The sequence below is a fragment of the Trichoderma citrinoviride genome, assembly GCF_003025115.1.
Source record: "Trichoderma citrinoviride strain TUCIM 6016 unplaced genomic scaffold BBK36scaffold_2, whole genome shotgun sequence".
In the NCBI taxonomy this organism is placed as follows: domain Eukaryota; kingdom Fungi; phylum Ascomycota; class Sordariomycetes; order Hypocreales; family Hypocreaceae; genus Trichoderma; species Trichoderma citrinoviride.
The window spans coordinates 360,088-425,638 of record NW_020194710.1 but is presented as its reverse complement, the minus strand read 5'-3'; the positions used below and the strand labels follow the sequence as shown (position 1 = coordinate 425,638).

General features: G+C 55.1%; 20 protein-coding genes across 20 annotated transcripts; 7 read left to right on the top strand and 13 right to left on the bottom strand.

The window, feature by feature from the left end:
- Window positions 1-156: 156 nt before the first annotated feature.
- BBK36DRAFT_1110914 (NAD(P)-binding protein) lies at window positions 157-1,271 on the bottom strand (the record flags this gene model as incomplete). The annotated part of the gene is made up of 4 exons (XM_024889644.1): window positions 157-493; window positions 568-933; window positions 999-1,118; window positions 1,207-1,271. 4 exons carry the CDS (start codon window positions 1,269-1,271, stop codon window positions 157-159), a joined length of 888 nt encoding a protein of 295 aa, XP_024752695.1.
- Window positions 1,272-2,255: 984 nt separating this feature from the next.
- BBK36DRAFT_1111053 (NAD(P)-binding protein) lies at window positions 2,256-3,199 on the bottom strand (the record flags this gene model as incomplete). The annotated part of the gene is made up of 2 exons (XM_024889657.1): window positions 2,256-3,067; window positions 3,130-3,199. 2 exons carry the CDS (start codon window positions 3,197-3,199, stop codon window positions 2,256-2,258), a joined length of 882 nt encoding a protein of 293 aa, XP_024752694.1.
- An 861-nt stretch (window positions 3,200-4,060) lies between these two features.
- Window positions 4,061-7,015, bottom strand: BBK36DRAFT_1111133 (glycoside hydrolase family 81 protein; the record flags this gene model as incomplete). Its single annotated transcript, XM_024889674.1, has 6 exons — window positions 4,061-4,548; window positions 4,614-4,693; window positions 4,755-5,555; window positions 5,625-6,237; window positions 6,342-6,744; window positions 6,809-7,015. The coding sequence occupies 6 exons, from the start codon at window positions 7,013-7,015 to the stop codon at window positions 4,061-4,063; spliced, it is 2,592 nt and encodes an 863-aa protein (XP_024752693.1).
- A 6,332-nt stretch (window positions 7,016-13,347) lies between these two features.
- Window positions 13,348-15,975, top strand: BBK36DRAFT_1134192 (hypothetical protein). Its single transcript, XM_024892223.1, has 3 exons — window positions 13,348-13,952; window positions 13,990-15,740; window positions 15,834-15,975. Exons 1-2 carry the CDS (start codon window positions 13,357-13,359, stop codon window positions 15,737-15,739), a joined length of 2,346 nt encoding a protein of 781 aa, XP_024752692.1. The 5' UTR covers window positions 13,348-13,356; the 3' UTR covers window position 15,740; window positions 15,834-15,975.
- An 872-nt stretch (window positions 15,976-16,847) lies between these two features.
- On the top strand, window positions 16,848-17,840 carry BBK36DRAFT_1104673 (HET-domain-containing protein; the record flags this gene model as incomplete). The annotated part of the gene is made up of 1 exon (XM_024889190.1): window positions 16,848-17,840. A coding segment is annotated over one exon (993 nt), but the record flags the coding sequence as incomplete, so codon positions are not given.
- A 9-nt stretch (window positions 17,841-17,849) lies between these two features.
- Window positions 17,850-19,958, top strand: BBK36DRAFT_1085919 (ankyrin; the record flags this gene model as incomplete). Its single annotated transcript, XM_024888962.1, has 1 exon — window positions 17,850-19,958. A coding segment is annotated over one exon (2,109 nt), but the record flags the coding sequence as incomplete, so codon positions are not given.
- Window positions 19,959-22,721: 2,763 nt separating this feature from the next.
- Window positions 22,722-23,636, bottom strand: BBK36DRAFT_1165644 (hypothetical protein; the record flags this gene model as incomplete). Its single annotated transcript, XM_024894804.1, has 2 exons — window positions 22,722-23,441; window positions 23,622-23,636. 2 exons carry the CDS (start codon window positions 23,634-23,636, stop codon window positions 22,722-22,724), a joined length of 735 nt encoding a protein of 244 aa, XP_024752689.1.
- Window positions 23,637-24,518: 882 nt separating this feature from the next.
- Window positions 24,519-25,510, bottom strand: BBK36DRAFT_1110351 (TAFII28-domain-containing protein; the record flags this gene model as incomplete). The annotated part of the gene is made up of 2 exons (XM_024889575.1): window positions 24,519-24,884; window positions 24,950-25,510. 2 exons carry the CDS (start codon window positions 25,508-25,510, stop codon window positions 24,519-24,521), a joined length of 927 nt encoding a protein of 308 aa, XP_024752688.1.
- Window positions 25,511-26,387: 877 nt separating this feature from the next.
- BBK36DRAFT_1186904 (PLU-1-domain-containing protein) lies at window positions 26,388-31,886 on the bottom strand (the record flags this gene model as incomplete). Its single annotated transcript, XM_024896513.1, has 4 exons — window positions 26,388-27,576; window positions 27,654-31,003; window positions 31,091-31,120; window positions 31,464-31,886. 4 exons carry the CDS (start codon window positions 31,884-31,886, stop codon window positions 26,415-26,417), a joined length of 4,965 nt encoding a protein of 1,654 aa, XP_024752687.1. The 3' UTR covers window positions 26,388-26,414.
- Window positions 31,887-35,515: 3,629 nt separating this feature from the next.
- On the bottom strand, window positions 35,516-36,523 carry BBK36DRAFT_1109503 (hypothetical protein; the record flags this gene model as incomplete). Its single annotated transcript, XM_024889487.1, has 2 exons — window positions 35,516-36,197; window positions 36,288-36,523. 2 exons carry the CDS (start codon window positions 36,521-36,523, stop codon window positions 35,516-35,518), a joined length of 918 nt encoding a protein of 305 aa, XP_024752686.1.
- Window positions 36,524-36,880: 357 nt separating this feature from the next.
- BBK36DRAFT_1134191 (hypothetical protein) lies at window positions 36,881-38,293 on the bottom strand (the record flags this gene model as incomplete). The annotated part of the gene is made up of 1 exon (XM_024892222.1): window positions 36,881-38,293. A coding segment is annotated over one exon (1,413 nt), but the record flags the coding sequence as incomplete, so codon positions are not given.
- Window positions 38,294-38,791: 498 nt separating this feature from the next.
- On the top strand, window positions 38,792-40,294 carry BBK36DRAFT_1134190 (DEAD-domain-containing protein). The gene is made up of 4 exons (XM_024892221.1): window positions 38,792-38,914; window positions 38,982-40,022; window positions 40,082-40,206; window positions 40,239-40,294. The coding sequence occupies exons 1-3, from the start codon at window positions 38,806-38,808 to the stop codon at window positions 40,138-40,140; spliced, it is 1,209 nt and encodes a 402-aa protein (XP_024752684.1). The 5' UTR covers window positions 38,792-38,805; the 3' UTR covers window positions 40,141-40,206; window positions 40,239-40,294.
- Window positions 40,295-49,040: 8,746 nt separating this feature from the next.
- On the top strand, window positions 49,041-50,909 carry BBK36DRAFT_1110271 (DUF1688-domain-containing protein; the record flags this gene model as incomplete). The annotated part of the gene is made up of 5 exons (XM_024889564.1): window positions 49,041-49,277; window positions 49,566-49,841; window positions 49,900-50,116; window positions 50,175-50,764; window positions 50,826-50,909. The coding sequence occupies 5 exons, from the start codon at window positions 49,041-49,043 to the stop codon at window positions 50,907-50,909; spliced, it is 1,404 nt and encodes a 467-aa protein (XP_024752683.1).
- An 871-nt stretch (window positions 50,910-51,780) lies between these two features.
- Window positions 51,781-53,453, bottom strand: BBK36DRAFT_1186882 (hypothetical protein; the record flags this gene model as incomplete). Its single annotated transcript, XM_024896512.1, has 3 exons — window positions 51,781-52,278; window positions 52,343-53,296; window positions 53,370-53,453. 3 exons carry the CDS (start codon window positions 53,451-53,453, stop codon window positions 51,781-51,783), a joined length of 1,536 nt encoding a protein of 511 aa, XP_024752682.1.
- Window positions 53,454-54,005: 552 nt separating this feature from the next.
- Window positions 54,006-54,523, bottom strand: BBK36DRAFT_1155939 (TOM13-domain-containing protein; the record flags this gene model as incomplete). The annotated part of the gene is made up of 2 exons (XM_024893880.1): window positions 54,006-54,116; window positions 54,257-54,523. The coding sequence occupies 2 exons, from the start codon at window positions 54,521-54,523 to the stop codon at window positions 54,006-54,008; spliced, it is 378 nt and encodes a 125-aa protein (XP_024752681.1).
- Window positions 54,524-54,767: 244 nt separating this feature from the next.
- Window positions 54,768-56,385, top strand: BBK36DRAFT_1134187 (SEP-domain-containing protein; the record flags this gene model as incomplete). Its single annotated transcript, XM_024892220.1, has 4 exons — window positions 54,768-54,820; window positions 54,927-55,093; window positions 55,165-55,595; window positions 55,658-56,385. The coding sequence occupies exons 2-4, from the start codon at window positions 55,013-55,015 to the stop codon at window positions 56,382-56,384; spliced, it is 1,239 nt and encodes a 412-aa protein (XP_024752680.1). The 5' UTR covers window positions 54,768-54,820; window positions 54,927-55,012.
- Window positions 56,386-56,880: 495 nt separating this feature from the next.
- Window positions 56,881-58,038, bottom strand: BBK36DRAFT_1134186 (hypothetical protein; the record flags this gene model as incomplete). The annotated part of the gene is made up of 2 exons (XM_024892219.1): window positions 57,866-58,038; window positions 56,881-57,794 (listed from the first exon to the last, which is right to left on the bottom strand). The coding sequence occupies exons 1-2, from the start codon at window positions 58,030-58,032 to the stop codon at window positions 56,882-56,884; spliced, it is 1,080 nt and encodes a 359-aa protein (XP_024752679.1). The 5' UTR covers window positions 58,033-58,038.
- Window positions 58,039-58,666: 628 nt separating this feature from the next.
- On the top strand, window positions 58,667-59,530 carry BBK36DRAFT_1186872 (Yip1-domain-containing protein; the record flags this gene model as incomplete). The annotated part of the gene is made up of 2 exons (XM_024896511.1): window positions 58,667-59,345; window positions 59,421-59,530. Exons 1-2 carry the CDS (start codon window positions 58,676-58,678, stop codon window positions 59,528-59,530), a joined length of 780 nt encoding a protein of 259 aa, XP_024752678.1. The 5' UTR covers window positions 58,667-58,675.
- Window positions 59,531-60,377: 847 nt separating this feature from the next.
- Window positions 60,378-61,124, bottom strand: BBK36DRAFT_1137795 (hypothetical protein; the record flags this gene model as incomplete). Its single annotated transcript, XM_024893198.1, has 1 exon — window positions 60,378-61,124. One exon carries the CDS (start codon window positions 61,122-61,124, stop codon window positions 60,378-60,380), a length of 747 nt encoding a protein of 248 aa, XP_024752677.1.
- A 949-nt stretch (window positions 61,125-62,073) lies between these two features.
- Window positions 62,074-63,930, bottom strand: BBK36DRAFT_1134185 (lactate/pyruvate transporter; the record flags this gene model as incomplete). The annotated part of the gene is made up of 3 exons (XM_024892218.1): window positions 62,074-63,027; window positions 63,094-63,224; window positions 63,359-63,930. The coding sequence occupies 3 exons, from the start codon at window positions 63,928-63,930 to the stop codon at window positions 62,195-62,197; spliced, it is 1,536 nt and encodes a 511-aa protein (XP_024752676.1). The 3' UTR covers window positions 62,074-62,194.
- Between the last annotated feature and the right edge of the window lie 1,621 nt (window positions 63,931-65,551).

Here is a 65,551-nt window from a genome sequence, read left to right as displayed (position 1 = left end):
CGGCCTCTTGTGTACAATACTGGTTTTGCTAATGTGTCCATATTACCTTTAATGACGAGATGAATAAACCTATATTACACTTTGCTTTTCCCGTACTACTCATACACACATACACACATGCCCATCACATCATGATGATACATTCCAGCTCCAAACTTAGTCACCGAGAGGATACGCGTGCAAGACCTGTCCGTAATACAGCTCCGCGTCCTTGGACGCCAAAAAGATGAAGCTGGGCGCAATCTCGCTCGGCTGGCCCGGCCGGCCGATGCCCGACTTCTTGCCAAACCCTTCCATCTGCTCCGCGGGGCGCGAGGCCGGCTGGAGGGGCGTGTGGACGGGGCCCGGGGCGACGGCGTTGACGCGGATGCCCTTTGGCATGAGCTGCTTGGCGAGGGACGTGGTGAAGGAGGTGATGGCGCCCTTTGTGGAGGCGTAGTCGACCATGGCGGCTGTGCCGCGGAAGGCGACGGTGGAGGTTGTGTTGATGATGCTATTCATAGAGGTTTAGTTACCCAGTGTCGTTTGATTGTGAAGAGAGATTGTGAGAAGGGGGGATTAACTCACGAGGCACCCTTCTCCATATGCGGCACCGCATACTTTGTCATGGCAAACATCTGCAGGATGTTGCTCCTAAAGGTGCTCTCCACGACGTCCAGGTCAATCTTTGCAATGTCGTCGCACATGACCTGTTTCGAGGCGTTGTTGACGAGCACGTGCAGCGCGCCAAAGGTCTGCATGTGCTGCTCGACGGCCTTGCGGCACGTCTCGTTGTCCATGAGGTTGCCCGGGACGAGGAGGCACTTGCGGCCCTCCTGCTCGACGAGCTTCTTTGTCTCTTCGGCGTCGGGCTGCTCTTCGGGGAGGTAGACTATGGTGACGTCGGAGCCTTCGCGGGCGAAGAGGACGGCGACGGAGCGGCCTATGCCGGAGCTGCAATTTGCACGTCAGTGGGCGTGTTTGAAAGTTTCATGTCTTTGTAGCTGGGGCTGGCGTACTCTCCGCCTGTGATGAGGGCCTTGTTGCCCTTGAGCTTGCCGGCGGCAATGTATTCCTGGTGGCCGTGCTTGCCCTCGAGAGCGGTTGCTTCACTGGTGGGCTTCATGTTCTTCTCCAAGCTGTGTCGCAAGGAAGGATATATATATGTCAGTCAAACTGACTTCTTCGTAGGTAAAGAGCTGTGCACCCAAAAGTGAGTTTACTTACCCAGGAAGATCCTGTGCCTGAGGCTCCTCGACGGGCTTGAAGCTCCCAGACTCGCTGCGCGACATTGCGAAGGATCTGGCGGTACTTCTCGTAGCTCGGGTGTAGTCGAATCTTGGTGCAGGGGAAGAATTGTGTGATGCAAGACGGATGCTGGTGCACTGCAGTTGGCGGGTGGAAATGGGAACGAGACGTCGGAGAGAATAAGCACGAGCACCGATCATGATTTTTATTTATTTCATCTACGTTAATCGATAACAAAGGCAACAAGTGAAAAAAAAGCAGGTTGCACGTGTCGAGAGAAAACTGGAAAGCTGTATTAAATTGCCTTCTCTTCTATGTATCAATGGTGGTGAATCTTCTTCGCTGACGGGGGTTTGCGTTTTGGTGATGTCACTGCGAGCCTTTGTGGTTGATGGAGCATGACATCAATCTTGGCGAACGGGCGGACGTCGATGATGCTTCAACTGCTTCGAGGTCCCACTGTGTAAGACTGAGGAAGCAGGATCCTTTTCATTGCCAAGATTGTCTCGCAGTCAAGACGTCAGCCTTGTTTCATGAGACGAGGAGCGGGTAAACCTCATGGCAAGCTCCGATGATTGACGACGCTAAGATGAGTTTAATCGCGATGATCCTGAATCATTCTTGGAACGATTGAGAGCAACTACCTATACTCGAGCTATTGCTTCCATGCACCTCTTCAATTGATGGCTGATTGTTTGATTATAGGTATCTTCATAGCTGAATAACAGTTATTTAAAAAGTTTGATTGTGATTGCTTCACCAGAATTGGGTCAATAGTCGTACAGCAGACAAGAATGAAATGATTACATGTCATTCGCACCTCAGCTGCATTCCAGTCATGTTGCGAGCGATTGGAGGTGCATGATAGCTACAGGATCCTGCAATCTGAAGCTGATCAACACATAGTATCACTCAGTAGAATCATGATAATTATCATCATCTTCTGTTATCAACGGATATAATGTACAGGATATGAAAGGTACGTTCGATCTGTTTCATTCATTCATTCATTATTACAAGGCACTAATTTATAGTCCCGCCGCAAGCGTGTGTCCGCCATCCACAACCACCCTCTGCCCATTCACAAACTGGTTGCCCGCCAAAAACAGCACCGCCTGCGCCATGTCCTCGTCCTTGCCCGGCCGGTTCGCCGGGATCTTGCCCTCGTACTGGCTCTTGTCAATCTTGCTCTTCTGGCCCTGGTCGCTGCCCTCCGTCGTCATCTCGCTGGGGAAGACGCCCGGGGCGATGCTGTTGACGCGGATCTTGAGGCCCGCCGCGGAGAAGTCGGCCGCCATCATGCGCGTGAGGTGCTCCGTCGCGCCCTTGGACGCGTTGTAGCTGAAGTGGTGCTGGCTGGTCTTGACGAGGCCCGAGATGGAGCTGATGTTGATGACCGTGGCCGACCAGCCGGGGTGCGTCTCGGTCGACTTCTGCAGCAGCGGCAACAGAGCGGCCGTGGTAAAGTACACGGCCGCAACGTTTGTCCGGTACACGTTCAGCCAGTCGTCAAACGTCGCCTTTTCGTTGTCAAACAGCTCCTTCTTGAGCTCCTCGGCCGAGTTGGCCTCGGCAACGCTAAACGTCTCGCCGCTGATGCCAGCGTTGTTGACGAGGATGCAAAGGCACTTTTCGCGCTTCTGAAGCTCGTCGACAAGCGACTTGATGCCCTCCTTGGAGTTGATGTCCGCCTGGATGGGGATGATTTCGCCGGGCGCGTTGGAGCCGTGCGTCGAGGCGGCGGTGTCGAGCTTCTCCTTGGTGCGGCCGCAGATGTAGACTTTGGCGCCGTTGGCGGCGAGGGCTTGGGCGGCCATCAGACCAATTCCAGAGCCTCCTCCTGCAAATGTGTTAAGACATGCTTCTTTCATTGGGGAGAGAATATGGGCAGAGGCGACGAACCTGTGACGAGGGCGACCTTGCCGGAGAGGTCGAAGAGAGCCTGTCCCTTGAGAGCTGTGGTGCTGGCCATGGTGACGATTGAGTTGTGTGAGATTCGTGTGAAAATGAGTTGATTTGTTGCAAACAAATTCGTGTATGATGTGTTGATGTTCAATTGTTTACTGTGGAAGAATTCATGAGTTGTCGAGGTGCCGCCGTCTTATATAAGTTTCCTCAGAGCTTTGATGCGAGCAAGACGTCATACACCCCGACTTTCACGGGGCATGGATTGACGGGCGGCCAAGAGCCACCCGGGTGGCAACTTGCAATTCCCAGCAGACAACTGCCAAAGATATCATCATACAGCCTGCCTCATTACGTTGTGGTGGTGCAATCGCCCCGGTGAGCATCGGGGAGGCTGCGGGCGCTAGTCCAGCCGGTGAGGGCATAGCAAGGTCACTATCGCGGTTAACTATCAAGGTACTATATTCATGTTCACAACAGTGGCAACGAGAGTATTGCTTCGTATTACAATAAAGCCGGCTGTGCGACTGTATTGTATAATATGACGAATCTTCTTCTTTCTAGATGCTTCCTCTGAATATCAGGAAATGTCATTCAACTGATCGAGGTGCTTCCAGGATGATGGCTTTGATATATGCATCCAGCCTCGGTGCATCTTCACGATGTATAGCCATATATTAACAAAACTGCGTGGGTAATTAATCTGTCAAAAATTTTGAAAAGAAAAGAGGCTGAAATTTGAGCAAAGCAGAAAAGCTACATTTCCTCAACGAAAGCAAGAAAAATGGACCAACACAGGCATTGAATATGTTTCTTTCTTTGCTATCCAATATTCACATGTAAATCTGTGACATATATACACATATATACACCATCTCCCTCTCCCTCCTATACATACACGACCCCTTTTCCCCCTATTTGGTTCTCCTTACGACTGGACAAACTTGAACCCAGCAGCCGAAGCCTCAGTGGCCCCGTTGTTGATCAGCGATCCGTCCGACGCAAGCGTCACCCACTTGCCGTTGCTCCCAGCCTTGATGGTGTACACGCCCGCCGCGGCGCCGACCTTTTGGCGGATGGTAAACACCTCCCAGGAAGAGGCCGTGGCGCGGGCCGCCTGCAGCGCAAAGTTGCCCGACTGGTCGGCCGTGACGAACTGGTTGTTGCTCGTCAGCTTGAGGTTGCCCGCGTTGGGCGTGTACGAGCTGACGAAGACGCTGGCGTTGGCCTGCGAGCCCGAGGCCACGAGGTTGGACGAGGCCGACGACGCCACCACCCACTGGCCCGTCGTGGCCGACTGGATCTTGAAGTTGCCGTACGGGTTCTGCGGGAAGTTGGAGCCGCAGATGGGCTGGCCGCTGGGGTTGGGGCGGGTGCCGATGAAGAAGAGCTCGTTGGAGAAGGTGTTGCCGGAGCCTGTTGGATGATTAGCATCGAAAAATGTCTTCATAACAACCTTGCTTGGTAGATGATGGGCTTACCCCAGGTGGTCAGGTTGGCGCTCCAGGCGGCGGCAGTCTGCGGGTTGGCGTTGGAGTAGGCGGCAATCATGACGGAGCGCCTAGGTCGAGAGAGGGTCAGTATCAAGAGGCGATGAGCTACATCGGAGACGAAAAACATACCAGTCATCAGCAATGGACGGGTCGACAATCTCGTTCTGGGCATACGACCAGACATTGTTGACCCACTGGGCATCGTACAGGACCTCGTTGATGGGCGTGACGGGCAGCATCTGGATGGCCGCAATCTCGCTCTTCTGGTTGCCCCAGAACAGCCAGGCGCCCGACTGCCAGTCCTCGACGTTGCCCATGGTGACGAGGGCGCGCACCGCCGGCTCCGGGTACGGGTTGTTGGGGTCCGTCTGGCTCTGCTGCGGGTACAGGTGCCAGTAGACCTGGGCGCCCTGCTGCTCGGTGGCGACCAGCAGCTTGGCGTAGTTGACGTAGTCCTGCGACAGCGCGACCGTGGCCCAGAGCAGCGCGCCGTAGTAGCCGTTGACGGCCTCGCCCGTCGACTCCTGGTCCCGGCTGCCGGCGCCGTTGGCAATGCCCGAGGCCCACGAGTGGCCGGCGAACCAGTCGCGGCAGCGCGTGACGGGGAAGTAGGGGTCGTTGGGCGACGGGTTGATGATGTCTCGGGCGAACCAGTTGATAAAGTCCTTGTGCTGCGCCAGCCAGTTGGCGTCGTACTTGGCAATGACGGCCGCGACATACAGGAAGTAGCCGTAGTGGAAGTGGTGGTCGTTGTAGTAGCCGTTGCCAAAGTCGATGCCCGAGTTGGTCGCGCCGGCCTTGTCGATGACGCCGCCCCACGACGTCTCGTACGCGGGCGAGGCTCCCGTGCTGGGGGTGAACCAGTTCTGGAAGCTGGTCTTGAGGTAGTTTGTCACCGTGGGGATGAGGTCGGTACGGCCAACAGCCTCGCTGTGAGTGAGCATAGTTAGTTGATGAGAACGCAGAGAGAACGGGGGGGTTGACAAAAGAGTTTCTTACGCAATGAGGGCAAGACGGGCCTGAGCGGCAAGGCTGCCTCCCCAGTAGTAGAACTCGTTGGGGACGGGAGGGGTGGAGTTTGCGAGCAGGCCAATCTCATACTGCAGCCCCTGGATGACGGCCGAGCTGCAGGAAGAGTCGAGCGCGCGGGGAGGGTTCCAGGTGATGCTGCTCAGGTTGTACAGGAGCTTCCACTGGTTGCCGATGATGGGGTACATGTATCCCTTGGTGGTGAGGTAGCTCAGAGACGAAGTGGCAGGCTGGTTGGCGCCCTGCAGAGACAGACGGTGGTGCGGCCAGGTCAGCATCAGCAGCTGGCTGCCATCGCCAACGGTGTTGTAGTTGAAGATGAGCGTGCCGGTGGTGTCGGTGAAGCTGTAGTCGAGGCCGACGCCGGTGGGATAGACGCTGTAGTGCTGGTCGAGCAGGGCCTTGTGGCCGGCCTGGGTGAGCCTGACGAGACGGAGCACGCCGTTGTAGGTGCCGGTGGCCTTGATGGTGCCCGTGGCGCTGTTGGTGGCGGTGGCAGTCAGGGAGATGGACGAGAGGGCGTAGATCACGTAGGTGGTGCCGGTGGTGTCGACGACGGTGAAGGAGGTGCCAGTAGCAGTGACTAGGGGGGGAAGGGGGTGCGTGTTAGTCGTCGATACCGAGTCTGTAGTGGCTGAACACGACAAAGTCCTATATCAGCATCGGCAATATGCAGTCCCAACTCACCACTCTGTCCACTGGAGAGGTTCTGTCCGTTAAACGACGCAATGCCCCCGTTCCTCGACGTCAGCAGCGGCGTGGCGGCCTGGTACTGCAGCGTGATGTACGGCGACCCGGGCACCAGCGGCGAGGTCATGCTGGCGCCGCCCTGGAAGTACTGCACCGTCACCGAGTGCGTGTCGAACGCCGTCGCCTTGTGGTTGGCGAAGGCGCCCTGGTGCTCGGCGAAGCCCGCGCGCCAGTCGTTCTGCGTCGGCTGCTTGATGGACGTGCCGTCGAACTGGCGGCTGTTGCTGACGCCAAAGTTGATGCCCAGGCCGTCGAGCTGGGACTCGTACGGGAACGGGCCCGAGGCGGTGCCGTTGCCGGGGGTGGCGGCGTACGAGGCCCACCAGGAGTTGGTCGGGAACTGTGTATAATTCAATTGATGAGTATTTCTCTGCCATGGAGAATCGTGCAAGTCAGGTTCGTACCGGAGGCTTCAGGCCTGCAAAAAAGGAGCTCAGGGGCGCTCCGTCGGCGCCGGTGGCCGTGGTGCCGCCAGAGATGCCGGCCGGGTTGCTCGTCGCGATGGGCGCAAACAGGCCGCGTCCGGCAATGTTGCTGAGCTTGGCGCCATTGGGCAGAGCCGCAACGCCAACCGCCGAGGCGATGACGAGGTTCACAAGAGAGGCCAGCATCCTTTTTGAAGCTCGAGTTACTAGAACAAGGGGCTGTGTTTGGCCACGCCTGGGGGAAAGAAGATCGCCAAGGGGGAAGAGGGCGAGGCACAGGCCTCTCTTATATCTTCCGTCCTCGTCTCTGTCTCGACTCTCGAAGAAGAAGAGACTCTGGAGCAAGGAATCATTGCGTCACTCGACCACAATGCTGGGTGTCTTGCAACATCCGCTCTCCCCCCTTGCTTGCAAATATCGTATGTCGGACCCCCCCTCCCCAGCGGAATCTCGCTCCGATCTAGGTCCAACCCCGGCGGTAATTGGGGCCTGCAGCTGCTGCACCTCTTCTCGGCGGTATTAGGGGCATCGTGAGAAGAATTGCGGCCGAGAGGTTGCCTTGTCGTTCGGCACTCATGCTCCCGGGATGCCTGGGATTGACCACGCAAATATGCTCATGGAAACAAGGCACGGAGAGCTGTTGCGAAGCGCGTCCCATGGCAGGGAAGAGTTAGCCAAGCATGTCATGTAGATAGGTGGTAGTCTGCCTCTTGGGCATGGCTATCCACTTCGCCGATAGTTCCGATCAATCTCGTGGGTTTTACCCCCTTTGTCTAGACCAGGGGTGGCTCCCAAGGCCTTTCCAGCATCGGACCGAACAAGAAAGACGTCAAAGCCGTCGAAGAAGTCGCAAGTGTCTGCGCAACGAGTTGCCGTCGAGGCACGTCCATCAATGAGGACAGCTGAAAGCTCGCGTCAGATAGGTTGGACCTGCGAACCCCGTCTGTCTTGTATTGTTCTGTTTTTGTTCAGTTGGATCTGATCCTTTGACAAGACTATCCTTTCTCTCAACTCGTGTCAACTAATCCTTCGTGAAGCTAACGGCACGGGGGGTTCCTTATCCCGGTCAAGCTCATCCAAGTCCCGAGATCACGAGTCACGCAGGCAAGAGAGACGTGGGGTTTAGCTCTCACATATCGCTGCCCCTTGAACATTTCCCCAGTGGAGATCACAGAGGCCCATAAGTTTCCCAGTATCTCTCCTCCTGAAATATACAAAGGAAAAGCTCAGATAGGTGGAATCTAGAAAACATCCGCCGGGTAAAACGTCCAAGGGGCGTGGCGTACGACTCCATAACAATTACTACCCGTACTAGCACGGCAACGCGGAGTGCATGCAGTTGTCTGTCTCTCTCTGTTTGTTTCCTCCTCCCCCCCTGTAAACCTTGGTTAGTGTCGTTGTCTGGGACTCTGCGCGAAGTTATCGAATTGCCTATTTAGGAAACCCCCCTGGCTTAGGCATTTCTGCAGTGACAGGGAGGGCGGCTCGATCCTTTATGCCTAGGGCTCACAATGTGCTGTAACCGTATGACGGTTTAAATTGCTTGGGGCCGTTTCAGCTTCATGGTGAGACGGCGGAAATCATGCTGTGCAATGCAAAGGTTCAGCGTGGTATATGCCGTCCAACACGTATATAGAAGCCTCTTTCTCCTTACCACCTAGTACTAGCAGTTTACTCGACTTTTCGCTCCCAGGAACAAAACAAAACCAATGTGATCAAGAGAATGCCACTTGCTGCTCGGCCTTGATGGTCAAACAAGGAATAAGCTACTGTGATTAGGTGCAAAACGGTCTCGGCTCTTTTTGCCCTTCTTCCCCACAATCGGCCGCAGGCCTTGTCAACCTTGTCAGTGCGGAGAGGACGGGCAGTTTGCTGTTTTTTCGCGCGCGTCTTCGGCTCCGCATCTCCCCGCATTCAAAAGTCCTACTACCGAGAAGTCGGGACTTGTAGTGGGATGAGAAGTTGAGGTAGAGTTCTTACTTGTGATGTGCAGGCTGTCTTGTGCCCACCAGTAATGATGTACTATCTTTATATGGGTGAACACTGGTAAACGGTCTCTTGACAACTCCTCTCTTACACGAGTACTAGTATTCTCAGAACCCGTTCACTTGTAGTATAGCCAAGAGCTCATGGCTCACTGTAACTTACACCTGAAGTCGTCCCCCTGCACGACAGCCCTAATGACCGGGGAGTCGCGGCATTTACCCGCCATCAACCATGGTTCCCCAGCAAGACAAAGAGTCAAAATTGACAGTGTCCTCGGCGGCCTGAGGAATAATGCCGCGACGCTAACAATTTCTGCATCAACTCGCCTTTGCCAGGGTTTGTGTGTGCGTGTGTGTCGTGTCCGGATACCCATCGGCAATACGTACGTAGGTCGAGCACCATACAAAACTTCACTCTTTTCTTTTCCTTTCTCTCCCCCACAAACAGGGGTGGTAAAAAGGCAAAAGCTGCCGTCGAGAGTGGGTATCCATGGCCACGGCTTGAAATGCTCATTTTACGTGACGGACCGGACTAGAATCCGTTTGTTGCTGAAGGCGGTTCCTTGGCTGGGCGGGCAGGGGGGCCGATCCGGAGAGCGGAAAGACGGCAGCCATCGCATCACCCACACTGCCAAGCGCGAATGCTACACAACATGAGCAATTTTGGTGCTGGCTCTGTGGCAGCTGGACCAGTCAGGTTGTTGTAAGTTGAGAGGAAAAATCTCGGTCATAAGAAGCAAAAACGTGTCAAGGATGCGGATCTACTGCTAGTAGTAGTGGGAATTGGAGAAAGACTGAGGGACGGAGCTGGACGGCGCGGGGGAGAGAGGCCAGGCCCCCGGCTTGGGATAATTTTGAAAGGGCCGAATTGGTATGGGGATGGACTGCCTCGCATACGGGCCTACTTGGGCGAAAATGGTGATGATGGGCAGAGGCTTGATAGGAGAGAGATTGATTGGCTGGGTGTTGTTCTGTTTTGTTGAGCACGTGAGAAAAGGGGGTACAATTGTTTGTCTTTGACCATCTTGGCTGTGTATGCATCTCTCGTCCTTGGGGTGTCCTTTGGCCGTGTATTAGGTAGTATGCGCTGCATCACTTGCCCTATCTTGCGGTTGATGGTATGGTGTTTCTGGGCGGAATTCAAATGACTCGAGGAAACGGATCGGCACGAATCATGGAGAAAGATGTGCCGCCAATCGTTGATCAGACGCAGAGCAGCCGCACTGCCGACAATAGCAGCAGGCCGGGGAGCATCACCGACTATCCCCGAGTTGCTGTCACTGCTGGAGCCATGATGAGGATAATAGGCGTGAGAACAGGATTTGTACACACATCCATGTGGCATTTGCGACATCTGCGTGCGATGGTGCCATGTGAAGGCTGTGTCGCGAGAGTTGGGTTGACTTTCGGAATATGAGAGAGTGTATGTCGGTGGTGTGGTCGATGGTACGGACTTGCTGCATCATTGTCGTTCTCGAATGCTCTCTCGATTGGATCATTAGCCCCATGAGATGGCGAGATGAACACCGACCTTTGTCGCTGATATGCTGCTGGTCTCCTAGAGTACCCTATAAACGCTTGTCGATAACTCATTGTGAAAAGATAAGCTTCAGGTGCTATTTCTTGATGGTATTGATGTGCTCTCCTGTCTGGAAAAAGGGCAATATTCCAAGGTGCTGTGTGCTATCTGAATGTTGCATATACTCAGCTGGTTGTTAAGACGCAGATGGGTTAGACCAAGAAAGCAAAACAACAACGGGGAATTCAGTAGGATCATCTGTCAGGCGTGGATGAGAGCACGAGTAACTCGGGGTATCACAAAGATAGAATCAGAAAAACTATAGGGGGGAAAGGAGGAGGACCTTGTGTTGGTCATATATCTCTGTAAGCTAATCAGGGTAAGGTAGCCACAAAGATTATGCCAGCAACTCTACGGGAAACACTAGCCACAAAGGCCGCCAGGTGATCTGTGGTCCAGACAGTCACTCTGTCTGCAGGAACAAGAAGCTCTTCGTGGCGTTTGCTAAGCAGTGGTGCAAGTTGACAAGTAGCGGAACGGAGCGGAATTTGCGGATACGCTATCCGCCCAGTCAAACTCCAAGCATAAGCGCGATCCCGTCACAAAGCTGGTTCCGTGATGGCTTCGAATTTTGGCTGTGGCTGTGAGTTCGGAGCACACAACTGCTGTCCGAATTGCGCCACTCTGGCACAACGAATGAAGGGAAGAACAAAATTCCAAAGAAGCAACAAGGCCTGTGACGCCATATTCAAGGCCCAAGTAGCAAGGCGGATCTGCGCTTGCATGAGTCGCGGTGATCTGATCTAACGGTCGAGCTGCCGAGATCCTTCAGATGGGAATGATAAGCCGGCAACAAAACGCACTGCCCTATGGCGTCTCTTCATGTTATTTCTCGTCACTAAACGCAGCCGGTGTGAGAATTGGGGCTTAGATCAAGGCTGAGTGCCTACAATGCCACAGGTCCAATCACTCTTACCATACACAAAACGGGCATCGTCGAGTGAAGACGTTGACGGACCTACTGCCGAATTCCCGGACCAGAAGACGGAGTACACGTTTAGGGCTACCGGACTTGACTCGGGGAGCTGGAGTTGGAAGTTGCTGCTTTGCTGGATTTATTCTAGCGACGTCTCGGGGTCGAGGCGAAGAGGCTCCGGAGATGCCGGAGATGCCGGGGCGGCACGGGCACGCTTGGTGGTGATGAGTGACATGTGAATTGGGTGAAGGACGGTATCTCTTGATGACATTGAGTTCATCTACCTGCTCGTCAAACAGTTTCAAGTTGATACTCTTGGTTGTTGTCTGCCTTCTGACACCTAACCTACAATGTACCTTGTCAACCTACATCACAGCCTTGGATCACTACGTTAGCCACGAACATGCACCTTGTTAAGTGCCATAGAAAGTGACGTCGCGCGGTATACATATCTTGGAAGTTCTTCCCGCAAGCTGCCGGTAATCCCGCGCATAACGGCACACGGACTTTTCACAGCGGGGATTTCAAGCACGAAGCAAAGTTGTCTGATTGATGGAAAAGTCAACGAGCTCAAAAACGGACCGCCACCTGTGGCGCCCTTGCAGCCAGGCTAGGCGCAACAAGAACAGCAGACGCAAAAAAAGAAGGAAAAAAGAAGAGCGAATGGAACGACGAGTGGGAACAACGAGTGGTCTACCTCGGCACATGTAAGGCTGGCTCCAGTGAGGCTGCTAAGCTGCTTGCTGCTTGGACGTGTCACGGCCGAGTGTCTTACAAGTGGTCCCCCGGGTCTCGGATGGCAGCGCCCGTTTTGCGGCTTACGAGGTATTCCCTGATTTATTCGCATTCGTGTGGAGTCCTTTCTCTTTTCTGTTCATTTACTTCGTATTTACTTGTTTCTCTATTGGACTCCAGGTTTTACGGTGCCCTATTGACTGACCCCAGACCCTCTCCTCGCCTCGCGCGGATTGCGCGAGATCGCGAGATCCATAGGAGCCAACGTCTTCAATGCCATCTATCCTATCATAAACACTAGGGATTCCGAATGCCGGGAAAGGCTGAGCCCAAGCCTCCTTGGAATCGTCACTTTCTCGAGATGCGGATTCTACTTTTTGCATCCTGGAATCAAAAACTGACGATGGCTTGGTAGAGAATGGTCGTGCCGTGCAGTTCCAGATGCAGCATGAAATGTCGTCTGCAATGCGGTGCGTGTACCTTCTCTACCTAGTAATTGTAGCCTGTGATGGCGCCCGACATACCGCAGCGTAGCTTCTTGTTAAAAAGGTCTCGAATTCCCCTGCATCTGAGATTTTTCTGCCATCCACAAAACAGATCTGATTCTCTTGTCTTGGATTTATCAGACTCAACAGACAGAAACGCAAGAGATACACACAGACATCTTCCAGCTCGACTTACACAACCAGCACGAAAAAACATCGGGCCATCGGCATCACGCCCAGCTCGGGCCGTCGGCAAAAGCTGCAAAAGCGTGCCTCTTGTTGCTCCTTGTGCCTGCCAGGTACCGCTGCTGTCGCATGCGCCCCCAATTGCAGTGCAGTGCCGCCAAAATGGACGGCACAGACCACACAGACCATGACGAGGGTACCTGGATGTACCCGCCAGTGACCGCCACGCCAAAGGTTCCTCAGCCGGTGCAGGTGCGTCGAAGCTTCCTTCCATCCAGCAACAGCACGACTCCAAGCCTCCGTTTTCCACCGCTTGAGTCCTGCATCTCTTCAGCTTCATCCGCTTCCATATCGTGCCATGTAATATCCCATCTAACCAATGTTACTCACTCGTCCAGATCTACCCCCTGAACCTCTATCCTTCGCCGCTTCCGTCTCTAGACTTGCGCCTCTCACCGAGTCAACCCCAGTTTTTCCGCTCGCAGCTTGAAGCCTCCACCTCAACCTCGAGCCTCTTTACTCCTCCTTACTTGTTCGCCACGCATTGCGACAGCTCCGAGACTCAATCGCCTCCCGCGCTCTCCTTTTCACCGTCGACTGCGAGCTCGATCGCGACGCCCCAGCCCGGGTCAGTCGCAGCAATGGATCTCGACCCGCCCCCCGACGCCGACATGCCGTCATTCGACCTCTCCGGATCGTCGCTCCCGGAAGCGCAGCCGAGCATCGCAAATCCCGTCGAAGGCTCCGGCCTGTCGCTCGACCGCCGGCCCAAGAAGTCGTCCACCACCTGCGCTGTCTGCCGCTTTCGAAAGGTGCGCTGCAACGGCCAGCGCCCGTCCTGCGGCAATTGCCAGCGCCTCGGCTTCCCCTGTTCCTACGACGATGCCGACGTCGACACATGGTCCCTGTCCCTGCCGCGCCGCCGTGTCAAGCAGGCCTGCTTGAGCTGCCACAGCCGCAAGGCGCGATGCTCCGGTCATCTCCCCGCATGCGAACGATGTCGCGCCCAGGGCATCGAGTGCGTCTACCGGCCCAACAAGCGAGTCAAGCCGTCGTCAACGGGAGCCGGCATCGGGGGCTCAAAGAGCCCCAACAGCCCGGATCAAGAGTCGGATCGGGATGGCGGCAGGGAGACCCGGGGCCATGGAGAGAGCCGAGACCATGATGAAGGGCGCAACGATAGCCCGGCATTGACCGACCGGGTCAGCTCTGCGAGTCCAGGAGTAGACAACCAAGGGTAAGTGGCTCGGACAAAACACTATCGTCATGGTTAGACTGACGGGCCTTGGAACTTGCAGTCCGCAAATTGATGAAAGCTTCAGCTCCATCGTCAGCCGCGCATTCGACCTCTTCTTCCGCCACGTCCACCATATGCCCATGTTCACCTTCCTGCACCGCGCTTCTCTAATGGAGCAGTACCACGCCGGCAAAGTCGACAGGGCGCTTCTCCTGGCACTGGTTGGCATCACGTCATGCTTGACCAATATGGGCCCTGGCATGCGCGAGTACGGAAACCGCTGCATCAACGATGCCGAGGCCCTCCTTCTTGCCGACTACAGCCGGCCCTCAATTGTCAAGATCCAGGCGCTCATCTTCATCATCAAGCACCGTATCCTCTGCAACAAGTTCTCCAGCGCCTTTGTCCTGCACAGCTTTGCCTCTCGGTACGCCTCTGCTTTGCGCCTCAACTACGAGGCGCCGCATCTCCGCTTTCTGGCCCAGGAGTCTCGTCGGCGCCTCATGTGGTCCTTGTACTGCATCGATACGAGTATCTGTGGCGGGTATCCGGACTTTGTCCTCTGGAGGGCCGACCAGATCCACGTCTATTTGCCATGCAACGAGCGCAACTTCGAATTCGACCTGCCGCAGCAGACGGAGAAGCTCGTGCCAGACTCGCATCAGCCCCGGCCGCCGCTCGCCGAGGACATCGGGACTCTGGCTCTTCATGCGCGCATCCTGCACATCCGCCAGAAGATTATCGAATTCACAAAGGTGGCTCAGTATGACCGCGGCATGGAAGCCGCTGAGCTACAAGGTCGCATATTCGCGCTCGACAAAGAGCTCAACGACTTTGCCACCAACCTCCCGACCTCGTTCCAGTTCTCGGAAAACTCGCTCCGCCTCCGCGCCTATTCGCCGCGGTTATGCATCTTCGTCATGATCCACGTATGGTGGCGCCAGTGCTACTGCGACCTCTACCGCCTCGCCTTGGTGAACATCAGTGGAGGGCTGCCACAGTCCATGCTCGACATGTTCGACCAGAGCTTCCTCGAGCACTGTCAGAGGCAGTGTGTCGACCACTCTCTAGCACTGACTCTCATCTTTTCGCTCATCCAAAAGCTGGGTGCCAAGCCGGTGGCGGACATTGACCTTGCCATGTGCGCGTATCAGTGCGCGCGAATGCTCGTGTACCTCTTCCAGTTCGGCATCTTCGACCGGTTCGGCGTCACGGCAGAGACGGTCATGGAGCAGGCTCAGCTATGTCTTCAGACCATCAAGGACTGCTGCGTGGGACCCGCAGTGGACTGTATCGTGGCCGACTTGGAGAGGCTTATCAACCAGGACCCTAAAGCCGCAACAAGAGAAGGAATCGTGTCCGGTGACTTGTCGCAACCAGCGGGACCGCCAAACCTCCAGATCACAGACGGGTCAGATGTTCTCAGCGCTCCTGCCGCGACCGGCCTGCAGCCGTTCAGCTCATCGTCGGGCGCCAACAACACCGTCTCGCCCTTTACTCATCCCGTCATGACTGCTCCTTGGATGTCGGAAGCGGGCTTTGCATCAGGCCTGGACCAGCAAAGTCTTCCACCGGAGGTTCCTGCCAACCCTAGCAAGGGCGCAACTCCCAGTCTGTCTGCACCGCGGTCAGAGTATGGGCAATCGGATCTGAATGCGTATGACGGCACCTTTGCAGGGCTGGGGCTGGACGATGGATTCGACTATGCCATGGGGCTGGACATGAACATGTGGGCGACGAACGGGGGCAGCTGGACTGCGCCTGGTTATGGCAATGCCTGGATGTAAGAGAGAAGACTGAACAAAGAGGAAGGCAGAAGATATTGGAAACCCTCAAGATTATGTCTATAACACATGCATATATGATAGACGGGGGATCCTTGAGGACGAAGAGCGCATGTCTATTTCATGGGTTGAATGTAATACTTGTAAGGGAAAAAAGCAAGGCGAATGGAGCGGGCGGGATGGCGCAATCACAGGGACTGGACGAATAGGATTTGATCACGATAGAACCAACGATACCAAATGCAGCATTGGAACCTGTAGGAAGAATATCACTTTTATATAATCATGACACTGCCATCTCTCTACTTGGCCTTCTCAGGTGATATTCTAAGCGCATACACCGTTTGACTACCTGTTTAATGGAAGAAAGCACCGAGAAGCCAGTTTTCTATAAGGTACTATCCCAGGTACTCCGTAAGGTACAGCAAGCCTTCTCATCTCAAGGTTGAGCCCACCGCGAGATCCGTTATCGATACCTCGCTAGCCAGGGTCAAGCTCTAGCGCTTCAGCAGGGCAATAGCGCCCCCGGATAGCGCCCACCCCCACTGAAGCTAGCGAGCCTAGGCCCGGCTCTATGCGAGGCCATGGCCCAGCTAGGCTTAGCCCCTTGGCCCTCCTCCGCCTTACCTCAATCTCTGAGAGCAACTCAATCTGCCTCGTTTGTGCGCTTCCTCTGCATCCACTCACAACGAAGCTCCAGCAGCCAAGGCTCCAACAAGCCTCAAATTCTCTTATCGTGATGCCTCATTGGCCGCCGTCTTGTTCTGGTGGCCTTCAGCAGCGCTGGATACTACTAATAGTCCCTGAGTTTCCACTTCCGTGCATGGAGGGGGCACATGTCAAACCCAAATGGCTTCCACTCATTTGCAGGCAGTGGCCGCATCGCCACGCGCCTCAGCTGCACAGCCGCAACTGTGACGCTCGCTTGGGCTGTTTCTGTTCTCTGGAATCACACCGGAATCACACCGGATTTGTCGTCGAGCCATATGGCACAGCGCTGACAACATGAGGCTGAAAGAGCCGTGAAGGAAGTGTTAAGATTGACTGAGGGGCCGCCTGCTGGTTCTATACTCCCCATTCTACACACACTTTCAGGTAGGCAGGCGCAAACATGCGTCTCCTAGACGCCAGAACGCTGGAGCTCGTTGATATAAACGACAACAACGTCCCTCGCTATGCCATCTTGTCGCATACATGGGGCGATGAAGAAGTCACGATCCAGCAGCTGCGGCGCCTCGGCGGCTGCTCGCAGCTCTCGCTGGCGTCGCCCCAGACTCTCCCTAAGAAGAAGCGGGCCACCGTCTTGAAGAAGGGCTACATCAAAATCTCCGGAGCTGCCCGGCTGGCCGTGAGCCGGGGCCTCGACTATCTGTGGGTGGACACTTGCTGCATCGACAAGACCAGCAGCGCCGAGCTGTCCGAGGCCATCAACTCCATGTACCTCTGGTACGAGCAGTCGGCCGAGTGCTACGCTTTCCTCGCCGACGTCGAGCCGCCTGACGATGCACATCCCGATGGGTTCCACGAGAATCTCCGCCGGAGCCGCTGGTTTACACGAGGATGGACACTTCAGGAGCTCATTGCCCCAAAGCTCGTCCTCTTTTACGCCAAGGACTGGAGCTTGCTCGGCCAGAAAGATGCCCCGGCTGACTTTACCAAGATCATCAGCGAAACCACGAATATTGACGAAGAAGTCTTGAATGGCAGGATAGACCCTCTCCAGCTGAGTGTGTCTGCTCGCATGGCCTGGGCATCTCGCAGGAACACGACGAGGCTCGAGGATACCGCATATTGCTTGATGGGGTTGTTCCAGGTCAACATGCCGCTGTTATATGGCGAGGGCCGGCGTGCATTCACACGCCTGCAGGAGGAAATCATCCAACGCACCGATGACCAGTCGATATTTGCCTGGAACTCTTTCGACGACGAAGACGAAGACCCAGATGCCCTTTTCGGACTGCTCGCACAATCTCCTGCCCAGTTCAAGCATGCGGGCTTATTGCAGGTTCTACCGCCGTTACCCGTGTATGCCAGCGCGCCATCCGCGATGACGAACCAAGGCCTGCGCGTGCAGCTGTATCTGGAGCCGCGTGCTTACAATGACGAAGGTGCAATGGAGGAGGACTATTTTGCCATCCTAGACTGCGTTCAGCGGGATCGAGACGTCTACCAGTGTCCAGCTCTGCTCCTGCGGCGGCTTTCGGAAGACCAGTATGGAAGGCTGAGGCCCAAGTCGCAGCACTTCATGCCTCCACCATCCTCTACATATTGGCCAAACGAGGGATACCGGTCGATATACATCAGACAGCAACCGGTCTATTACCACCTCCCGCAGTTTAGGCTTTCGCCTTTGAATATGGAGTCCGGCCTCGGTTCCTCGGATGGTGTTCAGTACCGGCTGCTCGACAAGTATCCCGCCCACAACTGGAACTCGGCCACCATGACCCTCAAGGTGCAGTATTCCCGCAAACTGCAGGCCATGGGTATCTTTAGATTCCAAAGCATTCATAAAACGCACGAGAAGGTGGATGTCGTCGTCGGCTTGCGTCGTCGTCTGAACACGATGGAATGGGAGGGATGGTGTTTCCAACTGTCATATCGCGACATATCCCTCGAGCACGCTTTCCACGAGGTCAACAAGCGGATAGAAAGCGAAATTGCCAAATCAAGCAGCGATGAGATCACGCCGCAAAAGCTCCGTGATTTACTCGGTGAAGACTCTTCACTGACGAGCAGCGCGACAGTGGAGGGAATCCAGCTTCAAGGACGCCTCTACAGTTCCATCCTCGTAACGTCGACGGCCGAGATCCAAACTTACAAGGAGCTGATGGAAAGTCCCAATCAGATCATGGTGCTGTCCAAACCCAGCAACGATTCCACCTCTACCGACTCGAACTTGAAAGCTTTGACAGAGCTCTACTGTGTCACTACAAGCTCGCCTTTTGCAATAGAAGACTACGGCACCAATACTTGGGCGGTTCCGCCTGTCCGATCAAGGTATCCTGAAGACGGAACAGGAACAGTTCGGGGCGAATTTATGAAGCCCATCTACGACTTTTTGGCTTTTTTGAAGCAGAAATCTTCTGCACGAGAGTCAAGAAGGCAATTGAGCGCCACAGAGCAGCTGGCTGAGGCGTTGTTCGCCGGTGACGCACCTCAGGTCGAGTCTATCCTGGCCTATCAAACGCCAGATATCGAGGCACGAACGACTGATCAGCACGGATTCGCGCCACTTCATTGGGCAGTTGCTGGTGGCTCTCACGACTGCATCATGTTGCTCCTTAGAAACGGAGCCAATCCCGAGGCGCTGACAAAGGGAGGACTGTTGGCGATTCACGTAGCAATTGTCTGCAACAACAAAGTCTGGACTACTTTGGACAAGTTCCGTGTCCAGCCAGAGCTCGGTCATCTGGCCAACGCAAGGACGGAACACTTTCTTGAAACGCCCTTGCACTTGGCCGCAGCCTCGAGCCCTGACATCGAGTACGGCATCTCGTTCTTCCAAGAGCTGCTAGACTGGAGCTCGGAGCATACCGGGCTCACCCCTCGCAACAAATTTGACGAGACGCCGCTCCATCGTGCCGCCGCTGGGAATTGCATAGGTGCCATTCGAGCTCTCCACCTCCACGGCTGCTACCTGGATACTGGAGATCAGTACGGCCGGACTCCCGTTTGGCACGCGGCCGCTGCAGGCGCTCGTGATGCCGTCGCCTACCTTGTTCATCTGGGTGCATCTGTCAATTTGACGGACGACTTGGGGAGGAGTCCACTGCATGCGGCCTGTAGGGGAGGTCACCGTGAAGTCGTCGCCCTGCTTCTTCGGCATGGAGCAAGGACAAACACGGAGACCAACCTCCTCAGCCTGTTGCCAATGGATCTCGCCGCCATGTTTGGGTTCGTCGAGTGCCTAGAAGAGCTTCTTCAGCCTGAGTGGCGGATGATTACTCAGAGACAATTGGACAGGACACTTCAAACAGCGGCCTCGGTCGGGCGGTACGACTGCGTCGAGCTGCTCTGCCGCCAGGGTGCCAATCCAATTGCCACCTCTGAGTACTATCTGCGGCTTGAAGATGGTCGCGCAATTGTCGTTGAGGCAAAGATGGATGCTTATACCATCGCTTTTGCCCAGGACCAGCCTCACATTGTCAGCTTCTTTGACATATTTGAACTATACATATGTCTTCAAGAGAGCAAGTATGCCCTTACGGACAACGACAGCGACAACAGCAACAACAACGAATCGGGCAAGGCCAAGCACTTTCTGACCATGCTGATCTTCTACCAGACGCGGCACCTGGTCTACCTGGAGCAGCACTCCTTGCCCCTGAAGCAGCATCGGCGCCGGCTTTCACTCATATTGTTCCTTTATAATATCAGCCGACATATATCAATAAGCCTTCATATAGGCGCCCAGCGAATAAGAATCATTGCAATGCACTTGCAGCATAGTATAAATATGGCAATCATGGCAACGTTCCTCAGCGCAGCACGGCATATGGCAACGCCCCCCACAGCAGTCTGGCTTACGGAAAAGCTTCGCGAAGTGGCCATTCTTATAGCAGAAGCCTTCTTGCTGCACGTAAGGGGTGAATCCGTACGAGCCCTCTAAGCCCCAAGGTCCGGGCAAGATACTGCCATACGCCCAATCCTCCGCCCCGGCAGGGCATACTTCCAAGCCGGAGTCAAGCAGTTCCGGCGCAAACGCTTCGTGGCCCCCGTACGTGGAAGCGCTACCACAGGCTTCGGGAGTCGCTGTGCGGCCTGTCCCTCCCCGTTTTCCGCCGCCTGTCGTTCCTATTTATCCACAGTCTGTAAGCTCCCCGATTGAGGACCCCTTTGCTCGGCCTAAACGACCTCCGTCGTCCTCGCAGGATTTAAGCCAGCTCGTACCGAGCCCGCAGAGCCCGCCCACTCTACCATCTCGCGCCCCATCAAAGCTTGTCGGCTCTCTTTAAGCCATCGTACACCTTTGGTCTTATGCGGTGAATGAATCAGTTTGCTTCGCTTATTCAAATCGCCGGTTGTCTCCGCAGCAGCGTCCCAAGGTCTTCTGCTCTCTAGTGTCTAGCAGCCGAGCGAGATCGCTGACGTGCTCTAAAGGGGAAGAGAGGAGGCGATGTTCTTTCCAAAGGTTCGACTTTATGAACTTCTGGGGTCTTGATTTTGATGTTGTGAGCATATATGCTAAGGGCGCTTCTCCTTTTCATGTACTTATATATGTCTCTCTTGCTTGATATACCTATGTTGTTGTCATAAGATGATGTTTTTCATGTAAGCTTGGTAGATCCTTGCCTTGGCATAGTGAGCTATGAAGGAGCTCTATGCGAGGTCTTGTCGGTCTATGTTTGATCTGGAAATAGACATTATCGACACTTGCGATTGTTTGGTTAGCTCTGGTTTTTTTTTTTTTTTTTTTTTTTTTGAGATGAACTCTTCTGAGATCTCATAATAGTTGTAGTATTGTAATAAGCCAGCAATCTCCAATGAGAAATCCCTTAGCGTTTTATTTAAAAAAAAAAAAAAAAAAAGAAAAAAAAGAAAGAAAGAAAGAAAGAAAGAAAGAAAGAAAGAAAGAAAGAAAGAAAGAAAGAAAAGAAGAGAAGAGAAGAGAAAAGAAAGAAAGAAGAGAAGAGAAGAGAAAAGAAGAAACTCGATTGCTACATGGTCAGAACTCTCTAGCTTTTTCGTGGTAAAAAAAAAACCCTCAAACTGCTAGATGGGCAAGAATTCTCCATCTTTTTGATGGATTGGATGAAGGTTATCATAGTAAATAGTATAGCAGTCTCGCGATATTCGACTCATGAGTTGTACATTTATATAAATCAGCTGTAACTTTTTGTTATTCAACTCTTACAAAGCTGTGTCATGCTTGCTCTTCTCTAAACCATGAACTTTAATCTTTGCGCTCAAGAGGGAAACAATGTGCAACCATCAGCACTATACTAATACACGGGCGTCCAAACAGAATGCCTCAGCCATGGATCCGGGACAATAAAGTGAATGATGCCCTCAGATTTCCATGGGAACGCTTTTCGTCCAGCCTTTTCTCTCTCGTCCAGATGAGTTACAAGAACAGGCGTGCCCACGGGAAATCTTGATAATTTCTCCACCAGATATGTGCATCAAATCGCATCGCTTTTTTTTTCTGTATTCCCCTAGACACAGATTGTCTCCTCTCTGTATGTATATACCAACTCAGGCATCAAAGGCCCAAGTCTGTAATCTCTAACTGCGTAAAATTCAATGCTGAACTTTTGTTTGATTAAGAATGACGCCATGTTGCAAAATAGATCCCATTGCAAAAACAGAAAACTTTTGTCAAAGTATGTCGCATGAAATCAAGGCTGCTGTACTGTCGATGCCGCGGTAATATTATGGCTGGCGATTTGGAGCGGAGAACCTCTCAAAGACGCCGCCGTAGACGTTCTGACAACATAAATCGGTAATGGCTGGTAAATCAGAGACGGTCTTCTTCCTCAGAAAACCGTTGGCGAGTCAAATAATTTGTCGCGAATGGCCAGAAGCCGCAATACTTTAGAGGTTCCAACTCCGAATCCACGACTGCTCTATGATCGTGAGACAGATCCAGATAAGAAGATTGTCTTGCGCTCTGTGCATTCATATCGTCGTAACCCACTGACAGAACCCTCATGTCTGGTGACAGTTCTTCAAAAGTCGCATCCGGCATGAAGCTGTTGCCGTGATGGATCCAGCATGGGAAAGCGGCGACAAACGCAATGCGTAAAGCGGCCTGACGCCTTGACGAAGGCAAATCCAATATGCAAATAGATGGCATCAATCATGAAGTCGCCAATTGTTTCCAGAGCATAAGCCGGCAAACCAAGGTCGGTGCTCCAAAGTGCCACCTTCAGGAGCATCGACTTGCCTTGCTCTGAAATCGGCGTGAGTCGTCTTGTACACGATGGTGGCTTTTTGCTTTTTCTGGTTTTTCTTCTTTTCAGCTTTTTTCTTGTGGGGCCCAAGGCTAATTGAAGATGGACGCCGCCTCAAGAATTTTCAAGAAGGCAGAGTTCTGAATGAGGTAGTCGCCCTGGTTGCTGGCTTCCAGACTCCCCTTGGACGGCTCCCGAAGGCCACAGCCCTGCATCTGGGCAATGATGTGAGCGGCAGCGTCACAGGACATGGTCTGGGGCGCCTCGAAGCCGCCGTCACTGGGCGAGGGAGCGTTGAGACTGCTCGAGCTGGGAGTGACGGGCCCCGTGCTGGGCCCCGTTGTCGAGTCGTCCGAGGTGATTGTGCCGTCTGAGTCGTGGCCGCTGGCGCTCTGCTGCATGCTGGCGCTGGCCAGGACGGCCAGCTTGTCGATGTGTGCGTGCTCGGGGAAGAGCGTGGCGACGGTGGACGGGCGTCCCAGGGCGGCAATAGACTCGGCGGTGGCGATGCGGGCGGCGTAGTGCTCGGCCTCGCTGGCGTCCTGGCCCTTGAAGGACTGCAAGAAGCCCTCGACGGCATCGGCGGTGACGCCGCTGTGGGCGAGCAGCAGCCGCAGCCGGGCGTTCTCAATGGCCACGTCCCGTGCAGCCTGCTGCATCTCCAGCGTGGCAGCGACGCCTTTGGTCTCGTAGTCCTGCAGCTTCCTCTGCATGCCCTCGACGTATTCTTTCCGGCGGGCCCGCGAGCGGCGCTGGTTTTCTCTGATGCGGATGGCTGCAGCACTGGACTTGGCTGAGCTGTCGGTTTCCTGCTGCATGACGGGCATGTTAGAAATCAGGATAGATCATGTGAATTGTGTGAGTGAGGAATTGGTTGACCAGACAGAAGAGGCAGATTGTGGGAGACGGCAATTGGTGTGAAAATTTGCTGGTGACATGCTGCCAAAAGCAGAGGCGTGGGGGCTCAGCTGCAGAGAGAATCAGAGACGTACCTTGGCTCTAGGCATGTTGGAAAGGGTCAATTCGTCAAAAGAATAACAGTGAGAAGAAATGAACAGAAATAAGAAAAAGACAAAAGATGGAAGACGAAGATTCAGGAATCAATTGGAGTGCAACAGATGTGCAACTTGCTTTGTGTAGGCCAAGCCAGTCAAGTAGAAGAGAGAGTGGGAGAGGAAGAATCGGTTGAGTAATAAGAGAGAGTTTTGTCAGCAGTCGCGTGCGCGCTGCTTCTTTTTTTTTTATTTTTTTTTTTTTTTTTTTTTTTTTTTTTCCCTTTCTTTTTTTTCTCTCTTAGTTTTCCCTCTACTATTCCGTTCCTATTACTGTACACGCTCAACTCGCTCTGGCATCGTCTGCAGCAGCAACAGCAACGGCACGCAAAAGAGAGAAACAGGAAAAATCTGTCACTCACTAGGTGGCAGCTCCACCATCGACGCCCCAGTCTCGGAGCCACACTTGCGACCAAACGGGCAATAAAATCGGCAGACTAGCTGTGCGTCACTGCGAACCCTTGGCAGCCCGTCCTGTCTTGCATTCTGGCCTCTGTGATTCGTCAAGGTCGTCTTCAACAGACGGTACTTGGAGTGGTAGTAATAGTATGTATCGGATGCCTGGTGCCTGATGCCTGAAAAGGCTGAGAGAAACTCGGGAGTATGAGATGCTGCTCAAAGAGGGCATCTGTCTTGTAAACGGACGAATCCTCTTCGTCCTGGACCTCGGCCATGGTCTGCCTCCCCCGGTGCCCACGGCAAACGAGGGGAAAAAAGGACCCTGAAAAAACGAAGAAAAAGCATCCATAATCGCCTCGCTCTCCAACTCCACCGCGCCAAGTCGTGAAAAATGCAGAAAATAACAAAAAAGAAAAGAGGGAAAAATCCCTAGCTCCATCACCGAAACAGCCTGTTCCCCGTCCTCGTCGAAAATCTCTCCACCCCGGTCCCCTGCTGCGCGTGCCACAGTTGCTGCACTCCAACTCCTCGGCTCTCGTGGCTCAGCTTGTACCGCCGCCACGCCTCTCTCAGGTGGTCTGGCCGCAGCGGGCCCCTGCGGAGGTCAGGCTCTTCGTCGTTTTCGGCTTCGTCTGTCAACGGCGGCGGCGTCGCGACCTCGCTCTGCTTCTCTCCCGCGAGGATCCATTCGGCTTGCACGCTTCGTGCTCCCTCGATGATCTCTCCGGCAAAGAGCTTGGCGACTGCCTTGACTGCCGTTGCCACCATCTGGGGCACCGACTGCGAGACGGTAGCATTGACGACCTGGGCCGCCGTCTTGTCAGTAACTGCATCCAAACGGAGAATAGGCTGCAATGCGCAATGCTCACCCTCTTGACAACCGCCTCCGACAACTTGGCCGCCCTCCAAAACTCGTACCGATCATACTGCACCGGGTCAAACGCCTCCACGAGCATAGCCCTCAATCTTATTTCTTCCTGCTTCTGCTCCTGCGTCCGCGCGACCGCATCCTCCAGCGCCATCTCCTCCTTGTCATCCTCTTCATCCTCCTCAGCATCCTTATCGCCCGCTCCCCCTCCCTGCCCGCTCGCCGTCGTCATTGCCTTGCCCCCCACCAGGCTCGGCGTCTTGTCTCCCCCGTCCTCGCCGCCTTTTGCGCCCTTGGCTTTCCTACCGCGCTTGCGCTTCGACACGGCGCTCGTCGTCGCGCTCACCACGCTGCCGCTGACGTGCGACGCGGCGTCCACCGACGGCGACCGGGGATACGGCGAGCCTGCTTCTGGCGGGAACGATGTCTGGCGCAGGGGATGTGTGGGTGGCTGTGAGATGACGGAGCTCTTCCTGCGCTTGCCGGGCGGCATGTTCATGTCCATTGTCGATGCCCGCTTCTTGCTGGGGACCTGGGCTGGTGATGAATACGGAGGCGACATGGCCGATGGAGACGTGGCGTAGGGGGGAGACGCCATGGTTGCCCGTGTGTGAGAGCCTCGGGGCAGATAGGGCAAGTGAGGGCGGAAGTGAGTTGATGCAAGAAGCAGAGATGCAGCTGGTGAGGCCGATGTGAGGAAAGCCCGGCTTGACCTTGCCAATGACGAGGCACGCGTTTCGCCATGTACTGTCTCCGAGCATGGGCCGTCAAGCGGGATATCACGTGACCTGAAAGCCGCTTCATGACTAATTACCGCTAGGTTGTATCAGGCTAGGCATTCTTCTTTCTATGTACTACTAGGTACTTGGTTGGCTCAATGCATAAACTTGAAGACGACTTCTTCAAAATATCCCTTACAACTTGTCCTTTCTCTGCAAGATATCATTATAAAGACAAAACATCCAATTGAATTAGTTCAATCGTCTAAAATTAACACTAATTTCTCTGGCTTTTCTTCATGTATCAAGGGATACCTTAGATACCCGGCTTCCCTCTTCCACCCCCCAAAGGCCGCAATGAAAACCGGCAATAGTAAATCGAAGAACAAAACAGTCGAAATAAACTATTTGCAAAAAGAAAGCAGAAGCGGTGCACATATCTCTTCCCTCAAAAGCATTAGCGTCATCCGCCCAAAGTGCAAGGCCCTTCCAACCAACCAGGCACTCCCCATGCGCCTCATGTCGTCGATGGACAAAGGAGAAGAAGCCATGCCGCATCCAGGTATTACAAGCATACGAAAAGTCCGTTCCGGTTGGTATCGATGACCAAAAAAAACTCCCAGATCCTCCCAAGAAACAAAACAATGAACCGAATAAAAGACGAGGGAGGCAAAGACAACACCCAAGCCGCGCTGCGACCGCCCTCTTTCTTCGCCTCTCCCGTTGCCCAAGAACAAACAAATCAACCTACTCCCCATCCAACATTGCGTCCAGCCCGTTCCGCTCGCTTTCTAATAAGTCTGCTGTGACGTTTCCATTCGCCATCGTGGTATCTTTCTTCTTTTGATCTTCATCTTCGTCGGAGTGGATCATTTCTTTGAACATCTTCAGGTGAGCCTTGTTGGCGTCCTGCTGCTTCATGGTCTCGTCCAGATCAGCGGGGGTCATGGACCGTCGCTGATCACTCATGGATCTCTGTCTATTGTTCCAGACATCTGTTCCCCAAATTCTTTCCGCCGGATCTTTGCCGAGCTCGGTGTGTTTGAATATCCCGGTGGCCTTGTTCTTGTCTGCATCTGTATGCAGATTCATGCCCATGGTCGAGTCACCGGCGGCCAGGTGAGGGCCACCAGCTTCCAAGAAACTGGGGTGCAAGTTGCTCTCTGCCTCTGCGGACCCCAGCTTCAGACCACCTCTCTCCGAAGCCGACTCAGACTTCTCATCGCCATGTCCGTGCGAAGGGGCCGAGACGCTTGGGGTCGTCGAATGAGACGCGCGAGAAAAGTAAGTCTGCGGTCCGTACGCCGAGTTGTGAGGGTTCGGTACGCTAGGCATAGCCGTCGGCGCTTGAGCCGCAGCTGCAGCCGCCTCCGCATTTGCAGCTTTCCGCCGCAAGCTGTTCGCTTTGCCCTTTGCGTGCTCCGGAAGGTCGTCCGGGTTGTCGACCCCGTACTCAACCAGCATTTTCTGGAGCTTAGTAGGGCGAGGCTTGCGCGTGCTCAGCGAGACTTGCAGGATTGGCGGCGGTTCTGGCGCGACCGGACACCACTTGTGAAGCTCCTGGCGGAAGAAGTTGGTCTCGTACGAGAGCAGGATCTCGGCGCCCTCAAGCTTTCGGAGGAAAAATCGCTGCGTTTCAGCCTCGGCTTCGGTCGAAAGAAGTGGATTGCAGTATTGAGCAATCTTATCTCTAAAGTTCTGCGCGTTATCTATAATCTGCCGAAGGACTTCTTCCTCTTCCGGCTGGAAGGGTAGGCCCGGTATCTCGTCGGCAAGGGCAATGAGGTCCTCCAGCTTCGGTCGGGAAGCATCGCGAGGGATCTTCATTCTCCAGTCACATATCGGGCAAGTGTATTTGTCGTCCTCTTTCACTTTGCCCCGGGCAATCTTGAGGCATTTGTAGTGATACCTAGTGGAGGATATGTGAGCGTTCAAGCGCCTCTCGCTATACGGCTTAGGGGGGCGTGCATTCCAGCAAAGACTTACCATTCGTGGCAGAGCTCGCACTCAATCATCATACCAGCTTCAATCTTCCGGCATATGCAAAACACCTGCCTTGATCGCGGATCCTCCCAACGATTGCCCCCGGCCTCCGGACTGGCTTCTCTTGAAACAGGCTCTCCCGGAAGACGAGGCGTATCGTGGTCCGTGTCGAAGCAGTCGGTATTCCGCTCGAGTACATGCTCCAGATGGCTTTTGAGAATATGCAAAGGCGCATTCGACTTGCCGAATAGCTTCTTTCCCCTCCGCATCCAATCTTCATGCCGTTTCCTCTCGTTCTCCAAGTCGACGGTACCGGCGGGCTTAGAATTGAGATCATCCAGCTTTCTAGTGATCTCGACGACTTCGGAGTATTTAGGTCGCTTTCTATAATCAGTCTCGCGACACCGCTCGATGAGATCAATGATTTGCCGGTGCGCCTCGCGCTGCTTGTGAAGTATCTGGTCGACGGCGGCAAGGGTCTCGCGGGAAACGGGAAGAGCATTGGCCTGTACCTGAGCCGTGAGTGCCTCCAGCTGAGGATAGTGGACAAACTCGGCATGAGTGAGCTCCCTGGCCTTTGCCTCCCAGGCTTGGCCAGCCTGCAGCTTGTCGCGGTAGTACTTTAAGTGATCGTTGTAGTTGGGGATCTCGAGCCGCTCGCCCTCCTGGATGATTTCCTGCACTTCCGCCAACAGCAGAAATGCGCCGCGGCTTGCCCTAGCTTTTTCGTTCCAGCGCAGCTCTTCCAATCTCCGAGACAAGGCATCCAGCTCGGGAGTGTCAATGTTGAAACTGCGACCCTCTTCAATCAACTCCTCAATCACCCCGATAGGAGAGGCGATGTTTTGTTTTAGAACCGTGGCGGCATTTTCTTGGAATTGCTTGACGGCGGCTGCTCGTTCCTGAAGCTGTGCAATCTCGGGACAGTCGAAGCCGATATGCTCTGCCTCCGCAAGCAGACGATGAATGTTGCTGACGTGGCGCGACTCTTTTTCTTTGTCTTTCTGGTCGTTATTGGCGCTTCCACGACGCCCGTTGCTCTGCCAGACCTTCTCGTTCTTGCGGCGATTCTGCTGCTTCCTGACAATGTAATTGGTGGCTTCCTCGACCCAATCGTTACACTTGTCAACAAATTCTTTCAGAATGGGTAGCGAAGCGAGCTCATAGGGGATCTTCTCGCCCTCGTGTAGAAGCGTCCGGAGAGACTTGAGAGAGGGTGTAGCTTCCTCTTCTAGGAGCTTCTCGTACTTTTCTTCCCAGGCTTCAGGAGTGCGTGCTTTTTCCGAGACCTTTTGGAATATCGACGTCATATCCTGTTCAGTCTTGCGATAGATGAGCGTGTGCTCCTCGCCCCTGAGGCGCTTTTCTTCCGACAAGTCGCAGCATGGATGGCTCCCTGCATGGAGAATGCACAAGATTTTTCCGGTGCGGTGACACTTGAAGCGAGATAAAAAGGCAAAAGCCTTGCAGTAGCTGCAGCACTGCTCCTCTTCGTCGTGGACATCGCTATCGTCGATCCTGAACGTAAGCGGGCAGGAGTCCTCGCTTCCGCCGGTGATGTGACAGTTGTGAGGGAAATCTCTGGTATGCCTTGCGAGGAACTCCTCTCTCTGTGCTCGTTCTCGTTGACTGATGCGATCGAGAGCCGGCGCAAGCCATTTGGCTGTCTGGATGGTAAGACCCGAAGTCACGCTCCCTTCGGCGGCTGTCCACAAAAGCTCATCGTGGGAAAAGCACGGCTGCCGGCGGAATAGCTGCAATCTCTCGACTCCCGCCTGGCCGAATTTCTCCCAATCGCAGGGAGCAAAGTTGACAGCCTCGTTGAAGTTGAAGCCATGATTGAACCCGGCGTGATAGGCTTGCGGGAATGTGATGACGAACTGGCCAGCCCTCTGGTCCAATGCGTAGACGCGCACGCCTGCTTTCTTCAACTGCTCTGGTGTGAGGAGCGTCACCAACTGGAAGAGCAAATCCGGCTGGGTCTCGAACAGCTCCGGCACAGCCTCCTTCATTGCCTGTTCAAACTTTTCGGCGTCTTCTCCAGGTATGCCGTACCACGTCTTGGTCGCACCCAGATGCTGGTAGTTAGCCGAATAGGCATAATGATCCTCGTTGTGCCAGCAAAACGTGGAGAAGATCATGCCCACATAGACCCAAGGCACGGTCATGCCCGAGATGTCGGTTTTGATATGCCTGAAGAGACTGTCTTGGTGGAATGGGAGAACGTTGAGGTTCCAGGGATCGGTGGCATACGGGTTGTTCGGGTGCTTCTCGACGGTAGGGAAGCCCGAGCCGTGGGTGGTGCAATGGATATCGGCGCCGTACTCAACCTCGACAGTCTCTTCCAAGTCAGCCACCAGGCGCCAGAACTCTCGCTCGACGTCTTCTTCGGTGACAGGTCTGTGGCACTGGAGAGTCTCGTCAAACGGCATCTTCTGCTCAAAGTAGCCCTGCTTGAAATCGTTTGCCTTTTGTTGAAACTGCTTCAGCGAGTATAGGCCTCCTTCCTCGAAGCCAAAATGACCGTCTCCCACCAAGCAGCGCGGGCAGTTCCACTCTGCCTCGGGCTTTCGCTTGAGCGGCGGATCCAGGCAAGGGCCGTGGTATGCATGGTCGCAAGACTCGCAAACCAGCAGAGCTCCACTGTCCTCGCCCCGTCCACAGTTTTCGCACTTGCCTCCGGCAGCGGCGCCCTCTTCCCGAGGAATTCTAGGGACAGAGGGCCGGAAGACAGTCATGTGCGAACCAGCTACGGTGGGCACATTGTCCTTCTTGAGGCGCTTGCTGCGCCGGCTGGCCATGTCGGCGTCGTCCTTGTCGGCATCACCTTCCTTCTTAATAGGGTCTGCCGGACTGCCGACGCTCAACTGCCGTTTCAGGGCAGCAGCGGAGCCGAGGCCCGATGGTCGCGCTTCGGGGGTATTTCTCGCGGACGTGGCGGGGCTGTCATATCGCTTGGAATCCGGTGTGAAACTTTTACTCTCGCCGTTGGCGGCACGGTTGACGCTGGTAAAGCCTGAATTGACCGCGGTGAAGCCGCCGTTGGTGTTTATGGCTGTAAAGCCAGAGGTGGGCTTTGCCGCCGTGGGAGCTGGCAGCGCATCGGTCATGGGTGTGTCTCGGTCCACCTCTCTTTTTCCAGCGACGCTGCTCTGGAGGGCATCCGAGGCCTGTCGGGCGGGCGATGCCCCTCGAATGCTGCTCGGTGTGTTGACGGCAGACGGCTTTACCGGCGTATGTGCGGGGCTCGGGGTCAGAGGACCACCATACTCCTGCTCAAGCTGCTGATGTACTCCTGGTTTCGCAAGACGCAGATAGTCTTCATAAGGGCAGAGCCACCGTTGGAAGGAGTTCTTGAGCGACGTGGACAAGGATGACATGATCTTGCCGCTGTAGCCGAGATCTCTGCCGATTTCAGCCCATTTCTTGAGCTTGCACACCTTGTCGAATCCGCCTCTGGATTCGACAGCCTTTTTCAGGCGAAACAGATCGAGGGGTTTCTTGTCCACATATGGCAGACGATGTAGGTTGTTTCCCTGCTGTTTGTGAAACTTGGAGAGACCATCGAGATAGGTAAGATTGGCCCTCGTGCCTGGGAGAAAAGATTAATAAGCAAAAGGGACTCTTCGAGGGGTTCGTCTTCCTGCTTCAAGGGGACAAGCAGGATTCTGCTGTAAAAGATGGAGACTTACTGCCTTCGACGGAGTTCAATTCTTGCTTTCGAGTTCGGAAGTGAAACTTCTAGTCAACTTGTCAGCGAACTGTACCGCTAGGCACGTCACCCGACCCAGGTCGGCGCAAAAGTATGCATACCTCAGTATCAATCGCGAAATCAGGGTTCCATGAATCTGGCGGAATAATCTTGCAAATGCCGTACTGAGATGCCTCGGGAGCAATTTTCTGGATGTATTGCAGGGGGTCGCGCCACTCGGTTTCTGACGGACAGTAGGTCGGGGCTTCTGATATGCCGTGCGGCCGTGTTTTCTTCTTGAGCGGCTCCCGCACAGCCGTGGGCTGGCCGCGTCTCTCGACTGAGGTGAGGTCCAATGGCGCGCTGACCATGGAGCTCAGCGGCACCGGTGGATTTGTAGGATGATAGCCGTTGGAGTTGACCTTGTGCTTCGGCTTCGACGACGAGGAGGCCGCGGATGCCCCAATCGCAGGCGAGCTGCGCGAACTGGCATTGGTACTGCTGGCAGCGGCGGCGGCCGCGCTGAGGGAGGCAGTCGGTGCCATGGCGCAAACGGGTTCCAGACCCTAGAATTTCGGAGCGGCACAGGCGTGGATTGGGAGCAGGCGCAGGCGATTTCTTGGTAGGATGCGAAGAGGGGCGAGGCAGCCGAGAAAGCTCATATGACGAGACACCTATCGTGAAGGCTCAATCCATATGGCATCATGTATGCGAGGGAGGATGCGTCTCGAGCCGGGGCAAGTCGAGACGTGATGGCCGCGGCTCTCTGTCCCGAGCCCGGCACGGCGAAAAGAGGCGATGGCGACGAGATGCGGCGGATCGCGGGCTCGACTAGCGAGGTATCTTGTGAGCGTAAGCGGGTGAACTCGAGGGCTCGAATCGGTGCTGCAGAAGAATCAAGATGCAAAACAGAGACGGAGCCCAGCACGGGCACGTGGAACATGGAAGAGCGGCGCAACTAACACGAAGGGCAGGGCAGGGCAGCGGGAGAGAGACCAGAGACATACATACAGATACAGGGCCGGGGCGTGCTGTCTTATTAGAGTCGGGCTGTTGGTGGGAGATGAAGGAAAGAGTGAAAACGAGGGCAGAGGGTCAAGGGAGCCGCAGAGGCACAAGGCTGAGAGAGTCTGCGAGTCTGTTGGCCCTTTTTTGGTGGTGCAGATGCCGGAGCGAGATTGGATATGAGAGAGAGAGAGAGTAGAGAGTGGGCGGAGTGCAAGTGCAAGTAAGTGCCAGTGCAAGTGGAAATCAAATGGGTCGAGGCTTCCGGCGTGAAGGTGCAGCGCAGCGCAGCGCAGGACGTTCCTGGCAGAACCACTGCAGTCAACTGCACTTGCGCTGAAGAGGGACCGGGCGGTACCTGTACGAGTACATTTAAATGCCAGTGCTGGGGCGTGCAAGTACAGAGTACCGGGTACGGCGCGCACAGAGCGACCGACAGGGACGAGGCCGTGGACGTCCACGCCGCTGACCGGCTCGTCGACACGCCGTAGCAGGTACTTTTCCCGTCTGCTGGATGCCTTCCAGGGCAGTTGTCTGCTTGCAGCGCCTTGCCGGCCAAACGGTACGCGCACGGCGGCCAGCAGGCGACCCACGGCAGGTATCCTGTACTTGGCCTCCCAGCTGGGCTGCGCTTGCCCTGCCAGGAGCTGTGCGCTGCAGCCAGCCAGGTGGTCCGTGTGGGTGGATCCAGGCCGTCTACAAGCCAATAGGCGGCCGCTGTCTCTGTGGACCCCGGGCGCTTTTCACTGGGCAAGTACCGCCGCTACGCCGTATGCAGCCTATCGCTGCTGCCGTTCGACTGCGCGCGTGGCTTCCGGAGTACATTGGAGGGACTACGGCCTGTCTTGCCCGGTGCTGCGAAGGGCAGCTGGGTCGCAGGCAGCTGGAGGTACCCGCCATGTGCCTCAGCCCGGAGAACGACAGGCGACGTTCCTCGTACCCTGCGGCGCGCATGATCGCGTACTCGGTACCTCGGCCGGACCGCTCTGGAGTCGTCGATTGATACGGCGTCTGCCGTGATGCGGTGCTGTGAGAGGCTCTGAGGTTCTGCTAGACTTTATTGGTGCAAGTAGGCGGTACTTGCGACGTCTTGAAGATCCAACCGAGCACATGCCCCGTTGGGCTTTTCTTGCTGCGGGCGATCCGGTCCAGGTCTTTTTGCTCGGATCCGCTGCAGTGCTGCCACCGCACCGATTCCGACGAGCGACGCAAGAAACCAAACACTTTGAAGTCGAGACCATAAGGTACGAATCGCACAGGGGATTTCATTCAGTATATTGTTTATACCATTTTGCCGAGACATGCAGATGGCTGGCGAAGTGCTGATGTTGAACGTCTGATGCGATGCACGTCAGTCCTGCTTCAGCCTGCATTGCGCCGCAACTTCTGATAGACGTCATCCAGACTTTCCGCTGCCGTTTTGACTTCCATTGGTGTCGCATCTGGCTTCTTCTTCTTCTTCTTCTTCTTCTTCTTCTTCCTCCCTCTCTTTTCCATTCTACAACGTTTCAATAGCGGCCGCCGTTGGGACACGACACGGCACGGCACGATAGATGCGCCAGTCATCGATCATGCAAGATACCTTACTGTGCATGTACAGACCAGCCCCACTAGAGACGACGTCCGCTCTTTGTCGCACTAGTAGTACCAGCAAAAGAGCCTGTTCGTCGTCTGCCAGGTACGCTTATTATGCTGTCCGGACTGCATGAAAATCATTTGCTTTCTCATCAAAGCGCCAGGTGAGGTATATTCTCGAATCAGATCTGCTTTATACCTGAAGTGTCTACCGTCATATTGTCCATCAGCCCTCCCACGAACCTTGCAAGGCACAGTTCTCAATGTGCGGTATCGCTTCATACGACAATGACACCAGGCGCCTCTCTCCTTCACCAACCGCAAGCACAGCGTGAGAGAAGATGGGACAAATCTACCCTACTCGCGCCGAGTCAGTTCCAAAACGCAAGCATGAAAATCATCCGCCACCCCGTATTTCCACATATTGACCTCATCCAAGCCAGACAACCACTTCTCTCGCCTCAACACCAAACCCAAGACTCAATCTCAACCCTAAGGAAAACCCCGACCGAGCCCCAAACCCCATTTCCTCCTCCTCGTGCGCCCTCCAGCCAAAAAGACCCAAATCTGATATGCGTCGTCGCACAGACAAGGATCAGGCCCGCGGCCACGAGCTACCGAACCAATCACACACCACTGAAGTCGGAAACAGGCCCAGGGGCCCCCCGTGTCCACAATTTGCCAGAGCAAGACCCGGCTGAAGCAGCCTCATGCGGTAAGCCAGAAAAGAGCGAAAAGTACTAGGATTCGCTTCAGTCCTCGATTCGCGAATTGTTCGTCCCCCCTCGTAAGCCTCATCAAAAGTCAAGAGTCAACGTCGCCTTGTTGGTCCCTTGTTCGACCCAAATCCGAGTGCTACCGCATCTTACCTGAGATTATAGTCGTATGCGGCTCTACCCTCACAAGACACGAGACACGAGACACAGAGAACATGCTTACTCACAAGGCAGATACAAAGTCCCATGCACTAAATTCCCAGGAGATCCGGCTTGTGTTTTGTCTTTGTCCACCGGCGAAGTTCTTTGGCTTCTTCTTCCTTCCAGATCTTCCATGTCCGCGCCTTGCCCTTTTCTGCAATCACCAGTTCCGAAGAAAAGCCCAGGTAACCACGGGGAAAAATAGAAATCCCCCACGCCGCGTTGTGCCGTCATCACCCCACCATCGTCAGATCCGCCCCGAGAGCATTGAGTCTAGAAGTTCGCATGTGCCTCGGGTAAAGCAAAGTACTTTTGCGCCCCTGGACGCTGCTGAACTTGCACCACAACGGCTGGAGTAATGCCAGGGACTAATCAGTCGCTGATTTATTGGCCGTCTTTGATCAATTGCAGTGAGTACATGTGATATTTCGTAGGCTGTAGGTTAAGCCCAGACGAGATCTGGAATCACATCCAGCCAAGCATAGCATCTCTGTTTGCACCATCGGCTGCATCCCGCCACTATAACAAATCTGAATCGCATCGCAAACCAAAACCCGAAACAGCCATCCAGGAGAAATTAGCATCCGCCCAAGCTTTCCCTATAATCATTATACTACCCCCCCTTAAACGCCATATGCCCATACCGTATCCAGATAACCTCGGGAGAACCGTCCCCATCACGAATCCTTCTTCGCCCGCTTCTTCTTCCTCAGCAGCTTCTCCACCTCGCCAGCCCCCCTCGTCCGCAAGCTCAGCTCCTTCATCATGTCCCCCCAACGTATCTCGCCGCCGCACGACGGGCATCTGCAGCCGTTGGGTATAACGACCCCTGGATCGTCGCCCGCCAGGGCATGCCTGCTCCAGCAGTCGACGTGTCCCATGGCCTCGCAGCCGTCGTTGGGGCACATTGCGTACAGGCCTTTACTGGGCTGCATCTCCGCCCTGCAATGAACGCATCGCCCTTCCCTCTCAAAAGAGACCGCGTCGTGCGCCTTCTCGATGTATTCGTGCATCGGAGAGTAGTCCAGCGGCAAGGCGTGAATCCCCCATGGGGTCGTCGACGAGCTGCTCGCAGATGGCCCAAAGTCGGTCAATATCTTCAAGCCCGGAGCAACGGGGATCTCGCTCGCCCGTGTCCAGCGCTCCCATGCGCTGTGAGCGTCCTGACTGAAGAAATGCAGGTTGAGCGGCCACCGTGAAAAGCTCGGCACCCTCGTAAGGAGGTGCAGATTCGACACGATGGACTTGAGGCTATGCGGCGCCTTCCTGGGCATGCCACTCTTTTTCCGCGACGTAGCCACCGTGATTCGCTCCTCTTTTGGTATATGAGTAGTAAGATGCGGGTTGTTCAGAGCCCATCTTGTTAAAGGGCGTGAAAGTCAGCACATTGAACGCAAAACTCAACCCCCCCCCCCTCCTTCGCGCTACCCCATTTGGCATCGAACCTACTCAAACTTCAGAGCTGCGATGGAGCTCGGGAATCCAGAGACCAAGACGGCCATCTCCCACGGCCTGAGGCTGTCGCGTGACGTGCGTGCGGCGCCGCCTTTGGCCTCGCCGTTGTGCTGCCTGAGCCGCCGGGGCGGGTTTGGCGTGGATCCGACGTATATCGATGCATGCCTCACGGTAGAGCGCAGAACATAGACCACATACAGCGCCGGGATGGGCTTGGCGAGGCCTGACATGCCTACATGTGTTCTTGATCACCACATGGAGTGATTGAGGGCCTATTTTTCTCAATAACAGTGTTGATATTGTTGATATCGGGTAGCTTGTGTAACTGGTATGTAGAAGTCATGAAAAAGCGTCTGTAGAACGCAGGTTAACTGTTATATCAAATTTGATGACTAAGCAATACACAACATGGATACGCCGCCCTTGATGCAGGACGTGATACCCAGGGACACGGCAGCCATATGAGCTGATGATTCCAGATATGGTATTTGATCCCTTCATTATACTCTAATCGCCGATAATACCGAGCAAGTTGTTCCCTAAATGACATATCCACAAACTCCCAACTATGACACATGAAGAACCATTCAAAGCAGACCCTGCTTCTGTAGATCGTAGTAGACCTTCTCCGGCATGACGTTTCCTTCGCCATCCTCCATCTGGATGACGCTGCCGTCGTCAATCTTGCCCCTCTTCCTCTCCTTCTGAATCTTTTCCCAGAGCCTCAGGGCCTCGTCAATCCCCGTAATGTCCCTGAACAGACTGGTGTTGGTGATGCCCAGGCATTTCAGGCCATACACGTGGCGGGCCTCGTTGAAGTGCTTGTCAAAGGCGCGTCGGCCCATGTAGACAAAGTTGCCGCAGATCTCGCATGGGAACTCCACGCCGAGGCCATGCAGTCGATACAGCCAGAACGGGATGGGCTTGCCATCCCAGGCCAGAGGAAGCTTGAGGGGGTTGTATATCTTTTCTTCGCCGTCCTCGCCTTCGCCTTCTCCCTCATCCATCGGCTCATATCGCGTCTCGCTCGCGTTGAGGAGGTTCTCCAGTTCCTGCTGGCGCTCCCTTTCCGTCATTCCTTGCTTGCGTTCGACGTTGACGCGCGTGTCGCTCCGCTCAGTACTCATGGCACTGGCCAGGCGCTTGATTCTGTATTCGCGCTCTGCAACAGCTCGCTCTTTCAGCCTAGTCGCGGAGACGGCTCCCTTCCCTGAGCCGTTTGCTGATGGCGCAGAGTCCGCCTGCCGCTGGCTTCGCTGCTCTGCGGCTTTGATGTGCTTTCGTCCCTTGAGGTGGTTCTTGTAGACGTTTTCGTTGGCAAACTCCTTCTCGCAATCGTCGCACCATATGGCATCTCCTGTGCGCTGTTTGGCAGGCGCTGCCTGTTCCAGGGACCAACCCTCTACTTCGTCTTTTGCCCAAGCCTCCTCGAACTCTTTGTCAAATGACTGCAAGATCTTGTCCACGTTCTCCAACGGCCGGGTGCGTCGCATGAACGACTCGAGATAGTCACTCAACTCTCCGAGGTATTTGAAGTATTGGTCATTAAGCTTCTCATTCCGCTTGACCCCCCCGAAACCGGGAGCAAAGTTGTCAAACTGCTCGAGATACTGCAGATAGCTCAGGCGCTTGACGTTGTTCAGGTTGAGGAAAGACTCGTGGCAGATGTTCAGATCAAAGAAGCGTCCATAAGCCTCCTCTCCCGAGAAGAGAGAGTCGACAATGGAGGGCAAGGGTTCTGATGGATCGCCATGCTTCGACACCTTGTATCGCTGCTCTGAGTTCTCTGCCGGCTCATTGGGGTATCTCGCGTGATGTTCTCGAATGTCCTTGAACTGACGATAAAACTCTTCAAAGGGGTCTCCGGTGCCGATTTGCTGGATCTCTCGCGCCCGGCTGCCGTTCTCGTCTTGATATATATTGATTAGGTTCTGAGACTGGGCTTGGATCTGGTCCAGCAGCTGGGCGACTTCGTGATCGCGATTGAGGCGGTCGCGGATCTAGAACAACAGGGTTGATCAGCAGCCGCAGAAGACGAGGCAAACGCAAGACGGGGAGCTCACATGCTTGGGGTCCTCGCGCATACGATCCGCGATGCCCTGTTCCAGGCGCTCGAGGTCCTCGTGGATGTACCGCTGCTCTTCTAGGACCAACATTCTGCAGCGCTCTGGCGTCGATAGGAATGAGGAGCGGAATCTCGAAAGAAGAGGCAAAATCGATGCGGAATCAACAGAGAATCGCTGCTTTCGCCAAAGGCATCAGTTGGTTTGGTTACTCCGTAGAAAGCACCAAGGCTGGTCGCGTTCAAGAAAGATGCTGGGGCAAAAGTGGCTTATCGGTTTGGCCGAAGTATTGCCGCCAGCACACCCCGTTATCGCTGCAAGCCAAAAGTTTTGGGGCCGCCACCGAGATGCCAACGACCGACCTGACATCAACCACGGGCTATTGGCGAACTCAGCAGAAGAACCCATCTCGAGACCCATCAATACACATCAACGCACGTCGCTACATCATGGCTGAAGGCGCTGGAGGAATTGACCGCAAAGCGGACGAGCGGATGGAGTTCTCCACCTCCAAAGAGGTGACGGTGCACCCGACTTTCGAGGCCATGTCGCTGAAAGGTAAGAGACGCCGCCGTCCATCAGCCGTCACAGTGTCGCCTGTTGCCTAACAATGACGCCTGTGCAGAGAACCTGCTGCGCGGCATCTACGCTTACGGCTACGAATCGCCATCCGCCGTCCAGTCGCGAGCCATCGTCCAGATCTGCAAGGGACGCGACACCATCGCGCAGGCCCAGTCCGGCACGGGAAAGACGGCCACCTTCTCGATCAGCATGCTGCAGGTTATTGACACAGCCGTGCGCGAGACGCAAGCCCTCGTCCTGTCGCCCACGCGAGAGCTGGCGACCCAGATCCAGTCGGTCGTCATGGCGTTGGGCGACTACATGAACGTCCAGTGCCACGCGTGCATCGGAGGCACCAATGTCGGGGAGGACATTCGCAAGCTGGACTACGGCCAACACATTGTGTCGGGTACGCCTGGGCGGGTAGCTGACATGATTCGACGACGCCATCTTAGGACGAGGCACATCAAGATGCTCATCCTGGACGAGGCCGACGAGCTCCTGAACAAGGGATTCCGAGAGCAGATCTACGACGTATATCGCTACCTGCCGCCAGCCACCCAGGTCGTGGTCGTCAGTGCCACTCTTCCCTACGATGTTCTCGATATGACGACCAAGTTCATGACCGACCCCGTTCGAATTCTTGTCAAGCGAGACGAGCTTACGCTGGAAGGCTTGAAGCAATACTTTATCGCCGTGGAGAAGGAAGACTGGAAATTTGACACTCTGTGTGACCTCTACGACACTCTCACCATTACCCAGGCCGTCATCTTCTGCAACACGCGCCGCAAGGTCGACTGGCTCACGGACAAGATGCGCGAGGCAAACTTCACCGTCAGCTCCATGCACGGCGATATGCCTCAGAAGGAACGCGACAGCATCATGCAGGACTTTAGACAGGGAAACAGCCGAGTCCTCATCTCGACCGACGTGTGGGCTCGTGGTATCGACGTGCAGCAGGTCAGTCTAGTTATCAACTACGACTTGCCCAGCAACCGAGAAAACTACATCCACCGCATCGGCCGCAGTGGACGGTTCGGCCGCAAGGGCGTGGCAATCAACTTTGTGACGACGGAGGACGTCCGCATCCTCCGAGACATTGAGTGTACGTTTTGTCTCACCCTCGCAGCTGCATGTTGACCAACGCTAACACGTTTGACTCAGTGTACTACTCAACGCAAATTGACGAGATGCCGATGAACGTGGCGGATCTCATCTCATGATCGACCCGTCTCCCTCGTGCACAATTGTGGCACATGGAACCAAGTAACATAAAAAGACGGGCACAGCATAACCGGGGAAGAATGTGCAGAGCCGAGGGCCAGGGGCACGCCCGGCTCTTTAATTGTGGAGGAAAGGGGTACCAAGTTTGATCAGGTGAGCCTTGTCTGCCCAGCACCGGTTTGCGCCTTGACCTTGCTGACTTTGAGTAAATAGATTGACTTCTCACCCTCTATCGTGTTGTCACAGCTTTGTTTGGACACTGGGGTTATGGATTTGTGGGCGTATACTACGCAATTGTTGTGCAGTAACGGATGTATGAATCGACGCAATGGACTAGCACTTGAATGAAACTGCCAAAACACGCTGTTAGATCGCATAGCCGATGACGGTTTCTAGTAATACAAACTGCCTTCAATGTGTCCTGTCTCAGCGCTCCATGACGAGAAAGTCTTGCCAACGATGTACAGCGTGAGGAATAGGAGCTCGACTAATAAGAATATCTTGTTTGCCAATGTAAACTGGCTCTGTCTTCCTGCTGAATCCAATTACATCCTCCCAGCCGCCTCCTCTGCCGAACGATGGTGCTCTTCCCCTCCCGGGAAGCCGATATGAAAAGACCTCCCTATCGACTCGGTACCAAACTCGGGAGCTCGGGAAAGTGGCCGTTTACCAATGTAAATGACAAGTCATATCTTCCCAGACCCGACATGTCGGAATCGATCAACAGGCAAAGCACGTTGTGTCCCCTTTCTCGAAATGGGGCATCACAGGATACGGTTACCGAATTTTGACGAGATAGTATGTAATTTATGACATATTTCTTCACAAGTTTGAGCGTTGAGAGGGCGTATATCCTTGGCAGACATGGGGGAGGGAAGATGTGCCACGGCTGGCAATGTTCTTCCCAATGGTATTAATTTACCTTTTTTTCTTGTTGATTTATCTTCATTGTGAACGTGCTTTGGAAGAGGAGACACATGGTTTTGCATCTGAGGGGCCTGGGTACCATGCACCAGGTACGTAGGTATGTTTGAAGCGGGAAAATGAACAGCAAAGGGCAAGGGAAGGGCAATTCCCCTACTTACCTATCCTTGCCCATTGCGAGGGGAGAGCAAGTTTTGGTAGCGAGAACCCATGGCATCTCCTCGTCATCATCATCCTCCTCTCCCCCTCCAGGGAGAATACAGTACATACATACCCTCGGCTCTCGTAACATTCTTTTTTTCCCCGGTTATGCTTGTGCCAGTTGGCGTGGACCAGCGGATGTTTGGGATGAAAAGAACGGGTTCCTGGTTGTCGGATGTCCGTGGTGGAAATTGGGGGGGAGGCTGGTGCAAGAGGAAGGGGGGCGGATTCATGTTGTCGCGTGACGGGCTTGTTTGGTACGACATTCACCGGAATCTCGTGTATTGTATGTAGTACTAGCCATGGTGTTTCGGATCGGTGATAATCTCTGTCTCAGTTGAATAATACCATTGTTCTTTTCTTGGGCGGGCTGGCTGGCTGACTGACTACTGCCGCAGTGTAATGTTATAGTGCAAGTACAGGCAAGCCGTTCTTCAGCTTGCCATTGGGAGCATCCTTTGCCTCCGTGCATGTTGATTTGAACAACTCCGACTGGGTACGGAGTGAATCTGAGACAATGACAGCAGCTTTCCAAGTCTCAAAGACAAATCAAGATGGCATAGTACTTTACATAGGTACCCAGCTACCCGATAGCTGGAGACAGAAAAGACGTTATTCCCGGTTCCTTTTCACCCCCCTTCCTTCGTCCACGACCGCATTGCGCATCTTTATTCAGGCCATGAGCAACGCAACATTGCAATGAATCAAAACCCTCGGAATCCAAATGCCCCCAAGTTTCATAGTGTTATTATTTTAACCGTCAGAAGTTCCCGTCGGCCCTTATGCAACGTGACAAAACAAGACAGCTTCCCTAAAAACCAACCCCCCGTCTCAGCTTCAGGGTAATGAGCTGCTACCTACATGTACGTCAGACATCACCACCATACTGTACACATTGGGAAAGCAAACAGCCTTTTTGCAGCTCGATCGCAATCTTAGTTCACCTACCTGCCTACGTAGGGTCGTCTCGTATCTTGAGGGGAGTTGGTCAGGAAGGTAAAGGTAAAGGTAGATCAAACCCGCCGTTCTGGTGATACATCAACTTATACGGCAGCTGTCTTGGCCAGGTACCTACCCGTACAGGAAGTGAGCAGCATGTATATCACATGCGCGTTAACGAAAGCCGTCACCAACAGCTACAGTACCTTTTTTACATAGCATGTACTTCTTCCCAAACGAGGCACCCTTTCCCGGAGAAAAAACAGCAAGGGGAGAGATTGTGACACTCTTCCTCATGATGAAATGATCTTCACCCAAGGAGGGCCATCTCCACGGAAAGCCTGTGACGCACGCCATCGACACAGCCTCCTCTCCCCCCTCCTCACGACGAACCTGGGAGTTTCTGTTTATTCACCTCTTCTCGCTACCGAGGGCCATATTTCCGGGTCTTTCGGGACGGGGGCAGGGAGGAAGGAGAGGGAATCATGGATGGATGGATGGATGTGGCATGGATGTGTTTCCGTTGGGTCGGTGTTCTAGACGGCGGCTAAGAAATTACACGTGTATCGGGCTTGTTTGATTGCACGAGACGTGAGGCCCTTGCAAATACAGACATCAGGACGTGATTCTCAGGATAAAAGGGTAAGGTACCTGATGTTTCATTCATGGAGTGCTACTACTAGTAGCTTGAAGTTTCCCTTGTTACTACTGTGGTTGTGATGCCGGAGTGTCGCAGTCCGCTTGAACCCCGAAGAGCCATTACAGAATAGGTACTCAATCGCGATGGAATCCATTCTGTAGCTGAACTCGATTAAGCACCATGAAACACTGAAACAAAGGCCAACAAAAAATTTGACAGAACATGGGTTGGAGGGGAAGGATACCTACGTAATAATATGTCAGATACAAGATAGAAAGAAGATGATGAAGAAGAGAAAACTTGATTGCATGGTGGAGCTGTGCGTCAATGAACGGATACCGAGATTTGGTCGCTCGCCCGGGATAGCGGCAGGGGTCCCTCTTTCGCGGGTTCTCGGGTCATGGATCATATTGCAGCTGGGAAGAGGAGAACGAGAGAGAGCAAAAATCAACAGAGAGAGAGAGAGAGAGAGAGAGAGAGAGAGAGAGAGAGCGCGGGAGAGAAGAGAGTGACCGGGACCAGAACTGTTTGTTTCATGAGCTTGGAGACCATTGACGCCTTGTCGTTGCTCGGTGTAGAGAAAAAAGGGTAGTAGCAGTATCAATCTTGGTGGACATGAATCGTCAAGCTGGCAAGCAGTAAGCAGTAGGGTTACAAAGTACGTGATAGCTCTCTCTTCCCGTCATACGCGGAATTTCTGGAGCTACTACTAGCAGCAAACAACTTACGATGGCCCGTTTCTTGGTCGCCTAATAACGCTTTATTTCTGCCATGATAGTGCCATCGGCGAATTGGGTCTTGTGGGCCTCTTTCGTTTCCACGGTCGCAAGCGTCTTGATGAGGATCGAACCCCATGGCCTGGAGAGGAGAGAGAGATTAGGTAGATATTTGCATCGCCGGACCTGTGTCCGCGCCACTGGGAGGGAAACGGAACAGGGGAGAGGGAATCCTGGTAGACGAAAAAGACGCCGAAACGACTCCGTGATTGGGAGAGGGAGAAGAAGGAAGAGGGATTATGAGAGACAACAGGAAGGACGAAAAGAGACAAGAGAGGGAAGAGAGCTCGCTTGAGTTGGCGGTGCTCCTTTTGGCTTAGTTGGCGTTGCAATTAATATCCGCGGGCGGTCCTACTGCTATGGATATCGTGGACGGAGTAGCTGGCAATAATACCTGTAGTACTACTGGTAGTAAGCATGGGAGATGACTCCACTGGAGCTTTACCAACTCCGGGCCTAGCTGACATGTGAGAGCGAGCTTCTCGTATGGATTCGGCATCATGACTGTTGGTTCGAGTGCGTCTGTCGTCGTGGTGAGTAGTACCTGTATTATCAAGTTGAGACGAGATGACACTGCATGGGATTAGCAGTTGTTCATCAGCATCGGGTCTGCATTCTGCACAACAAACCATCTTGTGCAAAACATACCGATAGAGCCGTCTGTCAAAAGGCACGAGCATCATTTCCCATCGGTCGGGCCCCGTATGTGACGCTGTGGATATCGAAATCAAATCCCATCGCAAGGGTAGCTGCAAATCGACAATCCCCCAGAACCAAGCTCAAGTGGCGATGAAACAAAGATGCCTCAGCAGCCCAACCCCAATCCCGATTCCATCCCAATCCTACGGCAGGACAAGACGGGACAAGACAAGAACTCAAAACAGCTCAAGCACAGGCCTCCCTCCAGTCTTTATTCCCGTCGCAAACGATACCGGCAAATAGTATGTCAAGCTGCAGGTCGGTATACTACCCAGAATTCCTACCCAAGGTAGGTAGTAATAGCGCTGCTACGTAGCATGGCGCCGCGCACAGTCATGCTCGCAAGTAGCATCGCAACCAGTAAATACTCCGAGGGCAACGAGCGCATCAGGATCGGCTGGATGGGCGTTCCGGTCCGTGATGCCCTGGGAACCGTTAGCAGAAGCAGGTACCTGCAGTAGTGCGTGCAAGCAGCAGTCAAAACGGGGAACTATTGTGACAGGCCCTCCACCCTCTCTCGCTGCAGTCCATAGCAACAGTGATCAGATAAAGTCCTGTTATCGCCTTAGACCCAGATGGACAAGCCCTTGCCCTGCCCTGAAGAGAAGCTCGGGCACGTCGAAGAGCAAAAGAGCTTCCGCGCGGACCAGCCTTGCCTCTAAGGGCAATCTTGGGCGTGACCGGGGGGGCTTGGGAGGAGTAAGGTAGGCTAGGGTGGTATGATGTTGATTGCCTGACCTGAGTGTCTCGTCGGGTGTAGGTATACAACTAGTAATGAGGCATCGAGGGCCACACATATGGTACTTCTTTTGTACTTGTTAGTAATTGTGCGAAACCGAGCATCATAAAGCATACAATAGTAGAGAGGCACCTCTGAGAATCTGTCGCAGGCTCGCTCACACAACCCGTCCTGCTTGGTCTGTCAATGCATGGGTGAGATGCTCCCAGGGCGTCCAAAGCGAGCAATTCCCGGCAGCCGCTGGACTTGTCTCAGGAGCAGGAGGCACCGTCATCATCCAAATGAGACAAACTGAAGATGAAAACGAACATGGAACAAGGCACATGAGGATCGCAGACGAAGGCTCTGAGGTGGACAGGCAGCAGCCAAACAGCCGTGCTACAGCGAGGGAGGGCGAGGAAAATAAAATTGTGGTTGCGACGGGAGCAGAGCCCGAGGTCACCTGCAGGAGCCAGCCTGCTGCCGCCCCGTCCCCCGCGTGTACCCTGCGGACGCGCCGTCGTACTCGGTACTTGAGATTGATTGTGAAATCCCGAGAAAAGAGGGAGGACTGAGTGATTTGAGCCACTTGCAGCCGACGGAGGATACCCTCGCTGTACCTGGACGGGTGGCCTCGGGTACCTGGACGATACTGCAGTGCCTGCCCTGGCAGGCCCGGCTTAAGGGCTGGTTAGCACCTGCCCTGCCTTGTGGTAAGAGCTCTCCCATCCGGAAAGTACATCCGCACCGTACCTGCAGCACCCAGAGAGACAGGGATGCGCAATGTAGGCCTCGGTCATTGAGCTCTCTCTCTCTTCTTTTCCCTCCTTGCCAGGTGTCTGTCCCTGCGTGTCTCTTTGTGCAATGTCTTGCAATTCTCTCCTCTCCTCTCAGTGGCCGGCCGGCCGGCTCTGAAAACTGGCCCCCGATCCAGTGAGCTGCGCAATCGGATCTCCTGGTTGTCACTTCTCCTGGCTGCTGCTGCTGCTGCTGTGTCTGCCTGACGTTGGAATCGAGCTGCTGATTTCAAAGCGGCTGGTCCTCTGCAGTACGAGTATTACTGTAGTAGCACAGACCTTCAACAAGGGAGTGGCCGCTCTGTCAGTCGGCATACTCGTACATGTGGAAAGCCCCGACGAAAAGCACAAGTCATGTCGCGCGTCTGCATCAGCGACTTAATCGCGACTGATCGCCAGCCCGTCGCCAATCGGCTCGACGACCGCGATGCGCCCGCCGAGGGCTAAAACAGGATCGCGTCTGCTAGCAATCTGCAAGCGTTCCATCTCTGGTGCCGGTGCTTGGTCGAGAGGCGCTTGGACGTTCCCAGGCTTTTGCCTCCCCCTCAGAGCCCCAAAGCTCCAAAGCGCCGGGACCGTTGTGAGACCATCTCGCCACTGTCCAAGCTCAGAGCCCGTTGGAGCCTGTGCCGGCTGCCCCTCCTGGACTGTCCCCTGCTCGGTGGTCGGCTCAGCACCGAGAGTGAAGCAATGAAGATACGGGTACCTGGGAGGCAAGGCAGGAGCGGAAAAGATTCCTGCTCGCTGGTCCAAGTGATGCTGCTATCGGTCATACGAAGCACAAGAGCTGCACAAGCACAAGCACAAGCACGCGCACAAATACTCAGGTAGGTACAGGTATGAAGCAGCGGTCCGAGTCCGCCAGCGTGGAATCGCAACCTCCCAAGAGTCGGGACCGACATCACCGTGAAATCCGCCCAGGTGGCGTCCGGGATCCCCTGGCCGGCGTGTCTTTGGAGAATTTGGGGTCCTTGGAGCCACTCAGGGTCCGCGCTGGCTCTCCACGCCGAGCGAGCACTAGCAGTGGCCAAAGGAGCGGCTCGACGGCGAACAGCTTGGTCGTTACATGTGCAAGTCCATCAGTTTGGTCTGTTGAAGCAAGCAAGGGTCTGCGGATTCCCGCGCCGGGAGGATTGCACAAGGACAAAGCACGGTGGCTGCCCGTCCCATGCAGCGTTCGTCTCTTGTATGCGTTACCCCATCGCCCGCACTTGGCGGCATATCAGCAAAACGGCGAACGGCTGGCCGCAGCGCACCGCATGCCCACATGTTGAAGGGGCTTCTGCAAAGCCATCTGCCTGTCTTACTATCGAGATATGTACTATGTCGCACGCACGACCTTGGACGCCGCCGAGCGTGTACTGGCCCCAATCACGTCGATGTGACACCGGTAGGCGCCCTGCCTCTGGCTTCTGAAATGAGCGGATGCCTGTCGCCGTGGCACAAGTTCATGTCGCGGACGTACAGTGAACGTACAAGCAATCACCAGGGTTCTTTATACTGAGGTGGCTCTGCTCCAGTTGCTCCAGTCTGCTGCGGATATCGCAATCGGGTTGCTAGCCGCGAGGTGCTAAGGCCCAGTAGCGTGCAGAAGCCCTGTCCTGCCCGCCTGCTAGCAGCAGTGGGCTCTCGTGCTAGTGCCCAATCCAATGGGTAGCCCTGGGGAGAGCTCTTCAGGTTGGACTATCAGCACTGTTACCGTATCTACTGCTAATGGAACTGTTCTCTAGCACCATCCAGTTTGATTCATGTCGAGGCTCGAGTAAGGCGGTGCAGCAAGACTACAGACAGACTAACTGCAGGTGCGGCTGTTGTATGGCTGCGCTATCGGTGCGGTGCGGTCCAGGTACATGTTGGTAGTAACCTGACGTCCGACCTGAGGCCATGATGCCTCACAGCCTCCTGTGGCACACACGCTCTCGCCCGCCGTAGGACGGACCTCGGGTTCCCTAGCAAGAGCGCTACAGGCCCGCTAACAGGCCCTGCTCCAGGCCATGCTGCCGCCCATGCCTGATGGGTGCGACAGGCCACGGTCCAGGGCCGCGTGCTGGGGCCCCGGTCGCGTAGCACGACGCCGACTCGTCGTACCTGGCAGCTGGTAACCGCTATTGGGGGGGCCCCTGGGATGAGATGGCATGGCTCAACTGCATGGCTGCATGGCCGCATGGCTCTCAGGCGCTGCCACTGGCCTGGCCTCGTCCAGGTACAGGTACGCGTGCAGGTACGTCTGCGGTACATGTTGCGGAAGATCCCCGCCCGTCTCCTTGTAATTTGTAGCCGATGGGCGAGCTCCTTCGAGGGAAGAAATTCCATGTGTGAAGTGTGTTGCTGCTGGTGTTGCCGGTCTTGTCCTGCCCTGTGTTTGATCCCGCCGGTACCTGTATCGTACCTAGTACCTGTGCGACCCGTCCCCGTACCGTGCCGTACCTTGCCTTACCTTGGGTACCTGATCCTGGACCTGAATCTGTGCCTGTGCTTCCACCAACTTCTTCCTTCTTTTGCTTGTGCCGGGGAAGCTCAAGTGCTCTGCTGCTAGTACTAGTATTTCTCCTCTGTCTTCCTCTGCATCCCGAGGCTTGTTTTCCCTTGCCCTTCTTCTTCTTCTCTTCCTGATATTGCACCTTGATTCTTTCTCTCTTCACATCCTTCTCTCCCTCTCTTACTCTCTCATACTCTGATCTTCACATTTGCCTGCGCTGTCTGTACCTTCTTTGTAGCTCAGCAGCTGCCACTACCTTCAGTTACCTCGTCTCACCTCCCACCTACCTTAGGCAGGTACCAAGTACCCGGCACCAGCAGATGCCCTTTTAGCATCCTCGTCTTCCTCTCGAAAAATCTGCCTGTCCCTCATCTCTCACTGCTCTCCTTCACGCCTGCTGTCTTCTTCCTTCCGCGAGCTGCCTGGACCGGGCCTCTTGTTGGCCGTTCAGCACCCGAATAGCGTCGAGTTCGAGCCGTCCCTGATCGATTCTATCATATCGAGAGAGAAAGCTCTACTACGCACTACGAGACAAACCCGCAAACCACCTCGTCTGCGAGCTCAAAAAGCAAAAGAACAATCACAAGAACACCCGCAACCATGGGCCTCTTTTCCCGCAAACAAAAGTCTCCCCGGGAGTCGGGCATTCTCGAGTCTCAGTCCACCACCAGCTTCGGCTCCTCCACATTCCGCGGCATGACCAACAACCGCGTCTCTGCCGGCAGCATGCTGACCCCCAACACCCCCCTATCGCCGATGCCTCCGTTCAAGATTCCCAAGATTGACCTGCCTCGGCCGCCGGATCCGCTGCTGGATCCCGCCGGCTACCTGCGAAGCCTGGTCGCTGTGCGCGACAGGGCCAAGATCCTCATGGAGAAGGCCCTGGAGAACGACCTGGTCCACTTCGACGTTGATATGAACAAGTTTCCTGATGTTGTGACGTTTGTCGCGGGGCTGATCAAGGTACGTTTACTGCTGCTGTTGGTTCGGGGGGAGAATGGAAGCTTTGGCGCGGAGGAGAGGGTGAGAGGCATGAAGCTCGCTTGCATGGCGGCATCCCGTCCGAGATTGGTGCATGGCTTGGGCTTGGGCTGCCTTTACTAGACATGGAAAAGATGGGCTGTCGAGAACAGTTCCATTGGTCACTACCAGCTTGGCCACATGCCTCCCCTTTCCATCCTCTTACCCAATACACGCCAACCCTCACCTATGTGGTTGGATCCGAGACTAACACTGAATGCGCTTGCGTAGCGAGACCACGAAGCTCCTTTCCAGGACATTCCCAGCCATGGCCGGTATCAGCACTTCTGCGTAGGAGGTCGAGATCGGATAGCCGAGCTCCTGAGCAGCTGGCCCGACAGCGTCGACAACACGGAGCGATGCCGCCGACTCATCGACCTCTTCTTCGTCAGCGTGCTGCTGGATGCGGGTGCGGGCACCACCTGGACCTACAAGAGCGTCGAGAATGGCAAGGTCTACAAGCGCTCAGAGGGCATCGCAGTCGCCAGTTTGGAGATGTTCAAATCAGTAAGCCCAAGGCAATCTCCTGTGGGGGGGAGCAATCTCATCTGACTCGTAATCATAGGGAATCTTCTCAGCAAGCCCATCCAACAAACACCAGGTCGACAAGGTCGCACTGGGGGCTCTCAGTGTAGCCAAGATCGCTTCGGGCATGCAGGCCGATGGCGACAACGAACTTGTTGGCTTGGAGGGCCGGACAGAGCTTCTGGTTAAGCTGTCAGACGCTCTCAATGAGCACTCCGAGTTCTTTGGTGCCGATGGCCGGCCTGGCAACATGATTGGTGAGTCGACTCTCTGAGATGCAAGACTTGTGTGCCTATCAACTAACGACCGTTGCAGATTACCTGCTATCACATCCTGCAACTCAAGCATCCTCTGTTCTCATCGTACCGCTGCCAGTCCTGTGGAACGTCCTGACGGAGGGCCTCTCATCCATCTGGCCTACTCGGACGGCAATTAACGGTGTCCCGCTTGGCGATGCCTGGACCTGCGAGGCCCTACCCACCTCGGGTCCCAACTCCTGGGAGTCCATCCTGCCGTTGCACAACCTGACACAGTGGCTTGCGTACTCGCTCATGCAGCCTATGCAATCCCTGCTCAACATGTACTTTGCCGGCACGGAGCTGCTGACTGGTCTGCCCGAGTACCGCAACGGCGGCCTCTTTGTCGACCTGGGCGTCCTGACTCTCAAGGAGAACGACATGGCCCGCGGACTGGCCAATTACGGCGCCTACTGCAAGCACTCGGGCATCAAGGTCGTTGAAGTCGCGCCCATGTTTGAGGCCTCGGACGATGTCATTGTGGAGTGGCGAGGGCTGACGGTTGCTCTGCTCGACAAGCTCCTCGAAGACGTCAACGCGGCACTTGCTCCGGAGCTGGAGGGTCATGAGATGACTCTGGCACAGCTATTGGAAGCTGGTAGCTGGAAGGTATGAAACGCACACATGATACAACTAGTATGCCGAGACCCGGGCTAACAAAGTACCATAGGGAGGTCGTGAGATTGCCGAAATCAACAGGCCAAACACCAAAGAGCCGCCGATTCTAGTCGAAAGCGACGGAACGGTGTTTTAAAAGGAGTCATCTCATCTCTTCTCGTCTCTTCTCTTCTTCTCACTCGCTCACTCACTTCCGTTGCTACAACAATTACCGACTGTTTTAAACTATTATACCAATACTGCTACACCTGAAGCAGTTTCTTTTCCTTCTGTTTTGGGATGGCATGCACTGTCTGGCCTAATCTGGGACGCCGAATGAATGAGCAAATCTTTTCTGTTCTTTTCCTTTCTTCTCTCTTATCAGCTTGTGTTAGTTAATACGGCACCGACGAATTGTACAAAAATTGGCCTGGGAAGAAAAAGGAGGATGGAAAACCGGTGGAAACTAAAAGAGGGCTACTTCTGTGTTAGGTAGGCAGCCTTTGAGAATACCATGTGATGGGACACATGGAAGGAATTGAAGAAATTGATAAACATGTTGCTCATATTTTCTCTGCTCTGTGTGCTCTGTGTGCTCTGTGTGCTCTGTGTGCTCTGATTTGTTCACTTGTTCGCTTTGCTTCAGAGACGCCTATGCTCTCTGTGTCTGTGGAGATGCTTCAGGAGTGTTTCTTATTGCGTCTATGTAAACAGCTCAACTCTGCTTTCCCTTCCTATTGTACAGAATGTCACTTTGCTCCCTACTGCCCTTCTGCATTTTGACAGCTCATCTACGTAGATAATTTTTGGGTGTTAGTAAGTACATGGATAGAAAGAAAAGGGTGTACACGTTTTTTTATACAAGAAAACTGCTGTGGCACTCGCCCCCCCTTTGCTCCAGCAGCTTCCGTTGGTCATATCTGGCCCCCTTCTATCCCTCTTTTGACATTTTCTGATTATTTTGTTGTTCTTCTTCTTCTTTCCTTTCGCCTGTTTGAAGCCAAAAACCCTTCTATATGGCGTGCTTTTTATTTCTTGCCCTTGTATTTCTGCTCAAATTGCTCTCGCTCCTGCTGCTTCCGCAGATCCTCCAGCTTGCGAATCATCTCCCGGCGCTTCCTCTCGGCCCTCTCCTGCTCGGTGCCGGAGTACGTCCCCGTGTAGTTGGACACGGACTCGGACACGCCCTTCTTCATGTCGTCGAGGCTGCTCGTGAGACGCTCCCGCAGGCCGGCCATGCCGGGTGTCTCCGTCGTCGACGTGCGGGGGGCCTCGTACTGGACCTTTGAGGGTGAGCCGGCGGCGGGGGCCTCGTCGGCGGGGCCGAGGGGGAGGCCGAGGGCGCGGCGGATGGAGGGGACGTTGAGGATGAGGGCGGTGAGGAGGGTGGCGGCGCCGAGGGAGACGGTCATGAGGTTGACGGCGGCGGAGAGGAAGGTGGTGCCGACGAAGCCGACGGTGCCGAAGATGTACATCATGGGCTTGAGCATCTTGCGCTGCTGCTGGGGGGTGTGCTTGGCGTTGATCTGGGGTGATTGTAAGTCAGTCGCAGATACCTTGAAGAGGAGGGAAAGAAGGGGGACGACATACCAGCAGAGCACCCATCATGAGGGCGGTACCGGCGGCGGGGAGGATGAAGTAAGGGTCCGTGGCGGTCAGATCGGTGAACCAGAGGAAGCCCGCGTTCTCAAGCGAAGGCACGGGGATGTGCACCATGCCGCTGACGATGCGGAAGAGGCCAAAGGTGAAGGGGATCTGGGCGAGGGACCACAGAATGCCCCAGTTGCTGACGCCGTACTCGGTGCGCAGCAGCTTGTTGAGGACCTGGCCGCGCTGGCGCTTCTCCATGTCGCTCTCCTGGAAGCCCTGCTGGACGAGCTTCATGGCCTCGTTGGAGCGCGGGTCCTTGCGCATGCGCTGCATGACGGCGTTGAACTTGAGGCTCTGGATCTGCGGGTAGAACATGACGGCCCTCAGCAGCACCGCCGTGGCCATGATGGAGGCGCCCCAGCCCAGGCCCGTCCAGACGTGGACGTGCTCGAGCGCCCACTGCATGACCGAGGTGAAGCCCCAGCCGTAGTCCAGCCCGATGGCGTGCAGGTAGCCAATGTCCTCGCGCATGTTGAGGATGTCCTGGCCGTTGATGAGCGCCGAGATGGAGGAGAGGTCGGCGTCGGAGGCGGCGACGGCGGCGGGGTCCGTCGCGGACGTCGAAGGAACGGCTGCGGCATCGGTTGTAGTGGTAGGAGAAGAGGCTGCTTCTGCTGTTGAAGCCTGGTCCGCTGGTGTGGGAGTGGCGGCGGCGACTGGTGTCTCTGGTGTTGATGCAGCGGCTTCGGCTGCTGAAGCGTCCTTGTCCTTGCTTCCACTACCCCAGCCCCAGAGCGACAGTGATCTTGACGATGAGACGCCCCCGAGGACAATTGGAGCGGCGGTGACGAGTCGAGGTCGGAACTGTGAGGAGGACGTAGTCAATCTGCCGTCGGCGTGTCGCAGTGAGGTCCCGAACTGTCGCCCATGGCTCAGCTTTCGACCGGAGAGGTTCTGTGTGGGGGTGGTGTCAGTCTGCGACAATCTCATTGCCATGTCAAGTATACCAGTAGTATGACATGGAGACATTGCTCACCACCAATCGGCTCGGCGCCTGCCTCCAAGCTCCCTGTGAGGGGAGGGAGCGCACAATCCCTCTGCTTGGAAGCATTGCGACGGTCTGTCGAGGGGGGGCTGAAAGAGTGAGGGTATGGGTGAGGCAGACGGATATCAAATTGTTGCGCTTTGGCGGGACTCGGCCTAGGAATTATTTTTTTCGATGCGGCGGATGAACCTCGGATCTACCCCACGCCCGGTTGGGTGGTTCTGCGGATTAGCCTAAGCTTGAAGCTTGATATGACGGAGCGGGTGCTTGGCTTGATCTCTGTGCAAGACGAGGATGAAGACAGACGACAGACGTGGGGAATGGCAAGAGGTGATGGACGATCTGGAGATATGCTGCTTGTGATTGAAAAGTCGAATTGGCTCAATTAATGCAATGGCTGCAGCGCCGTGCAGTTACTAGGTACTCATAGTACATTCTGCTGTTGCAATCCGCCTCTACCCAGCTGTCCGCTGCCCATTGCTCACTGCCCGCTGAGATGCTCTAGAAGTGGCAGTACACAGGTCAGAGCCTTTCGATGAAGCGCCCTGCAGGTGCGTATTTAGACATGATTTATTCATATACACAAGGTCTCTCCGACCAGGCCGATTCCACTCCTCCCTACTCTAAGCTTGCAAAGTCGTTTAGTGACGGCCCGGGGCGTTCTGGTCGTTCGCGAACCTCGATGCCTGGGCCAATGGGGTGCGCTCGTCTTCGAGAAACGGGGAACACCTGCATGCACGTCATGTTAACAAAGCCAACCCCCCCGATGAACATGAAAGCCATCTTCCGGAGACTGGCGAATGAGAAATCTGGGCGTCTGTCCGTCGCAGATCCAGATTCCATGGCGTCTGTGGCCCGCGTGAACTGACCTTTGTACCTCCCCATCCCAGCCTGAATGCCGCCTCATGGGCAAACAGTTCCCCGAATCCCAGCATCATGCCGTTGATGAATGGAAGCAGCAGGTTGATAGCGGCGCTCCGTATCAATGTCCACGCAGTCGGGGGCTTGTAGAGAATGACGGGCGAGTTGGACGACGACGGGGACGATACCTCGTCGCCTGGGGAGTACTGCTCGCTGTCGGACCGCATCGTGATGCCGGAGTCGGCCAGGTGGGTGCTCAGGTCGTCGGTGGACATGGCGACGGCGTGCGACGGGAGTCTCGTGAAGCGGTTTTGCAGAGTCGAGGAGTTGATGCCTCCACTGCGATGCCGGTGATGGCGATGATGCACACAACGGAACTTGGAAGTGTTGCTCGGCATGCGAAGGATATTACGTAAGTCGACGTCGGGGCCGGTGGATCGCTATTCCGGTGGGGCCAAGTGCCGAGAAGTCACTGCTGCAGCTCACTTTCAGGCTGCATGACGAAGGTGAGCCGCTGCCTTCGATTTGCTTTGGTAATCCACCAGCTTGACAAGAACAACAACCTGCTTCCTTTGCCTGCACCGCATTTCTCCCAGTTGAACAACCCCGTCAGACGACGACTCTAGGCAGAAAAGTACATCATTTTGTTGAGAATTCTTGGTACTGCCAAGATCGAGACAGCTTCCTTGCCCCTCTCGTTGGCAACCGTTTGCTTGAAGCTTGCAACAACCCCTCACAAGCACACACACACACACATAGCCATCATGGTGCGGGAAGACGAGCCCAAGGATCACGATGAGATGGTCCGGGACTTTGTTACCATGAGCGGCGCCTCGGTCGAATTGGTCAGTCCAACTGCCTGATATCACGAGCTACTTTGCATGCAACATGAAGCTAACGCTGGTTGACCTTTTAGGCCACTCAGTATCTCGAGACCAACGGCTGGGACATGCTCGCCGCCTGCAACTCCTACTTCCACGACGAGGACGAGCGAAACGACGCACGACGCCGGCAACAGGCCGCCGAAGGAACGCTAGAACAGTACAGCGGCCCGCGGACCCTGGATGGTCGCCCTGCTCCCCAGGAAGACTTCTCCAGCTTAGCGTCCCGGCAGGCGAAACAGCCGAAGAAGAAGGGCATTGCCACACTGGGATCTCTGGCCAGCAGCAGCTCTGCTCCTCACAACCCCATGGACGACGAGGACGACGAAGATGAGGACGATGAAGATGACGACGGACGAGGCAACCTGTTTGCCGGTGGTGAAAAATCGGGCCTTGCTGTCCAGGATCCAAGGCAGGAGGGTGGCTCAAGGAAGATTATCAGTGACATTCTCGCCAAGGCGAAGGCGTGAGTGACGTCTCAAGGCCGCATGGGTATTCGTGTCACAACCAGCCGCTAACACTATCCAGGAACTCACGGCAGTCAGACCCCAGCGCAGAGGCCGGTCCCTCTCGCCCGACTCATTTCCGTGGCACCGGCGTGACCCTCGGTGGCGATGGCGTGGAGAGTCGAAGCATCCCCGACCCCCGCGGAGCCGAGCGACCTAGCGGGCCGCCAGTTGAGCGCGTGCTTCACATCTGGCAGGACGGATTCAGCATCGACGATGGCGAGCTTCGCCGCTTCGACGACCCTTCCAACGAGGCCGATCTCCAGCTGATACGATCAGGCCGGGCTCCCCTCCACCTCATGAACGTGCAGCACGACCAGTCGGTGGACGTCAAGCTTCATCAACACGACACGCCTTACAAGCAGCCACCCAAGAAGTACAAGCCCTTTTCCGGCACTGGCAACCGCCTTGGAAGCCCGGTGCCTGGAGCTTCATCCACGACGTCGTCGACACCTGCGCCCGCTACACCGCCCGCTGCTGCTTCTGCGCCGACCATTGACGATTCGCAGCCTACGCTGATGATCAGGATTCAGATGCCCGATGGATCCAGGCTGCCTGCTCGTTTCAACACCACGCACACGATTGGAGACGTCTACGGCTTTGTTCAGGGGGCTTCCGTGGAGACTCGCACTCGGCCGTGGGTGTTGTTCACGACCTTTCCCAACAAGGAGCACACGGATAAGTCTCTGGTTTTGGGGGAGATGCCCGAGTTCAAAAAGGGCGGAACTGCTGTGGTCAAGTGGGTGTAGGGCTGGGATTGCTGAGATGATCGGGTTGATGACAGGAGGCTTATTATGGGAGAGGATTCTGATTGACCCTCTCTTCATTTCCATTTTATTAAGTTTCGTGAAACTCATAGAAGAGTAGAGGCCGTTGAAACGGTCAATTTGATGCCAAATCTGCCTGAACGCTCTCAGGTTTTGAACAGCATCACATTCGCCACTGGTAACCTTTATTCTCAAAGCAAAGAAGCATTATAGCAGTCATTACAAAGCTAGTAGTATACAGTTTCCGTGCAACCTTGCACTATCCACTGTTCCAAGTATGTACAGGAAAGATGGCCAAAATCAACCGACACCATTGCTGCCTGTAGTATTCTCAAATCTCAAATCATAGCCAAGGTAGTAAATCGTAACCTGATCCCGAAACGCCCTTGGACACCCAACTCTCATAAAGTCATTAGAATCTGATTTTTTCCCTTTTGGTTTAGTGCTCCCAAACTCCCAATACTACTCCCTTTTGTGCTTCACGCAGCTTGTGCCAGCGACGCGGGGACTGGCGCGGCGGCGGAGCCAGGCGCAGGCGTGTCGAGGAACTTGAAGTGCTCAATGGCAATCTGGCAGTTGAGCATGGCGGCGTTGAAGCGGGCCTCGCCCGGGGGCAGGACGACCATGAGGTAGGTGTTTGTGGTGAACTTGAGGATGAAGAGGCTGAAGCGCATGCCGGCCTTGTGCTCCATGCGGATGAACTGCTCGGCGTTGCGGGGGGTGCCGGTGAAGCGGGAGATGCTCTGCTTGAAGTGCTTCATGATGTTGGACATGCGCTCGAGGCGGTCCTCGGTGGGGTTGCGGGCGCCCTCGGGGGATGTCCAGGAGGAGACGGCGAGGAAGGAGGTGCGCTCGAAGAGGATGAGCTCCTCGGCCTCGATGGCGACGCCGAGGTTGGCGAGGTTGCGCTCGATGACGGCGAGGTTGGGGACGAGGTCGTGGATGATGGAGGCCCAGGCCTTGTAGAGGCTCTGGTCCCAGATGGAGGTGGCGAAGGGGACGAGGAGGTCGACGGCGTTGCTGTCGACGCCGACCGAGTGGGCGTACTCGGCCGTCTTCTGGCGCACGAGGCGGACGCGGTCGTCGTAGACGGTCTCGCGGGCGCTGGGCACGACGAGGTCCATTTTGTGGACGAGGATGTAGATCTTGGCCGCGGGCGAGTACTGCAGCAGGGCGGAGAGGATGGACACGTACGTGGCCAGGTCGCGGTCGACGTCGCGCGACTCGATGTCGAAGACGTAGATGAGGACGCCGACGTTGGAGAAGACGTGGACGCGCTGCTGCGAGAGGTAGTTTTCCATAAAGGCCTCCTGGCCGCCGCAGTCCCAGAGGTTGAGCGTGAGGTTGCCGAGGAACTTGACGTGCGAGAGGTCGATGTCGATGGTGGCGCCTCTGCAGAACACACACACACAGATGAGTGATTTTTTCATTGGCAACAGAGGGCACATGTTTCCTTGTCTTACAATCTTCGGGTGTCGCGCGCAATGTAGTTGCTAAAGATGATGCTGCGCATGCTCGACTTGCCCGAGCCAGACTTGCCCATGAGGAGCACCTTCTTCTTCTTGGGCTTCTTGACCTCGTTGCGGAGGTCGGCGCCGGACTCGGGCGGTGGTTCGCCAAAGGAAGCCATGGCGAGGGAGGCTGTTTTGGTGGTTGACGTGTGTAGGTCGTGAAGCTTGTAGGAGAAGGTGTTGAGTTTTTTGGGTTGGACGGAGCTGGGAAGCTTGCGAGCTTAACTGGTGGTTGTTTGCTGCTGGTGGGAGAAGAGAGACAAAAGAGAGCTGGGACCTGACGGCGGAACTGGGCCCAGGTAGCAGTACATGCAAGGTACCCTCTGTACGGCGATCAGACGGCGGGGGACCGCTGGAGGGGTGTTGTAGCTGCGAGTACCTGGCGGTGGGCACGTGCAAGTGACGGTTGTAATGTCTCTAAGATTGGACATTGCAATGGAAGAGGGATGCCAGCATGGACATGTTGGGAGTATAATTCCTCGCTTTGCTCTTTGTTGAATCCGCTCAGTAAGGTCACACAGCTTCATCACCAATCCCGCAGACGTAGCAGTACACGCCGTTGGCAGCAAGCACTGATTGAACCTTGAGAGCCAACAGTGACAGCATTATCGGCTCTTATCGGGGCCTTATGTAATCCGCCACCTACCAACAGCAGCCCTCCCGCCTGTTGAAGTTGAAACCACATGTCACCTCCGATTCGCGCCAACCTCGAGCAGCCTCTCACCACGCCCGCAAAGTTCCTCGATCCCGCCGCCCTCGAGAATGTCGCAATACTACAACCAGTACGGCGCGTCCGCTTCCCCCTCGGCGACCGAGAACCTGCAGTTCTACCACGGCTCCTACGCGGCCACGCCCTCGCAGCCGCCCCCGGCCGTCGGTGGCTATGGCGTGCCGCCGGGCTACCGCGAGCAGACGGGCCTGAGGACGGGCTGGCTGGCCGCCTTCTCCGCCGAGGGATACGACAACGAGCCGTCGCTGCGGGAGGAGCTGGGCGTCGACTTTGGGCACATGCAGGCTAAGACGCTGGCCGTCCTGAACCCCTTCTCGCCCATCGAGCGGCTGGAGCACGTCATGAACGACTCTGACCTGGCTGGCCCCTTGCTCTTCGTCGTCCTCTTTGGCGCCTTCCTGCTGTGCAGCGGCTCCGTCCACTTTGGTTATGTCTACGGCCTCGCTCTGATGGGGTCCACGATGCTGTACATGATCCTCAGCCTGATGACGCCGGATACGCCTCCAGGATACCCCGGGGCCGACGTCTCGCCCAGCACCCTCACATTCACCCAGAACGCCAGTGTGCTGGGGTACTGCTTCCTGCCACTTGTTCTTACGTCGTTGATTGGCGTCGTCATGCCGTTGGATTGCATGGCTGGATACATTATCACGAGCTTGGCCATTTGCTGGTCAACGTCAAGATCAAGCGCCATCTTTTGTGGTGAGTCTTTCCTACCGTTCAGATCTTTTTTTTGGGGGGGAAGTGGCACGTACTGATTGTTTCACTGCGCATCAGCTGTCGGTAAGATGCGAGATATGCGTGGCCTTGTGGCGTACCCGGTAGCCCTGTTCTATGTCGGGTTCGGCATCATCACCATCTTCAACAGCCGAGGCAAGGCGCAGTGAAGCGACATGGCGCAAAAGAAAGGACTCGCATCGAACATATACACAGCGGTTGCATGGCGCGGGGGCAAGGGCTTGGCTTCCCCTGGGATATTACAAGCTTGGGAGATTATGTCGGCGCATAGCCCTTGCCACTGATACCTTGATAGAGCGAAGGAAATCGACTTGATTGGGAACGAAAGCCCAGTAGCCGCCAACTGGGAAAAACACAATCATTCGTCTTCACTGAAAAAGAGGTCCTACAGTACGTTCACACGATATGGGGGCAGCCATCTCATCCTGATGGTGTGCGTAATGAGGACGACCACAGGGGGTGGATATGCATCTGGCTGCTCTTTTGCATGCCGCAGTCCTTGTATAGGATCAGGAATACCTATGTATCTGCTGACAAGAGGGAGTTATCGTACGTTTATTTTTTGTTTCTTTGGCGCTGCGAGAAAGCATGGGCGAGTTTAGAAGGGCATTGGGCGGCTGTGTACACACATTGTAACAATATAAGGAATATAACTATCATATCGTCTCATGAGTGATTTGACGCCATCATTTTGACAAGGTTTGCACTCTGGGCCTCGGGGGTTCATGGACATTTCTTGCCATGCACAACATATTATCACTCCGTCTCAGCATTCTTGATATAGACGTTGAAGTTTGTCATCATTCGTAACTACCTAGTAAAGCACTCTGATATCGTACAACGTAAGAACTCCCCCTTTTATCAGGGTAAATCATAATTCCCATGGTATCATTCGAAACAGAGTCATTCCAGCCCTTATACCCATACTATCTGGTATCAAAAGAACGTAATGAAACATGTCATGCTCCTCATCTGTCCGATCCCCGTGAAAGCAGCTTAGACGACCCTGTGGCCGGTCGAATCAACACCAGCCACCTTCTGACTGTTGACCGTCGGATCAAGCTTGTTCAGGATATCATGCCTGTGCGGGCCCGCCGTCGTAGGCGCAGGGCCGCCCACGCCGGGAGGGTAGATGGGCTTGGCGTTTGCTCCCGCGCCCGTTGCCCCCCCTACGCTTCCCGCTGCCGCTCCGGCTCTGGTGGTGCCGCCTATCCGGTGACGGTCGGCGTCCGAGTCGACGCGCGGGTCGGCGGCGTTGGCCATGCGGGAGCCGTGCGGCCCGTAGGTCCCCTCGGGGACGTGGCGGGGCGTGGCGCCCGCCGCTGTTCCGCCGGGGACGACGTTGGTGCCCTTTGTGTAGTAGTTTGCGCCGCCCTGCTGCTGCTGCTGGGTGAAGTCGACGCGGGGGTCAAGGGCGTTGGCCATGCGGGAGTTGTGCACCGGCTGAGTCTGAGTGCCGTAGGGGTTGTTGCTGCCCAGGGCCGTCGACCCTCCGGTGGCGGGCATGCCGGAGACGCCCGCGGCGGCGTTGGTGGTGTTGGGCGCGGAGGAGAGGACCTGCATGCCGCCGGTGCCGCTGTCGACGGTGGGGTCGAGCTTGTTCACGATGTCGTGACGGTGAGGGCCGGCGGTGAAGGGGGCTGGGCCGGGGAGGTTGGATTGGGGGTTGTTGTTCATGTTGGTGGTGTGTGCTGCTTGTTGCTCTGCTGCGAGGGCGTTGTTCCTTTTGTTGGAGAGAGGCATTGTAATTGATTTGATGCTTGATTTGTATTGTTTTTGAGTCTTGTGTCTTGTGTCTTTGTGAAAATGCTTGATTTGATGTGATTTTATGATCTGGTAAAGTTGGAGTCGAGACCCTTATATACCCTTCATCTTACATTTCGTGGCGACGGGTTCAACATGACGGGTTACAGATATGATGTCGCTATGACGGCAAAACGGTTCGTCAAGAGAGACACACCCAACGCCATTCAACAAACGCCTCTCTTCCAGAAGCCGTCTGTGCCGAATCAATGTCCAACAAGAACGAACGCATTTGGGGAGGTTTGGGATGGAGGGGAATGCGATTTCTTGTTAGTTTTGTGGCGAAATGACGACGATCATGACGCACCGGGGCTTTTTGTGGAGGGGAGTCTGGGGTACTAGTTATGGAGCTCGTAAGGCGGAGCGCCATGGTCGATCGTTTACGCGGAATTGTATGGTTTGACAGGATGGATTCAGGGACCGTATGAAGTTGTGCGATTACAGTGTTGGAAGGGGTTACTATAATGACGGCGAGTTTTGGTTGTTTGGCCTTGAATTTGGCACGTGAAGTCGTTCAAGAAGTTCTTGGTTGGGTTTGATGTAAAGTGACGATACTGTGCCCGGAACGACGTCACCATGACAGGGGTCCAGCAACTAACCCGAGAACAAGCTTGAACCAGTGAGCACCGAGACAGATTGTGGGTCACTTACAACTTGGTTCAAAGATGATACTAAGATTCGAATGCAAGAAAACTCAATTGATAATGAACTCTCTCTACATCTACTTTCTCAATGGGATGCTGATGCTTCGGAGGACATGTGCACTCAACTCTCATGCGCTCACGACCTCGCAGTCTCACGATAGACTTGGCAGCCGTTCAATCGAATGAATTGCTGACTACACATATTGTATTCGTTATTGGTTATTTATCTCATAAGGGTAACCTCCCAGTCATTGCTCGAGCATGGTCGTTCAGCTGATACACTCAGCCCCCTTGAATCATCGGATACAGCACCTCATGAGATCATCCCTGTATATACAAAAGGAAAAGGAACACAGCAGACACCATCTACCTCTTTTCTAGCTCGACACCAGCCTTCTCCTCGTCCATCGGCTCGTCGACAATCTTGCCGTCCGAGTCGCTCGGCGCAACACCAGCGACGATGCCATCAAAGTTGCGGCCGCGTCGCTCGGGTCCAAACATGACGGTGACAAAGATGCCCGTCGCAATGATGGCCGTGGCGATGCCCATGGTCGGGCCGTAAGCTTCGGCCTTCTTGCCGCCCTTGACCGTGACAAACATCTTCTCAGCGATGGCGTTGACGATCTGGGCCGAAGGCGACGAGATCATGTTGCCGACCTGGTACGTGACGCCGGGGAAGGACGAGCGGAAGGCCGGGGGCGACAGCTCGTTGAGGTGGATGGGGATGACGCCCCAGGCGCCCTGGACGAAGAACTGCATGAAGAAGCCCGTGGCACTCAGGGCGCGCTCGCCCTCGGGCAGGATCCAGGCGGGGATCAAGAGGCCGGACATGAGGGCGGCGACCATCATGGTGCGGCGACGGCCGGCGAACTGGCTGAGGTAGCCGATGATGGTGCCTCCGACGACAGCGCCAGCCTTCATCAGGATCGAGGCCCGCGAGGCGCCGGCGTTGTCGAGCATCTTCTGCTCCAGCATGAAGGTGGTGTACGAGTCCTGCGAGGTGTGCGAGTAGTAGTTGAACCAGGTCATGAGGATGACGCAGTAGATGCACATCTTCCACTCCTTGGCTAGCATGGTGCGAGTCTCGCGCCAAAAGGCCCCAGGAGAAGACGCCTTCTTACCGGCCTTCTTGGCCTCTAGGAACTGCTGGGACTCGGGAAAGGGGATGCGGAGGAGGCCGACGCCAATAGACAACCCGGCTACGTGTAAGTGTCAGCTAGAGATGAGGCTCAAGTGTTGAACTGTGATTGATTGTTGTCACGTACCTCCGATCCAAAAGACCGTCTTCCAGGAGCCAGTTGCGCCCCCAACGCCAAGGTTGGCGCACGCAGCCAAGACATAGCCCATAGAGTAGCCCTGCTGCAGGATGCCGGACATTAAGCCACGCGCGTTGGGTCTGGCGAGCCAAGAGACGTTAGTGGATTCGAGGCCGAGATGGCATATATATGAAATCGAACGTGAAAGGGGGAATGAGGACGAGGACGAGGACAATGAAGGAAACATGAGAGGAAAAGGGGATCAGGAACTCACGGACACTGCTCCAGAGCCATGGCAATCGCATTGCCGTACACGCCGCCCATGAAGAGGCCAAACATGCTGCGCACCGCCAGGAACGTGGTGAATTTCTTGCTGTAGATGGTGGCAATCTGCAGCGCGCCCAGCACCAGCATGTTGAAGACCATGGGCCACTTGCGCCCCCACTTGTCGCCGGCGAGCCCGAAGACGGCGGCGCCGACGGAGCGCAGCAGCAGCGTCAGGGTGATGGCGGTGGTGATGTCCGTCTTGGAGCGGCCGTAGTACTTGGACAGCTTGACCGTCTGGATGGACAGCGCGTGGAAGTCGAAGGCGTCGGCGGTCCAGGCGAGCCAGCCGACGACGAAGAAGAGCCAGTCGCGGGCGGACAGCTGGGCGAAGAGGCTGATGGGGTTCTGGAAGCGGTCGGGCTCGTGCCACTCGCAGCGGGTTTCGCCGTAGCCGTTGGTGATGACGACGCGCTGCTTCCAGACGAAGAGGTCGCGCCACGACTGCTTGGCCGTTGCGACGACGCCCTTGGCGAGGTCGTCGGCCGGCTCAGCGTGCCGTGGGGGTTCGTCTTGCGCCATCTTTTCCTCTCAGGTAACTCTATTCAAAAAGTTGATATAGATAGGAGGATGGTGGAGAGAGAACCAAAGGAAAGGGGGGGGAGAAGAAGGAAGAGAGAGAGAGATGTAGGGAAATAGGAGGGAGGGATGATTCCGTCGCACGCGAATGCCCGAGTCTTATACCTACTTCGTCTCGAGGGGGAGGGCTTGGACCGACAACCCAGGACCAACAGCAGGCTTGGGGCCACGAGGAGGAAGGGCTCAGCCGTGATCAGTGCGACGACAACCTTATTTATAAGACTAGATGAGTGTCACATCCAATGGCCTGGAGCAGGGGGGGAACACGCCAAAAGCTGGAAAAAAGAATACTCGTATGGGTGACAGCAGAGAGTTCATGCATGTCTTACGACATTTCCCGACGCACGACATGGGGCGTGTGAGTGAACAATACAAGATACACAGACGATGGAGGAGCAGCAACCGTTCCATCAATCCTTCTCCCCCTCCTTCTCAAGGTACAGGTACTAGTAGCAGGACGTTGTACATGTCAGTATGCGACATCGGATCTAGAACGTAGCCGGCGGCACTCTGTCTTTGCTTTGCTTTGCCTAGCCCGAGAGAAAGTAGAGTCTCCGATGCCTGAGAAGTTGGTGCGCCAGTAAAAGGCCTGGACAAGACGAGGAGGTGAGTCTGGAAGACGGATCCAGTAAGGTTTGGAGGAACTGCCGTATGCGGAGCATTTGTTGAGCTTCTGGCTTCGGTTCGAGCGGTGGCTTTTTCTCATCTAAAGCTTGTACATGGACCCTACGCCCAAGTAGGTACCTTACGACTCAATCACATCTCGTACCACACCGACGAGATTTGTATCCCTTACCGTCCTCGTCCAGTCAGAGTTCACTGACCGGAGAATGGCCCGATTGTGTTGGCCGGACGGGCGTTCCAACTGACGGAACCACTAACAGACTTCACACCTGCGAGGAATAAGCCCCTCTGGGGCCCGGGCATCTGCTAGTGGTCCCGGTCGTCCTCCACCAGGAGGCAAGAGACCTGGGGAAGACGACGGGCTGGGCTGTAATCCTATCCGGTATTGGCTTCCATTGGCAGAGTTGGTTGGGAGGGATGGGGGTGATGAGATGCGGGGGAGTTGGTGGAGTCGAATGGGGTCACACGGGGAGAGATGGAGAGGAGCAAGGGGGAATACGCTGGAGAAGAGGAGAGGAAGAGGAGGGACGCTTTGGAGATGGTGCCATAGTACTCGCAAACCCCGGTTCTTGAACTCTGGATAAAAGGCTGTTATCATGCGATGGTGAACCGCATGGGGATCAGGGAGGTGTGGAGAGGAACGAAGAAGAATCGGTGATCGGGGGTTGGCACTGATTGGCAAGGATAGGGGCAGCGGAGGCAGAATACGATGCCGTTTCGTGCCTGTACGTGTAGATATCTTGGGGGAGCACAGCGGGCTGAATGATCTGCATACACCATGTGAAAAATGTCGCGGATACGTGAGGCCGTTTTCGCTTGGCCATCGGTCTCTGCACGTACTGTGGGAGTGAGTAGGAGGGGAGACGAGAGACATGAGCTCGGAGTGAATGGCTATTTTAAGCATCCCAGGGCTGGATGCTGGCAACTGATTTCCAAACGA

Excerpts from the sequence above, each read along its gene's own strand:
- BBK36DRAFT_1134192 (XM_024892223.1), top strand. The coding sequence starts at position 13,357 with ATGGATCTCGACCCGCCCCCCGACGCCGACATGCCGTCATTCGACCTC. Across the intron at positions 13,953-13,989 it reads CCAGGAGTAGACAACCAAGG|ACTGACGGGCCTTGGAACTT; the intron begins GTAAGTGGCTCG and ends CGTCATGGTTAG.
- BBK36DRAFT_1134190 (XM_024892221.1), top strand. The coding sequence starts at position 38,806 with ATGGCTGAAGGCGCTGGAGGAATTGACCGCAAAGCGGACGAGCGGATG. Across the intron at positions 38,915-38,981 it reads CGAGGCCATGTCGCTGAAAG|AGAACCTGCTGCGCGGCATC; the intron begins GTAAGAGACGCC and ends ACGCCTGTGCAG. Across the intron at positions 40,023-40,081 it reads CATCCTCCGAGACATTGAGT|TGTACTACTCAACGCAAATT; the intron begins GTACGTTTTGTC and ends CGTTTGACTCAG.